This window comes from Diadema antillarum, unplaced genomic scaffold (genome assembly GCF_040938485.1).
Source record: "Diadema antillarum isolate AM-2024a unplaced genomic scaffold, OU_Dant_1.0 seq00002253_RagTag, whole genome shotgun sequence".
Taxonomy (NCBI): Eukaryota; Metazoa; Echinodermata; class Echinoidea; order Diadematoida; family Diadematidae; genus Diadema; species Diadema antillarum.
Genome location: NW_027272882.1, coordinates 30,239 through 94,273, shown reverse-complemented (window position 1 = coordinate 94,273; position 64,035 = coordinate 30,239). Strand labels below are relative to the sequence as shown.

The 64,035-nt window shown below is 39.1% G+C and overlaps 3 protein-coding genes across 3 annotated transcripts; 1 reads left to right on the top strand and 2 right to left on the bottom strand.

Annotated features, from left to right (window-relative positions):
- The first annotated feature begins 13,081 nt into the window (after window positions 1-13,081).
- On the top strand, window positions 13,082-63,542 carry LOC139714361 (uncharacterized). Its single transcript, XM_071626068.1, has 10 exons — window positions 13,082-13,233; window positions 23,182-23,346; window positions 41,174-41,245; window positions 44,111-45,187; window positions 49,503-50,525; window positions 51,345-51,929; window positions 52,342-52,540; window positions 57,181-57,313; window positions 59,294-59,387; window positions 62,952-63,542. The coding sequence occupies exons 1-10, from the start codon at window positions 13,108-13,110 to the stop codon at window positions 63,000-63,002; spliced, it is 3,525 nt and encodes a 1,174-aa protein (XP_071482169.1). The 5' UTR covers window positions 13,082-13,107; the 3' UTR covers window positions 63,003-63,542.
- On the bottom strand, window positions 26,248-28,004 carry LOC139714364 (uncharacterized). Its single transcript, XM_071626070.1, has 2 exons — window positions 27,999-28,004; window positions 26,248-27,423 (listed from the first exon to the last, which is right to left on the bottom strand). Exons 1-2 carry the CDS (start codon window positions 28,002-28,004, stop codon window positions 26,263-26,265), a joined length of 1,167 nt encoding a protein of 388 aa, XP_071482171.1. The 3' UTR covers window positions 26,248-26,262.
- On the bottom strand, window positions 29,099-30,223 carry LOC139714363 (uncharacterized). Its single transcript, XM_071626069.1, has one exon. It carries the CDS (start codon window positions 30,221-30,223, stop codon window positions 29,099-29,101), a length of 1,125 nt encoding a protein of 374 aa, XP_071482170.1.
- Window positions 63,543-64,035: the final 493 nt, after the last annotated feature.

Genomic DNA, 64,035 nt, shown 5'->3' with positions numbered 1-64,035 from the left:
ACTGAATTGTCACGACGGGTAGCGGTACTATACACTGTTTTCACAATGTGCATTGCATGCAGTGCAGGCTGACACATGGTGTAATGCTAGCCAGCTAATGTGTACATGCCCTTTGTTCATGACATTCTGTCCTCATGTTTGGAATTAGGTAGATGTTAAAGTGTAAGTATTGATTTCGGTAAAGAAATTCATGTTATCTAGAAATATAAAAATTTCCCCAGAGTTTTTGTTTTGTGCAGTATGTTGCATCATCTGACAAATGTTTCATAATTAAAAGCATTTGAAACGTGTTATCTATGCTGATGATGACCACTACCACCAAGTAATTGATACTGAGACTTGGCAGTTATGAATGTGAATGTGAGTTTTCCAAGATTGTATATCAGCTATTTATATTAGTGTCTGAAAGGAATTCACAGACTTATTTTGACTTTGTCTTCAAAAGTTTGTCTGTTTATACACTTACACAAGTTTACAGAGTAATGTCTTCCTAAATTCAATCATGGAATGAGAGTAAAACTTTGGCATGTCTTTCAATGACATAAACTCTCCTTTGCCAATAATCTAGCTCTTTGTGTAACATGCAGTTAAGCCACTTATACAAGATCAGCCACAGAAATGTACTCCTCCAGCTTGCGCTGTCTGGAATTCTTTATTAGATTTCTACATCATTGATTAGAGCTTCCCTCCGCCTTAATCACTCATTGTATTACAACACTCCCTTTCCTGAATGTGGGGGAGGGAAATATTAAAGGGCTTCTTCTGCCAAGTTTTAAGACTTGAATAATTCAAGAAATCATTCTGTGAGATTTTGGGATTATCCACAGAAGGAAGCATTGAAAAATGCAAAATGAATGAAAGAAAACTGATGCCAGTATAATTTGTTTGTGCTTAAAGAGATGCCACAAAATTTTTTTCCACTTTATGTGTAGTCCATTTGTAGTATTTTTTTTTGTGTGTGCGGTATTTACCAAGTAGTGTCAGAGGATATGTCACATTCAACTTTAATCTTTGTTTTGTACTCTCAAAGTTTCCATGTAGCTATGATACCTGACCTTTGATGATATTGTATTGAGTTCTGAATGTTTAAATGCTGTATACTGGTGCCGGTTCTATAAAAGCTGGTGTAATCATAATAGTTAATTGCAGTTACTTGTGCAGCATCTAGTAAATAATCAAACCTGTATGAGCATTGTAATCATCGTAAACACAACCATAATGATTTGTAATTAGTGCAAATGTACCTTTGAGGTCTTTCATGTAGAGCCGAAGCCCCACCTTCCTTCTAATGATGAAATTGCAACACTTGCCCCATTTATGTCATCAAAGCAGGCTGTAGACAAACACAATATGTACCTGAGCTTGATAAGCCAAGCAATGTAGACCAGTCGCCATTATCTGTGTAAGGTCATAAGATACAAACTCAGTTGTTTGCCTGAATACGTGTATGGAAGATAAAACTTCTATTACTTGCAAGTGACTCTATTGGATAATACATGCTTGAAATAAAATGATTACAACATACATGTACTCTTTTATATTTAGGCAGGGAGGTGAGACGCACCTCCGTGATTTAGGGTACGACAGGGCATATGATTATTGACAGCCAGTCAAAGTACAATTTACCCCTCGTTCACGCATCCGTCATAGACCAATTCATCCCATGAGAAAAGAGAGCAATTGACTCATCACAACTGTCCTATGACTTGTCAGTCATGAATTGAAATGACAAATTACCCCCACACAGGTGCACCAAACCTTGCTAGTATGAGGCACCAGCTTCAAGTAAATCCACTCTCATTCACCATCTCTCTGTCCCTTCTCTTTCTCCTTCCACTTCTGACAATCAGAGTAGTTTCTAATGCCAATCTCGTATGAGACCTCTTTCCTGTGGGGATGCTTTAATTTCCCTATTGTCTCTCAATGGGACCAATGACAGATGCCTGGACATTTGATACACATCATTAAGTGCATTAGTGTGATAAAATATAAAATAATTCAATATATTTTCTCTTTTCTTGCGCAATAAAGGGGCACTTGACTTGCTTCTTTTAGAAGGGGTGGGGGTGATATTATCCTTAAAGAGACATGTCAAGTCATGAAGTGCCCTTTTATCATGCAAGAAAAGTGATAATATGTTGAATTTTCTATCTTCTTTATTTGATTATTGTTCTATGCATGTGACATCACAAACTATAGAGATGGTGGCACTGAAACTTCAAAAATGTTGTAACTTTTGAACAGATTGTCTGATTTTCCACAAACTTTCGCTGATGTGTTTTACCAATACTGCAGCATTCACTCACTCCACACATCAAGGTGAACTGATAGTCCCCCCTCCCCCACGACACCTTTCTGCATTCATTAAAGGACAAGTTCACCTTCATAAACATAAGGATTGAGAAAATGCAACAATATTAGTAGAACACATCAATGAAAGTTTGAGGAAAATTGGACAATCGATGCAAAAGTTATGAATTTTTTAAATTTTTGTGTTGGAACCGCTGGATGAGGAGACTACTACGGCTTGTGAGTCATATGCGTACAACAGTATAAAGAAAATGTAAAAGAAAATTCAACATATTTTCACTTTTTTCGCATAATAAAACACCACTTGACATGCCTCTTTCTAAAGGCAGGGGAAATAATATTACCCATAACATTTGTCGGTAACGAGTTAGGGGAATGTGTACTTTTTTCAAAAGATGAAATTTTGTGAAATTCTTTTTATATTTTCCTTATATTGTTGTACGCATGTGACATCTAAGTTATTCATACACTGCAGTAGTCTTCTCATCCAGCGGGTACTGCACAAAAATTTCAGAAATTCATAACTTTTGAACAGATTGTCTGATTTTCCTCAAACTTTCGATGATGTGTTCTACTAATATTGCTACATTCTCTCAATCCTTATGTTTATGAAGGTGAACTTGTCCTTTAAATAGCAGTAATATCAGTGACATGCTCAATAGGCGTTTTTTCATCAGCCCGATAAAAATCCAAGCTCGAGATATTTTTAAATTTCCCACGTCAGAAAATAGCGCGCTATTTCGAAACATCGGGCTGATGTGAAAACGCCTATTGAGAGTTTAAAGATGATCTGAAAATCCATTCAAAAAATTTTTAAAGGCATGGTTGTTTCATTTGTGCTATATTGTCAAGATGGAAATCTCTACAATTCATGACGTCACTGTGGTAGAAAGGTAAAAAGACAATATAAATGGACTTTAATACACATATCATTATTATTATTTTTATTTTTTGTAGAAGAACAAAAGAGCACTTAACCTGGCTCTTCTAGAAGGCATGGAAAATATTTGCCTCTGTAGGCGTTTTCACATCAGCCCGATATTTCGAAATAGCGCGCTATTTTTTGATTTGGGAAGTTAAAAAATATCTCGAGCTTGGATTTTTATCGGGCTGATGTGAAAACGCCTAATGTATGCCATCAACAGATTAAGGGAATGTGAAATTGTCACACAACATGAAGATTTGAGTCTGCTTTATACAGTGTATTCTAAGTAGGGTTTTTTTCCCCTTTGGAATTTTAGCCTGAATATTCTCACATGGTTCCAGAAAGGAGCACAGAAATTGAAAAGAAAAAAAAACTTAAGAATTTGAGTTTAATGAGTTGGTACAATGTATGTAGCGAATGCTCATTAGAACTGTGTACATGGCTAAAATGTATTTAAAATGAATGATTTGCCTAATCTCTAATTTCCTCTCATGCAGTGCCCTATTAGAAATTTGTCAAAATTTGCCATGAAGTAGGTTGAAACTCATTAGATGCTGTCTGGATGTAATTGTTAACAGATATTTCTTTTCTCTAGAACGTGTCTTAAAGAGTTGCTCTGTAAGGTATGGCAATCAAACAGAATGTAATCAATTTGGTTTAGATACGATGAACATAATGTACAATGAGTATACAGTGTACATCAGTAGCATTAGAGATGGCGCAATGATATTGTATCGTCAGAGTATTGGAAAATCTATGTCAAGAATTGATTGTTGATGTGTACCTAAAGTGAGTAATAATATGATAATTATATTCTTAAATGAGAAAAGTGCAGAAGATATGTGTGAAGGCAAAAGCATAAAAATAAAAAGGAAAGTGTCATGTTTTTAGCAATTACAGTGGACATAGTTGAAGAAAAAGTATGGCAGCTAGTCTACATTGTGTCTTTCAAAATTGTGCATGGCTAGTATTCAGAGGATCGCAGATATAAAAACATTATGGAAGCTGTCAGATCCTTGCCCAGTGGTTTGCCTGTATCAGATTCACTGCAGTGATGTGGCAGCTGTGCAGGTTCCTTTATTGTTGTGGTCTTTCCAACAAGAGCTCTTGATCAATATTTCCCACCGTTCCCACGCATACTGTAGCAAAGCTTTCAACTCAACTCATGCCTGCAATAGCAAGGTGATCGAAAGCAAAGCAGTTTTCGAGGGAATGTGTTGCTTTCTATTTCTCATCCTCTCTCTATCTCTCTCGTGATTCTATCTTATGTTTTGCCCATCTCTTCTCTGACATCTCTCCCTCTCTCTTGTAATATATATATCACATTGTTGAGAGAGGTGCCTACTACATAAATGGAGCTTGAGAAAGAAAATACACCAGGTCTGCAGGGCACAGCAGGAATCTACAGAAATTTTCATTTGGTTTAAATGAAACTAACCTGGAAGAATTGTAAGAATGCAATGTATCCCTACTTCTGTTTGGATTCCGCGGTTATTAGTGAACAGTGTGAGTCCTCATTGATGCTAAGCAAAATATGGGCGAGTGACAATTACCCCTCTTGACTGTATGTTGTAATGTGGGCTGATTTAAATTTTCATTTTTTTTCCCCCCCTTGGTTTGCCCGGCCCTAGATCCAATCACAAAGCTTCAGGTTCTTAAATGGTCAAAAGTAGAAAGGGTCCAACTAGGCAGTGCCCAAATCTTCCCCACTCTTCATCTCCTTCCACAAACGCGAACATAGGAGTTGTTTTTTGGCAGACTTTCACAACTTTTCGTGCATTGACATTGTCACAAAGTGTTTATCCTACACTTATTTTCAATGGATGGGACCAAGCCTAAAAATGCCACAGATGTACAGGTAATTTGATTTCCTTTTTCACTGTAGTAGAGACACAAGATGTAGTGTTCTTTGTTCGCAGCGTTTTTGAGAATTCCTGACCATGTTGGATGTGAATGTCTTATCGTTGGTAGGTTTGGCATGTGCACAAATTGACTAATTATCCTCCATATCAGAATGTATGACTCATTTACCATGTAGTTAGTTATTCACTAAAGTTGAAATGCTTTCTGATAGTTGCTGTACAGGAGTAACAGCTATAATGTCTGATAGATTTTTTTAAATTTGATTCTGTATGATCTCTCTTTGCTAGTGTTCTTTATTTTTTTAAGACATCATCCTTTGATGATGGTTTGCTACACATTCTGCATGAAGTTCTTTTTCATATTCAAATAGTAGCCGTAACAGTTAAAATTGATTATGTGATATTTTTAGCAACAGAATATGTGAACTTCGAAAAGGTTTTATTGTTTTGTGTGTGTGTTTTTAGTTTTTCGCAAGGTCTGCTGCAGTGTTCTGGTTTCAAGACTATTTCGTTTTTTTAATCACTAATTCTTGTATTGAAAGTCATGAATTTGATTTTTTTTTTTTTTTCGAAGGGGGGGGGGGGGGGGGGGTTATTTTTGCAATTGCTAGCATCAGGTCCTATATTTGATCTTGTTTTGCTGCCACCAGGCTTGGCTGTCCAGGCTATCTTGTAGTTCTTTGTCTCATTACTTTCTTGCTGCAGCTGTGCAATTATCCAGTGCTGTTGCTCCTCCATTCTATCTTGATAGGTAATGGCTTTGGGGATGCTTTTTTTGACATCCCGTATCACATCATACAACTTTTCCATCCTTGGTGAGGAGGGATGGAGCTCTGCGACATTTTCCTTTCTCTCCCACCACGAATGCATTTCCTCAAAACCCGTGGGCATTTTGCCAGGATGTCCACGCAATGCTGGAAAAACTCTTGTTGGCTGTTCAGAGGAGGGTTGGTGGCTGGGTCCCCCTCTGTCCAGGAATGATTGATGGAGATTGCCCTCCCCATAGCTTTGTGTGTGTGTGTGTGTGTGTGTGTGTGTGAGTGAGTGAGTGTGAGTGTGTGCGTCCAGCATTCCAAGGGTGTCATAGCCATGTGTCATTGGGGGTACATAAAGCATGTTGGAATGAGATGCAAAAGAGGCCAACCTTTGTGTATTGGACAAAAGTCTTGATTAAAGGGCTTGAGTTTTACACCAAGAGTGCAAATTGACACATATAATTACATTTTTACATGCCGTTGTTTACGGATGTGGTATTTAGTGCCTGTTGGCAAGTATACAACATGAACAACTGTTACTAGAAGTACTGTTTGTTATGTAGACTACGTACATGTAACATTAAAAAAAAAAACAATGATATTTTGGCCTACCCCTGTGCTTTGTAATATTTCATGGACAGCTAACATACATGCAGTCTGAAGGCCAACTAAACATAGCAAAACATACGTGTAGCTGTCTGGTCACATCACGGAGCATACTGTAAAAATACAATATTTTCGCGGCATGAAATTTTCGTGAATTGGAGCCAATGGCCTTTTTCTCAGCATGAAATATTCGCGATGCTTCTAACATTCAATGTGTATAGTGTAGACAAGAACTTTCACATGCATTTTGATTTTATGAATCTTGGCTCTCGCGAAATTCGCAAAATTAAAATGCACTCAAACATTCCTCATTTTACAGTACATTGGCTCCATGGTCACATGACCCTGAGATTTACCATTTGTCTCAATTTTCAGTAAAATTTTCAGTGGAGTGTTTTGCTGTAAAGCCTTTCGGCATAGATGGGTTGCAATGAAGGTTGTGCCTCTTTATAGAATGATGCACCCTCCAAGGATATAGACTTTATTTGAAGCCCAAAGACCTCTAACCTTCGTAAAGTAGGGCCGTAGTTTTTATTTGTACATCACCAGTTTTAAACCCGTAGTAACCAAAACAAATGTTATTTCACTCATACAGAACTTTGCTTTATTGATGTTTCTGTAGGGCTTAGATCAGTACAAATGCCTAGAGACACAGGCACTATTCTCACGTCTGTATGATGGTGGTACTGGTAGCGGTATTCTGATTTTAGTTTGAATCTCATTGTTCCTGTTTAAATTTTTATGATCTGTCAGTATGTCAGCAAAAAGGCACTATATGCAAGGGTCAGAAAAGCGAAAGGTTGTGGATTGTGTTTGCAGTTTCTACACACCATGCAAAGGTCTTTTCAATGCCAGATAGTTAAATGCAGGGCCTTCATGCCATGACTTCGTGATAGTCCACTTATTCTTTAAATACTCATTTCATATTTGCTGGGGAAAAAAAAAAAGAAGATTACAGTGAAAAGTCTATATCTGCAAAAATAACATTAACTAACCAAAGACCTGTTGTTGTTTGTTATTGAAAACACAATAGATTTGTACATCCCATGCTTTGATGTACATGCATTGAGGAAATTATTCAAAATTGCATGCCAGATGTTGGTGGTTGTATGTATACAAGTTGTACCTTAAATCCATCTGACAGAACTGTACAGTTAGTTCCGTGTTTTCATAGCATATTTGTCCATTAACACACCTGAATCTAGGCTGTGCCTGAAGATGTTTAACTGCATATGGCTGGTTATGTATCAGTCAAGTACCCAGAAGAAGTGGTAAGTGAAACTCAGACAACGTGACCAAATGGATCAGATAGCAATCAAGTGGTCTGACCATTGAAGCCAATTGACTGGTCAGTGCCTTGTATGTGTAGGCAAAGTTGTGTAGACTAATGGTTAACTTAGAGCTAGATAGTAACTCAATGGTCAGCCTTTGTTACAAGAAGATACATGCAACAAGGAATTAACATCAGCATGAGGGTTATCATCAGGTCTCATATTATCTGTGAAACCTACCTATCGGAGGTACTTATTTCTGCTTAGAGTTACTGAGGTACATGTTACAATTTGCATGACGGTAATACCAGTACATTTAAAGTTGTATAGGGGAGAGATTCAGATGCATTTTTCTGGTTTATGTATTTCTTTTTTTGGGGGGGGGGGGGGTGTTGTCATTTTGTTTGCTGAAGAGTAGAATCTGCACTTTATCTTGATTTTAAAAAACCTAAGGAACTTTCAGGGAATTGCTGCAAAAGCTGAATGTATTAGCAAAGATTGCTTCCAGACTCTTTGGATGTAACCTTTGTATAGGATTGTTAATAGGTTGAATGTAACCCCTGGAAGATTTTCCACAGGGGAAGGAATGGTACAGAAATATTCAAATATTAGCAGAGCTGTGAGGTGTATTCACTGCGGAGAGAGAACACTGCATGGGGAAGGCAAACATACAATCATGCTTGTCATCATGTAATGTCCACACAATAGTCCTGGCCATATTACGTAAGTATTCATTGTAAACAAAACTGGACAAAGGTCAATGTAGCTGAGGGGTGCGCCACTTCAAACTTTGGGAGTTTTTGGCCAACAAGGTACCATACAAATATAAAAATCTTGAAACATGAGGTTTATCAAACTGTGCAGTACTTAGTTAGTTGGCATGTCTGTACTAGATATAGTTGTACATGTAATGAAAGATCTATTTCTATGGCAGTTATACTTTAAACTCATCATCAAGGTGAGCTACATGGATAAAAGTCTTGAAATGTATCTGAGGTATAGGTGATAGTCAACATGTGTATGACTTTTCATGATATGCACTCTGTGTATTTGAATGAGTCAGATTCTACAGCTCCTGTGTGCAGGAACATTTCTTCTTTTTTTCTTTTTTCTGTTTAAGTCAGTGATATTTCAGTGTTTTAGAGAAACAAAAGTAGAGGATTATGGAATATTTTTGGTTTGTCATATAGAACTTTGGGGATTTGCTGCCACTGAAACACAGCATGTAACATGTTCAACTCCATACTATGTGTGTGCCAGGCTACTAATGCTTCATAGATAATGCTGTGTTGATGGTATAAATATGGTCCTCTGACAAGCAAAACTCACTGCAGTACAAGGGCTGTTGGTTTTGAAAACTTCTTCAGTTAATTACACTGAAAGCTGGAATACTTTTGATATAAGGATTTCCTTGAATCGTTGCCAAACAGGAAGTACATCTCAACCATGAAACATGATCTCTGCGTGTCGCTACTTGCTGCTGAAAATGAAGATATCATATTTTATCTCTTGTAAACAAAACCTAAAGTCACATGATACACCCTTGTCAATAGCATAGGTAGACATGGCATGTGTGAAAATTCTGTGAAGAGGAGATTTGGAAATTTAGACTGAGAGCAGTCAAATAAAAAGTCACTGATCATGAAATAATTAAGCCCCATTGCTAAAGAAATGGAAGAATATTCATCAGATATTGATCTTTTTAGTAAACATAATCATCTTTATGGTGTTGCTATGTTTCAAATGAAAAGCCAGCCATTTCAGAAATGTGTTCGTTTTAATTCTGATCATGATAATAGAAAGATATCTTATGCACACACATCATCTAAGTGAGAAGTAGACTACTCTGGCATACAATATACTACCAGTAGAAGGAAAAGTTCTCTAAAGGTCAAGTCTATATTCAACACAATTTTACCTGTGACTTAACATTTGCACAGTATCAGGAAGCTTGTTTTTCAACCAGTTCTCAGATGCATTTAAAAAAAAATGAAGTTTGGAATTTCCTATTGAAAACTACACAATCTCTTGTCACCATCATTCTTACAACAGTAATATGACAGTCATTACTGTTACAGTAGTTGTATCTTTCTCAAAGTTATGTAAACCCATTAAAAAAGAGCATCGCTGTTTTTGTGTGAATTACATACTTGTGCAGTATAGTAAATAACCCTCTTTGGAATTAGTATGTTATAGCCGTAAATATCTGCAGTCAGTTCCATATTTTCAAATGGAAATCATAGATGATGTTCACTTTTTTGTCCCCGCCGAACGAGTTCGAGCAGGGGACTATGAAACGGGCTCCGTACGTGTGTGTGTCTGTGCGTCCGTGCGTCCGTGCGTCCGTCCGTGTGTGCGTCCGTGTGTGATCAAAATGTTAAATTTGCTACTTCTCTGTCATTTATGAGCCAATTTTGATTCTGTTTGCTTTATATGATAGCACTACATGGGAGCTTTAAAACTTCTACACAGAATTTCAGTTGTGACCTTTGACCTTGACCTTTGACCTATATTGTACATTTGCTACAAAATGCTACTCCTTCGCCATTTCTAACCCGATTTCGATTCCGTTTGCTTTAAGTGATGGCACTAGGTGAGGGCTTCAAAACTTCTACACAGAATTTTGACCTTTGACATCTTTGACCTTTGACCTTGATTTTTGACCTATATTGTACATTTTGCTACAAAATGCTACTCCTTCGCCATTTCTAACCCGATTTCGATTCCGTTTGCTTTATATGATGGCACTAGTTGAGGGCTTCAAAACTTCTACACAGAATTTTGACCTTTGACTTCTTTGACCTTTGACCTTGATTTTTGACCTATATTCTGCATTTTGCTACAAAATGCTACTCCTTCGCCATTTCTAACCCGATTTCGATTACGTTTGCTTTATGTGATAGCACTAGGTGATGGCTTCAAAACTTCTACACAGAATTTTGACCTTTGTCTTCTTTGACCTTTGACTTTGATTTTTGACCTATATTGTACATTGGCTACAAAATGCTACTCCTTCGCCATTTCTAACCCAATTTCGATTCCATTTGCTTTATGTGATGGCACTAGGTGAGGGCTTCAAAACTTCTACACAGAATTTTGACCTTTGACTTCTTTGACCTTTGACCTTGATTTTTTACCTATATTGCACATTTTGTTACAAAATGCTACTTCCGGCGGGGACATATATTACGCACCGCGTAATTTCTACTTTTCCTTGTTATCTTATGCAGTCTTTGCGGTGCTATTCTTCTCGAAATTGTCAATTCTGAGTTGTAAATGGAAACCAAAGATGTTTGCTGTTAATTTAATGCAATCCAATATATTTTAAGGGGGATGTGACACACTTCCTCAGAAATTTATGATCCTTACGGATGAAAATGTTCAGAACCATTCAGCAGTTTCATATGAAATATACATTATTGCTATAGATTACACTATTATCTATACACCTAAGAAGCCTCAAGAACTCTTGAGTAGGCCTACTCCTACAAGAAAACAGTAGAGGGGCCCCTTTTATCAGCTAGCATGTATGCCTCCACTTTCCTGAGTGCAGATAAAAGAGGCTTATGGCCTGGAGATAAGACTAATCAATCATACAACTCCTCTTCACCATCTACTGGAGATAGTGATGTAGCAGTGCTGTGGTGGAAAAGGATAGATTAGCCACATCACAGAGGTTAGTCTTATGATATATGGCATGCCTGACATGTACTGTTTACTCTGTCCTTTCAAGTCCTGTCTTACCTATCAAGGGCTGTGCTCCATTCATAGACTGACACACAAGGTTGTTAAACTGTGTGCAAAATAGAACACTCCCATCTCCCCGATCCACGCATTGCTGAGTATGGTGCTGAATCTTCGTCCTTGTAGTTTTACAGTGCTTGCACTTCTAGCTCTGTGTGATTTGAATCACTGCCCAAGTGATTAACGCATTGTCCAAATGGTAGAAAATGAATATGAGTTGTCACCTGTATTCCCATTTAATGTATTCCTTGATGCTACTGTAAAAGTGGATATTTTCGCGCGACTAATTTTTCGCGTTTGGCCGGGTCAGAAGAGTTTCGCATGTTTTTAATTCCGCGGAGTCGAGACATCACGCACAGGAACATATGGCAAGCAAAAATATTTGCGTGCTTTTATTTTCGCGCTAGGTTCTGGTTGTGCGAAATGCGTGAAAATTTCAACACCGTGAAAATTTCCACTTTTACAGTCTATGAAATCACATGGTCTTCAAAGGTCAAGGGATCACGCAAACTGATCATAACTTGTATCTGAATTTGATAAAAATTGATTAACTTTATTCTTTTGTAGGTCCAATACAGTATCAGATATATTTCATATTCATTTTGTCATTTGAAATGAATGACATAATTCATTTGGTTAGCAGTACTAAATTACTTCAGCAGAAAAGGAGACGTTTCAGATGTGGAGTGAAATATCTGCACTGTTACATGTGTGTGAAATAAAACTTGATTACAGAATTGATATTTTACATTTCTGTATGTTGCATCAGGACGAAGAGATGAGTGGGTGTCATATCTTCTGTGACAGAGGGAGTGGAGGATTTGAGGATTTTTACTCATGAAGTGTGGATAGAGTATTCTGATATTCCTTCTCAAAAATTAAAAGTCTGGGTAGCTGTTGCTAAGTGCTCTACTCTCCAGCCACGTCCAGACTTCAAGGTGACATGGGATTAACTGCATTTATCTGCAAACTCCTCTGTAATGAAAGTCACAAAAAAAGCCACTCATTTAAGTGCTTAAAACTTCGAGACTGTAGCACACACATAAAATGTATGATGCCCGTGTGAAGGAGAGTATGTAATCCTTTGCAGGCTGGGATTAGAGTTTGCCTTGTGGATGCCTACAAATTCCAATGTGCACACGTGTATCGTAATCTACAATGTATCCCACTGTTAGAAGCACAGTTCTGAGAGTGCTTTGGTGATGACATCATCATCACATGACCACCTCTGGCTGTGGCAACCCCCTGAGCCTTGCCCCGATTCTCTCTCTCGGGGTGTAGGAATCGGCCCCAGCTCTCTGTCTGTCAGCTTTACAAGAGGAGAAGGAGATAGCGAGAGAGTAAGAGAGGGAGAGGGAAAGAGTTTGAGGAGGAAAAAAAATTATATCACATGAACAATAATTGGAACCCCCTATCCACCAGAGGCAGTTAGTGGACCGAGATAGCCCAGCCCTGGCATATGACATTCACTCCATGCCTTTCTCGCCAATCACAGAGTCAGTATCAGAGCTCAGTCATTGGCATTCCTTTGCATCACTCATTGTGGTTTTGTTTGAGACAGTCTCTTTTCCAACTTGGCTTGGTCCTCTTTTCTCGCTGGTCCACAACTTTCGTGAAGTTTTTTTTGTGGAATCATGGATGAGACCGGCCAGTATTCTCTGCAAGATGCGCTAAATGCGCTCTGGACCGCCATTAGCACACTCACTAAGCGGCTTGAAAATGTGGAGGCACAGTTTGAGCAACAAGTTCTGGCATTGGCTGTAAGTTTCTCTCTCAACTTCCTTGTATTCATCCTTTCCAAAAACTTCACTGCCATAGCTTTATGTTTGCAGGATGTACACTGTTTATGTATGGAAAGCAATTACTTTTTTTTTCTTTCTTTACTGGTGCCTCCTTCCTCATACAGTGCACTCCAGTTATAACGAAATGCTCGGGACCAGCAGTTTTCTTTCGTTATAACGAAATTTCGTTATAACCGAACAAATACAATATATGAGTGTATAACGAAAACAAGGAAATCATGTATATATATCATATTCTATTTGCTGAATACTCATCATACACTGGAAAGCTATGTAAAATGTGATGGGATAACTGTATTACAATAATTAACGCAAGTTCCCTTCAGAAACTGTGCGTGACACAAGGAGCGAACACACAGTGGTGTGAAGCGTTCACCCATGCAGAGATGCTATATATGCTTGTTCCGCTACGTATTTTCTAAAGCAATTCGCATTTCGTTATAACGGAGCACATTTCTTTTGTTTTTCTTTGTCTGTGGCGCTCGGAAAAGACTTTGTTATAACGGAAATTTCGCTATAACCGTGTTCGTTATAAGCGAATTTTGTACCATAGACTTTAACGGTGATAATTTGGGGACCAGAAGTTTTACTTCGTTATAACGAAATTTCGTTATAACCGTGTTCGTTGTAACGGGAGTGCACTGCATATGCTGTATTTCTTTGAGATGGTTCTGATGAATACTACCACTGGATTTCAAAAAGTGATGACAACATGGAATAGTTCATTGGCAATTCATTTTTCAGTCTTGATGATGAAGAATATCATTAATTTTAGTTACCTGCAATTGGTTACTCTATAGAAATGAAGATGAAGTGGAGATCTTTAAAGTTTGAAGGGAGGAGGGAGGGGGAAAGTTTTGTGTAAAATTTGCTAGTGCTTCTAGACTGAACATGTGATTCATACCCATATCATTCAGCCCCTTCTAACAAATTATTGATAAAAGTCTAATTCCGGTACTGAAGAGGTAGTTAGTCATAGTTGTTTTTCATTCAAATTGTAGATTTTATTTACGAAAAACAGCAATTCAGTTTGGTATTTTGCTTATTAACATTCATTTTAAATGATAATAATTAAGAGGAAGTTAACATTTCGAAAGTGAATAACTACTTGATTAAATCTAAGAATGATATCAGACCAGACCCCCCCCCCATGTGGTTTTGAAAAGAAAACCGAAAGTATCAGATGTTACAGATACCAGGCTGTCTCTACAGCTTTATTAAAAGAATTGTGGTTTATGCTATTGAAGTGAAATTCAATCTCTTATCTTTATACATCATCAATATATCACACCTCTTAACTTTTCATTATGTACAGCTATTATATAAATATGGGCGTGCGGAGTCCCCCGTTAGAAGGAATTATCGCAATGTTTGGAAATGGCAATGATAAGAACTTTGAGCATCGGTATGTAAGAATGTGCTGCCATGGAGACTTGCAGACAATCTTGATTGTTGCGTCTGGTCTGAGGTTTGTATCATGTGTCATGAGGTTAACTCATCAGGGTCTGATGGATCTTTTCCCCTGCTGGCCCTGTGGGACTGGATATTATGTGCGCTCTTATTCATGTTCACATTCGTGCCATAGCTCCTTTTCCTCGGGCACGGCAAGGTGATGGGGAATTCATCACGGGGAGTAGCCAGGTCTTGGAATGGAGTTCCGGGGTGTTTTAGGGTTGGGCAGTATTCTATCATAACATTATACATCAGGGTTATATAGGCCTATGCCAGAAATGTATGAAAAATATCAAAAGTGATTTTTATGAATGAATGATAACTGTACAAGTTATTTGCCAAAATAAGCTTGTGAAAGTATCACTTTTGCTTCCATGTGTAAATGTCATGGTATTTTTTTCCATTTTTTTAAAAGTATTGTATTGCTGAGTGAGGTTATTATCTTTAACAAATTTCTGTTTCCCTGATACCATTGAGTTAAATAATTTTCTGTAATGGACTGTTTGATGAGGAGTATTCACTTTTACATTTAATACTAAACATCATTGTTCGCATCTTGTGTGTGTGTGTGTGTGTGTGTGTGTGTGTGTGTAACTTTAAGTGTGATTTTGAGTAAATATTACTCATTGAGATAAATCATGCCCCTTGGCAATAGTAAACACATGTGCACCATGAAGAAGAGAGAAAGATAGATAGATAGATAGATCTAGGGAAGAAGAGTGCGAGAGAAAGAGAGATTTTGTTGTGGTCCGAAGAGGATTGTCACCAAAGCAAGGTAACTTGCTTTGACAAAGTGGATGGATCCCAGTGTGCTAATGGTGGCAACCTGCAGTGCCAGTAAACTTTGAACTTCAAAGCCCAAGAGAGACAAGCATGCATGTAAAGGGGTTTTGACTGCCACAGAGAGTGTGATCTGGATACTGATGATGACAGAAGAGATGCAAAAAAAAAAAGATGAAGGGATGAATTAACCCTCTCAAAACTGTGACTTTTTGAAAGGAGAACTCCGGATATTCAGACTTTATGAACAACTATAAATTGGTAATACTGGGTACAGGATTTCAAAATTTATAGTGATTGGGATATTAAAGGGATGGTATAGTATTGGTGGAGGTGAGAATTGGGCTTTGAAACTTTTTGCGAGATACTAAGAAAACACTTATGAAATAGTACAGAGCATGCATACCATTCTAAGAGGAATTCAAAGTTTATTTGATGGAAATCAGGATTGGAATGAGTGGAACATCCAAAAACAAAATAAAACAAAGTGATTGTAATAAAAGGTGGGTCCTACACTTTATTAGAATCGCTCTGCTTTGGATATCTCAGCCATTTCAAAACCAATTTTCATCAAATAAACATTGAATTCCTGGTGGAATTACATGCTCTTTCATATTTCATAAGAGGTTTCTCATTATCCCACCAAAAAATGTTAGAAACCTGAAATTAGGTCTCAACCAAAACTATACGATCCCTTTAAAGGGATAAGAATGTTTTCAAAATTTTTAATATAACAAATCACAATGAACACGGGTGATGACATAGCTCTTCATCAGAAGAATACATGAGGGTGGGCTCAAGCCCAATGAAGCAGAACAAAGAAGAGAGCATGCATAAATTTTACACAGGTGACCTTAATGGAATTACATTGCTACATTTCTGAAATACATGAATCTCCTGTGAGTCCTATGTTATCATCCTTGTTCAGTGTAATTTGGGTTTTTTTCCAGAGTATTGGTTTCTCTACTCAAGGACCACAATAAATTCAAAAAATCTAAATCTGGAGCTGTTGATTTATTTACTATATGATGTGAAGTTATGAAAATTGCCTGGACTTTCCCTTTAAACACCGCTGAATCTTAACACCGCTGAATCTTCAGAAGCGTAGTAGCTTGTGGTATGGACAGGCTTAAAGGTCCAGTTTACCTTTGGAAGCAGTGATTTTAAAAATGTTCAAGATATCACATTTGATGCATATGTGTAGGTTTGTTGTATCACAAAACATCCTACCATATAAATGTTCACAATAAAGCCTAAAATATAAGGAGATAACAGTATTTTTTCAATAAACCATAACTGTAGACGGTTTTAGTCTGGCAGCATTCTTATTATAACTACTGGTTCACATTTTGTGTATTTTACAATACTTAATATTAATTACACGGATTCAAATTTTTACAGTGGTTGTTTCTGTCCCTAAATCATATTTTAGAACTATTTGAAAGCACCAATGCCAGGTTTTTGTTTTATCTGCAAATGGTAAATTATGCCTTTAAAGTAATTCATCAAAGTGTGACGAAGAGAGAAAGAGGAAGAAATAAACAATAGGTGGAGACTAGCATTCTAAATGATGCCATTTCCTGTGCTTGTAATCTTCAGAATTAAATGAGTTACACCTGGCCCTTACCCCCCCCCCCCCCCCCCATTCAGACGCAAGCCAGTTTATACCAAAACTCGATAAGAAACGACGTATAAAGAATCATTGTATAGCCGACAGACCGTTCAGACTCTATGCTCGACCAGTCTGGAAAATGTTGTATAGATGCGCAATCTCCCTCTGCGCAGGTAGTTTGCATCGTCATGACATCACCGCTACTGAGAGGAATAGGGTCACCTTTCGTGTGTGCGCTCACATAAGCCCCGCCCAGTTATACCGTTCTATGATCGCCATACGTTCAGATGTACACGGAATGCTGATTAGTTCGAAACGATGCTCTGACCGTTGTTTCGTTATACGTTGTTTCATTATATGTCGTTTCGTTAGTCAGCGTTCAGACACATAAACTGATCATATAGCTATATACCGTTTTAATAATATTTTTTTTTTTTTTTGCATCTGAACACCCTGCAAGAGTCACAACTTAATCAGTCTTTTAGTTGATTGTAATAGATAGAATGAAAATTTTAAAAAGAAACAGAAGTTTTAGTAATAACCAGACCAAAGATAAGAAAGTAATAGCATTATTCTACAAAGTTATATAAGTCATAATCATGAATTAAGCATATCGAATGAGACAATAATGTTATTGCACATTGTGAGTAAAAGATAATTCATACTAGCCATGAGGCATGTTGCCTTTATTAGGAAAACTTTTAAAGCTGTTTTCTTCAATTTCACCAGAAGACCATCAAACAAGTTCCAGCATACTTACAAATGATAGATGTAGTGATATTCATTGAGTGGATGGATGTAACTGTAGGAATTAATGAGTAAACAACTGGAACTGTGCCCACCAACTCTCATTGTAGCCAAGTTTAAGAGAGGGGATTCATTAGGAATCTTGACTAGCTTGCTTGATATGGCAAGATCATTACATGCTATGTTTGCGTATGATGTCAACGCTGACTTTCAAAAATATTAAGATGACAAGTACCACAAAGTTCATGAGCTCCAAAGACTACAAGCTTCTCAGTTTAAGGGGTTGTTGTCAGGTTGTGTTTGTTTGTTCTGATGCATAACGGAAAGACCCTGCGGGGTTTTGGTGTCACGATGACTTTCTCCCATGATGAAATCATGTGCACATAGCGTCATGTTGTACGTGGAGTTGCCACAGCCACATTTAGCTGTGCCATGTTTGTGATTTGTTGATGCACCTGTTTCCCAGGGCATTACCATTAACCCCTTCTTTCTCATTCATTCATTGGGTCAATGATGATCAGGCAAGTGTCTTAAAAGGCAGGGAAGTGTCTTAACCCGTTGAGGACGTTGCACGAGTCCCGAGTATACTCGGGCAGGTGTCTATGGGAATTGCGTGTTGTAACAAAATCAAGCAGTCCTCAATGGGTTAAAAGGAAAAGAAAATAGAACCTTTCCTTTGAATCCATGCTCAGTGCCACAGAGAAGCTATGCCCTCTATATTGCAGGTGTTAATCAATTGCTCTGACAAAAGAGAGCACTTTTGTGTATTCATGACTCATAAATCACAACAAACCTAGGGAACAGCAATTTACTTTCCCTTTCAATATCTTTAGCAGCAATTCAGTGTGCAAAGAACAGGACACACAAAGAAAAAATTGTACACAATTGTACTACCGTAACTGCAAAATGCCACTAAACACACAGAAATGTGTGTTAGCCATTTCTAAACCAATCTGAAAGATAAACATTGAAGTGCTAAACCTGGCAAACAAACTTTTGCTGCACAGTGTAAACTTCTTATGAGATGCTAGTATTCCTCGATTTTTCAGTCTTGGGGCATCGATAAGAAGGATATATGAAGAAAATCTTTAAGGATTTGTTCTGTACAATATTAATACCAAATTCAATGCAGGAATTTTTCTCTGAAATATGTCTTATTTTTTGTTTTGTCTTTTATTTTTATTTTTTATTTTTTGACTGAGAACCATTTCTCTGGTCACCATATTCAAACTCTGTAGAAGAGGGGCTTAGAGCATGGAACCTCAAAGATAGTGCAATGTGAAACATACAATTGTCCTGCTATTGGACCTCTGCATAAATGCACACAGGGAGGTCTCGACTCCCAGATGTAGGCCGCCGTAAAGAGATTCCCCCTCCTCCAATGACCTAACATGCCACTCTCTCTTTTGCTATTGTTGATATTCCATAAAGGAGTAATATCAGGATGAAATGCTGACCTAGACCACAGTGTAGTTAATCATACAAACCAAAGACTGTTTGTAAAGTTTGAGGGGCATATACTCAGCAATACAACAGTGTGACATGTGCATTATGGTACATGTACTGGCACTGGTCTCAAGGCATTTTCATTTAATATGGAATTTCAGTGTTTGTTTGAGTTTGTTTACTTGTTAATCAAGGACAATGATGTATATGAAAAGAATTATAAATCTACTCTGAATTCAAATAGGTATTGATGTACACTACTTTCTATGTGTAAAATACAGCTAGATGTATCATAGAAATTTCATGTGACAAAGGCTTGTGATTTCCAGTAGAGTTTCCTGATGCTTGAGTGCAACTATTTTTAGCCCTTGTCTGGGTTCCAATCAAAAGCTGTTGATTTTGTACCGAATGCCATTCTTGGCATCCTCCAGGCTCCATCCAGTATAATCAATTCCAACATTCTCCCCTATTTGCCTGGGGTCTGAGCTATTAACATTGGCAACCATATTGTATTAGATGTCAGGTGTATTTCTGTTTTTATGTTGGCCCTGAGAAGATTAATGCTGTATGAATTGTAATGATTTCATGGTGCATCTCAACTGATGAGGTCGTACTAGGGGCTGTCTCCATGGACGGCATACCTGGACCTTGTTCCTCGAATGTCTTGTTGTCACCCCCCCCCCCCCCTTTGATACAAATCATGGTATTCCCACAGTCGGGGAATTGGGGCCAATGCAACACGATGTGCCCACTTCAGCACCAATAATGGTTGTATGGCTGCACTTATCTGAAGGTGAACTTCCTTCCTTGGAAGGAAAGAGGAAATGCTAGTGCTCATAGTTTATATGGCAATCACTTTGCAGTTTAGATCCAGCGTAGATTTCAATTTCAGTATTGGATGAATAGGGTTACGGTACTGCATGCAGTTTTCTATCTGTGATGCTAACAAGCCTTTGAGGGATTATCAATGTTAAGTGTTTTGTAGGCCATTGACAATTTTATCTAGTGATCCACTCCAACTTGCCACTGAGAGGTTGCAAAGGTCAAAGCACTCACAGAATGTGTTTGGAGTCCTGTGTGAATTTGAGTTTCCTTATAAAACTTCTGTTGGAAAGTAGCTTGTCCTACACAAACTCTCTCTGTTATATAACAACAGCCACTATGAATTGAACATGCATCAACTATAGTAGAGTGATAATATTTGACCATTCTACACTAGGGAAATACTGTTTTTCTTCTCATAGGGAACTAACCTGAATATTTGGAAAACTAACATAAGTCATTGAAGGAGCACTGGAATAGCTGTCTTGAAGTAAAAATTGGACTATCACAGAGTCTCATTATTTTTAAATTCTTTTTTTGGTGAGATTTTTATTTATTTATTTATTTATTTATTTTTATTTTATTTCATTTTTTTTTTTTTTGGGGGGGGGGGGTTTGAGTATTAGATGAGGGAGATGCTTTGTCAATTTGTGTATAAAGGTGTTGTTTCCAAGTTTCTGCAGATACCGGGTAATTATTACAACCTTGTCAGGCTGAGGATGCATTTAGTTACAGGAAGAATGAGGTACAAAGTATGCCCATGAGAGAAGGTTAATGCAATGGTCCCTTGAATAAGGATATATGAGACTATTCACACTTATGAATTTAACCACAAAAAAAAAAAAATGAAGTAAGATTTGTTCCATTTAACTTTTACATATTTTTCATTTTTATTTTTTTGGTTTCTTGGCAGATGCTAGGGAAAATTAGGTATGTCTCTGGAATACTCTTGAAAACTGAACACGTACAATTCATTAAGTTATTTCTATTTCTTCAAGGCCCATATTGTCATATAATAACTTTTAAGTTACGACATACAAATAGATGACTTACTCTCAAAGTATGCATGAAGTTCTAAGAAAAGCAACCATGTGTTATATTTGGTTCCAGCACGTAATCTGTCACAGACCTTTGGGAGTTGATACTCTCATTAATGGCAAACTGTTGGAAAGTAGCTTGTCCTACACAAACTCTCTCTGTTATATAACAACAGCCACTATGAATTGAACATGCATCAACTATAGTAGAGTGATAATATTTGACCATTCTACACTAGGGAAATACTGTTTTTCTTCTCATAGGGAACTAACCTGAATATTTGGAAAACTAACATAAGTCATTGAAGGAGCACTGGAATAGCTGTCTTGAAGTAAAAATTGGACTATCACAGAGTCTCATTATTTTTAAATTCTTTTTTTGGTGAGATTTTTATTTATTTATTTATTTATTTATTTTTATTTTATTTCATTTTTTTTTTTTTGGGGGGGGGGGGGTTTGAGTATTAGATGAGGGAGATGCTTTGTCAATTTGTGTATAAAGGTGTTGTTTCCAAGTTTCTGCAGATACCGGGTAATTATTACAACCTTGTCAGGCTGAGGATGCATTTAGTTACAGGAAGAATGAGGTACAAAGTATGCCCATGAGAGAAGGTTAATGCAATGGTCCCTTGAATAAGGATATATGAGACTATTCACACTTATGAATTTAACCACAAAAAAAAAAAAATGAAGTAAGATTTGTTCCATTTAACTTTTACATATTTTTCATTTTTATTTTTTTGGTTTCTTGGCAGATGCTAGGGAAAATTAGGTATGTCTCTGGAATACTCTTGAAAACTGAACACGTACAATTCATTAAGTTATTTCTATTTCTTCAAGGCCCATATTGTCATATAATAACTTTTAAGTTACGACATACAAATAGATGACTTACTCTCAAAGTATGCATGAAGTTCTAAGAAAAGCAACCATGTGTTATATTTGGTTCCAGCACGTAATCTGTCACAGACCTTTGGGAGTTGATACTCTCATTAATGGCAAACTTCACCTTTTCAATGAAATTTAATGCTGAAATTTTGTTACCACAATTAACAATTTCCTCCCAAGCAAGCCTACGTGCTTGTCAGGTGATGTGACGCTGCGGTAGATAAGCATGTATGTGTAAGGCAGAATGAGGTCTCATTGGCCGTGACATTTAACAAATTAATGCTTTAATCTTCTATGTTACTCTCACCTGTATCCAATAATCTCATTTGCAAACCAAAGACCCTGATCTGTAATTTTCCACAGACCTCCTCTCCCTTCCTTCTTTAGAAGTGACATGATATAATTTTTTGTGCAACCATGAGCAGACAAAGCCTTTGAGAGCTCATGTCTCATGATTTCAAATATATGCCAAAACCAGTGGCATTTGTATAGTGAGGAAATTGATTGTGCGACAGCATGTCGTCATCGCCTCCCTCAATACTTTTTTGACACCGCTCCAATTTTTTTTTTTATTCTGTCATTTCAGCTGCCTGAGAAAGATGCTCATGTGCACCTTATTACACAAAGTACTTGAATATGGTTCATAAAGTTAAGTGGAATAAGAGTGTTGTTTGCTTGTCAGCCAAAAAAAGCAACAACAGTCAAAATCAGTCATTTGAACCCTCTAGGCCCTATGTGCTTTGAGTCCAGATTGGCACCGAAAAGCCTACAGTATTGTACACACTGTCCAAAGTCCCTGGCACTTAATTGGTTAATTTTCTTCCACTCACCCATGTTTGTATCATCAGATATGTTTATTTGTTGGTACATATATGATGGAGCTATTATACTTGGTGTGCAGTGATTTTAATATCAGTTATGGGAACAAATCACATTTGCAATTACAGTTACACACAAAATTGAAATACTGATCTATATGTGTGTGTATTATCAAGAAGTGTCAGGTGGCATCTATCTAGAAATCTCATCTAAATACCAAGATTGTTACTACCTTTGTGTCTTGTTATAATGACTATCTCTTCATGTACTCATTCAGATACATATTATTCTTTGTATTACCAGGATGGAAAGACAGAAGAAGGACAAGACCAGGCTGTTAAGGACAGCGCGGCAGCAGCAAGTGCAGAGCCAGTGGCTGCAGCAGAGGACGTCTCCTCACAAAAGGCTGGGGATGAGTCTAACTCAACAGCCAAGGAAGCAGCAAGCCAAGACGACAAACCTGCACAGGTAGAGTACCTGACTTCATTCTCCTCCTCCTCCTCCTCCTCCTTCTTCTTCATTCTCTCCTTCCATTGTCATATAAAGAGCTGTTTCTACAATTCCACCAAAAACACCCCAAATCGGATGACAAAGTAAGCTGGGTATATTTGTTGCCTAGGTATGACAACCAATTTGTTCCTTATGGGGTATTCTAATGGTATTAGGTTTGTGAATGCGTGTGGAATGTATGTTAACCTTTACTGCTGTATCAGAATCAAAGTTTAAGACACTGTAAATAAATTCAACTTTATTACTGAAATAAAACTAAGCATCTACAAAGATATAAAGATATTACATTATCGACAATCCAGTGTAAAGTTTACAGTAGGGCTAGGCCTCTACTGCATTGTATGTGTGTGTGAATGTGTATCTGTGCATATGCAGAAGATGAGAGGGAGACAAGCGTAGAGATGAAGTCAGACAGATGGACAGACAGACTTGTTGAACTCTTCACCTGGTCGCATTCGACTGGAAATGAAGTTGAACGAGGAGAGAGTACGAATGTAATCCGCTCTAAGCCTGGTGTGTCTGATTGGCGATGTGAATGATCTCAGGATTAATGGGATCATGTTGCATTCCAGCGCCATCAGTGGAGCTAGTCTTGCCGACTGACTCACCCGCCAGCAATCACCCACTTCCGCTCAGCTACGTGGCGTACATGTGCTCCTCGAGTATCCGAGCCGTTTTTTTCCACTGTCACCATTAAAGAACCAGTGGTGTGAAACGGGTCAGATTTCAGTGCAATCATGTGACAGATCAAAAATATTACAAACATTTACCCTATCAACACTTTTCTGTTTGTTTGTTTTTTGTGAGAAAGACAAAGGGGGGATCTTATTCAAAACCAGTCTGTGGTTTCTTTAATGATAATATCTCGAATATCTAATGACAGTCCTCTACAATGATATCAGTTCTCATCACAATGCATTTGGTGATTTGATCTTGAAGTGTACATTAAGCTATTTTAAGGTTTGAGTTTAATTGATATAGTATAAACTTGGGTCATTTTAGTCTGCAGTAGGACCCTTTAAAGGGGAAATCCGTAATGAATAAAAGTTAATCTAACAAGAAAGAGTTAAATCTCACAAGCACAATTGTGAAAGTTTGATCAAAATCGGATGAAAATTAAGGAAGTTATGAAATTGTGAAGTGTTGCTAATTTTCATGTACTAGTAACAATCATTGAACATTCAAATTGAATATAATGCAGATAGTGAACTGATGATGTTACCCCCTCATATTTTGCCAAACAGTGTGTACATAAATTCATGAAAGTTTCAGTTTTTTGATCAATTGCAATTATGCCCCAGTCTCATATCCTGATATTTAACTCATCATCATTTTGAAGTTATTCAACCAGGAGTAACATTATGTTTTATCCTTTAAGACTAGAAAAATTGAATTTTTGCCCCCTTTTTTTTGTACATGATCGATGGAAAATTGTGAGGTGATGACATCATCAACTCACTCATTTACATATATACATATTCACATCAGCTGTTCAAGAACTGTTGTACAAAAATAGCAAATCTCTGAAATTTCATACCTTCCTTATTTTTGATCTGACTCTAATCAAATTTTCACTGTTGTCAAATTTCAAAGGTGACAGGAGAATATATAGTGGCATCGGTATTGAGAGCTCATTCTTGTGACCTTTTTGTTTTTCTGGCTAGCAAATGGGTTGTATGATTTATCCATCTATTCATTAAAAACAAACCACCATGTTTATATATTGCCATTTACTACATAGATTGGTGGAGATTGTTCTTGGCAAATACTTACTCCTGTAATTTCTGAATTCAAACACGATGATTTCATTATCTTAATGGGGAGGGAAGATTGTGTTCGCTGTGTCAAAAGCATAGTAAATGTGACCCTGCACCTCAAAACAAACAAAAAGTCGCCAGACATGAATTTTAAGTTAAGACCATATTCTGAAAGAGCAGACTTTAAGCTTTAAAATGATGTATAATTCCTAAATTATGCGAATAAATGAAGTATAATTGGAATTCTATCAGTAATAATGAAGTACAAGATGAGGAGGGTTGCATATTCCTCGTGCTTTAGGCAGGAGCTTCACACAGGTGGAAGATTCAAAGTCTATTGTCATGGTAATGAGTTTGAGTCTTCGAGTGTATATAAAGGAGGTGGATATTCCACGCCTCTCATCTTTCGAAGTGTGAACAAAGGACCTTTCCAACATCACGACTACGTACGTGAAAAACAAAGACACCACAGTCATTCAATTCAACAGGCACATGCACTGTGTATTATGTTCGCCCTAAAGGGGCCTTGCGTTTATATGCCATTATCACTCATCAATCACAATCTCAACCGAATGATAAAAACAGTTTCCGTGCGAAACAAGGGGAGGGAATAAGACCTGTTGTTATCAATGCTGTGTGTATGCAGCGTGTGGGCGGGACCCTCCTCATCTTGTACTTCATTATTACTGATAGAATTCCAATTATACTTCATTTATTCGCATAATTTAGGAATTCTATCACGTAATACTTCGTACAAGCTTCAGAGGGTTGCATAACAATTCAAAGAGCATCACGGGAACTGTTTTGTATGTCATACAGTACAGATGGCAACTATGAAAGAAAACACAGCTGGCGAAGTAGCATTCATGTGTATTTCTGAGCAGTTTTAATACTCGCACTTTCGTTCAGTGAGAACCACGACCAAAAATAATAACATCAGTTGACAAGTTGGATAGCAATGCGGCAATACAAGGCTGTTACAATAATCTTGGTAATAACATTAAGTCGCTGTATATATATGTCAGAGGTTATACATAAAGGCACTTGTTGTATACAATGTTAAACAGAACACATATCGCCACATTCAAGTTTATACATAAAAGTCATTCACGATCGTCTAGGTCCCAAGATTTAGGATAGTGGACGCAAAATTTTGTTCTGTAGAAGGCTTAAAGTAGAACTCCCTAAAGGTTCTGGAGTTTGACCAGTTTGCTCTAGCCATTATTTCATGGATCGAAACACCGTGGCAAAAGGCAGCTGAACTGGCCGCACTACGATAGCTGTGGGCCGAGAAAATTGATGCATCTATCTTTGCTTTGACTAGAACGTTCTTTAACCATCTTGCTATTGTGGCGTTCGACGCCTTGTTGTGTGGTTTCCTCGTCGAAAGAAAAAGCTTTGTCTCCTTATTAGCCTGACGAGCCACTTCCGTTCGTTTGAGATATTCCTTTAGAGTAGACAAAACACAAATTTTTTCATTTGGAGTGTAAGCTGGTAATTCAACCGACTGGGAAGCGATCTTCGCCTTGGGTGACGTTGTCTTTAATAAACCCATAATTTGAAAACTTGCACATTCATCATTTACAGTCATGTACGATGTATCAAGAAGACCTAACGTTTGAACTCTTTGAGCTGAAACAAGAGCAGTAAGAGAAATAAGCTTTTCACTCAACTGGAGTAAATCGAGATTTTCATTAACATCTAAGGAACTTAAATAGTCCAAAACCTTGGAAACTTCCCAAGTGCTCGTGTACCTCGGTTTCGGAGGTTTCTCATTAAATATTCCCTTCATCAATCGTATGATAAGCGGATGCTTTCCAACAGAATAACCATTAATAGGTGGTAGCGCAGATGATAGCGCTGAACGATAACAGTTCACTGTAGAATAGCTCTTCCCCAAACTTTGGGAAGACAAAAAATTAACAACATGAACTATAGTTGGGTTAAACGGATCAAACGATCGTCTATTACACCAATGAAGCCACTGGGACCAAGCAGACTCGTACTGTTTGTTGGTATTTTCCCTCCATGAGCGGGAGAGAAGACGTCTAGCGTCCTCCGAAAAACCTTCTGCTTCCCACTGTTCGCCGAGATGGTCCAGGCGACTAGCCTGATGTCTGGCAACGTCGTGGGGAGGGGCTCTAGACACCCCCGTGGGAGGAGAATGGGCGGGGCTATTAATGACTCGAGGAGGATGGGGTACCAGGGCTGGGCTCTCCACAATGGAGCGATGAGCAGCGCCATCTGGCAGCTGTCCTGATGTAACTTGTGCAGGACTCTAGAAAGAATGCAAATAGGTGGAAATAGATATGGGGTTAGCGAACTCCATGATAAAGAAAATGCGTTAACAGCGCATGAAAGTGGATCGTGTTTCCATGACACGAACATCTGCAATTTGGCATTGTGTCTAGTAGCGAACAAATCAACATCAGGTGTAAATGACCTAGACAGAACCATCGCAAAAATATGTGATCGAAGGCTAAGTTCTTTGTTCATGTCCTTTCGAGACAGAGTGTCGGCCTCGATGTTATGAATGCCTGGTATGTAAGAGGCCGAGAGCCAAACATTCCTACTAAGGCACCACGACCAAATTTCCCTTGCGATGCAGTCTAGATTTGGGGTATTTCCTCCCATCTTGTTCACGTAAACCACTGTTGTGTTACTATCCGATTTCACGTGAATGTGTGTATTGGTAGTTACATCACAGAGCGCTTGGATTCCTCGATATGCTGCGAGGAGTTCAAGCTCATTAATATGCAAAAGTGATTCGTCTTGCGACCACCTAGCTTGAACAAAGGAGCCGTCATTCTCACAAAAGGCTCCCCAGCCTGAATTACTTGCATCAGTGCTCACTGTCATGGATATGTCGGGCAAAACTAAGCATGTCTGAAAACTTTCAATAGGCTGAGAAACCCACCAGACTATCTCCCGGAGCTCCTTTTTCCCCAGCTGGACATGAGTGTTGAAATTTCCGTTTGATTTCTTAAGCTCCTTTGTCTTGAACCATTCTAATGTGCGAAAATGCAGCCGCCCCGTAGGGATCGCATCAAAAGTGGAAATAATCAAACCAATAAACTTTGCCAGGCCCCTGATAGTAACTCGGTTTGACGATAACAGAATTCGACCGCAACTCTTTAATTTCACCACTTTTTCGAGAGGTAGACTAACTGTCATTTCAACCGAATTTAACTGAAGACCCAAATAAATCAAAGCCGTCTTTGGCGTAGTACTTGACTTCTCGAAGTTGACTAGGAACCCTAAGTTTGTCAACAATTCGACGGCACATGTAGTATTTTGTGCGCTCTCTTCTTGGGAACGTGCAAAAATGAGAATGTCATCCAAATAAATAACTGCACGAATTCCCTTACATCGAAGGGACGAAATGACAGGTTTCATGACTTTAGTAAAAACACGTGGGGCCGAGCATAGGCCGAAAGGTAAACAATTAAAACAGTAGAATTTTCCATTCCACGAAAAACATAGAAACTTTCGATGCTCATCAGCCATTGGAATTGTGAAATAAGCGTCTTTCAAATCAATTGTCGTTAAATAATCGAATGGCGACAACAGTTCCTTAACATCTCTGAACGTTTCCATTTTAAAATGTTCATGTTTTACAAAGTCATTCAGGTTCTTCAGATTGATTATTGGTCGGAGATCTCCTGATTTTTTAGGAACTGTGAATATAGTGGATAAGAAGGCAACATCTCCCTTAGCAATTTCGCTAATTGCACCTTTCTGGCAAAGCAAATTGACTTCTTTTTCGATGGCAGCTTTCTCCTCGTGGGAGAAAGGAAAGGAAAGGGAGTTTCGTGATTGTTTGGGAGTAGAATCAAAATTGATTTTGTAGCCAGTGATGGCATCAATTATCCACTGATTGGATGTTATAGCCGACCAAGCGTGTCTGAAGAACCTGAGTCTTCCTGCCTGGAATTGTTGATGCTTTGAACTTACTAGTTTTTTGAAGAGTCGTCACGGGCATTTCGCTGCTGGCCAGCAGTCTCCCGAAACCTCGGAGGGGGAGGACGAGAGATCGTGGCATGCCGGAACGATCTCTGTGGAGGTCCGTGACGGTTGCCTGACCGCGTATCGCGGTAGTTGTCATACGGGCGAAACGCCGGACGTCTGCCACTCGTGAGGTTGCCGAAACGGCGGCGGTATCTTCCTACTGACGGGGCGATCTTCTGCCCCACCAAATAGGTATCTCCCACTGATTTCAATGTCGCCGAAAGGTCACCACCGAAAAGTGTCTGACCCACTGGCACGGTTCGGCTGCAAATTCCCCGATACTTTGGGTTGAAAGATGGCTTCAAATCTTCTCGGCGCTTCATCGAGATTTCATACGTGGCATGTCCCGCCAGCGTTATCCCATCCAGCGCCAATCGTTTGACGCGGCTCACATCAACTGCCCTCTTGTCGTCGGCGGCATCATGAAGTTCTGCCAGGATATGGGCGTAAGGGATCATTCCCCGTACTACGGCTTTTTGAAGTTTTTGGGCTCGGGAGTCGGCCGCTCTAGCTTTGGTAGGAATGGACGCCCATAGCTGTTCATCGACACGGGGGGCGCACAGCGCCGGGGCGTTTGCAGGCGTTAGATATTGCTTATCCAGTTTTTCAAGACACTCAGTCTTTGGCGGCATGGTCACGGCTTTTGTTAGCCGGGTAGATAGTGCGTCGAAAACGGGCTTTCCAAGCACCTCGGGGCCATGACCATATAATTCGTCGTCAGAGTCAAAGCCAGTGTTTTTGTTCATTTGTGCAGTGGCGAAAATCTCAAGGTCCGCTTCTGGGTCATAGCTGACCTGACGGCTGGGGGACGACACGCCTGACACAACAGACTCTTCCGCAAAGATGCTTAACAAGTCATCTTCATCATCCCGGCAACGCCGAGGATGCCCGCCGGCAGTTTGGGGCACATGCTTCGCATGCTGCCCGGCGGGATGTTGAGCGCCAGATGGTTGGTTGTCCATTAAAGCTGCTAACTGCGTTTTTAACAGTTCGAAATCCGCCATCGACGGCACAGCAGCTGTGGACGGGACTGGGCCCGTCGACTGTCCCCCGACTTCCGACATATCCATAGTTGAGAAACTGCGTATGATAAGACGAAGACGTAACCTCCTGCCGTTCACACAAGAAAAAGATGAGAGGCGTGGAATATCCACCTCCTTTATATACACTCGAAGACTCAAACTCATTACCATGACAATAGACTTTGAATCTTCCACCTGTGTGAAGCTCCTGCCTAAAGCACGAGGAATATGCAACCCTCCTCATCTTGTACGAAGTATTACGTGATAGAACTCAAATCAAATGGACTCTCCTAACCTATCTAAATATTGGAAAGAAAGCTCAAACTCAGGAAAAGCGTGAACTGAGAAAAGAGGCTCTGAAATACAGTGTCTATTCAAGCGCTTAATCTTTACCAAACCGTGCTGGCTGTGCGATGAATGGGACAAAAAACAGGAAGTAAACCACCAGAGTAACAACAATGAAGGGATTATCAAATTAAACTGAAATTAAGCATGCCTCATTAACACATTTTGTCCATAATTAATGCCAACTTTCAAAGCAATAGCACTATCCTGTCAAAAGTTATTAGAGTTGAAAATGAAGAGTGTGGAGAAGGTTTTTCAGAAATGAAAAGGGGATTCTACAGACAACCTAATCACACTATTCTACCAAAATTGTTCGAGATAAACTGCTAAAAAAAACACACACGTTCCTGCCCGTTTTATGATACCAAATTTTAGCATAATGTAAAAGAAGACCCGCTCTTTCAAAAAATACGAAAAAGTCAAGTTCGGCTAGGTTGACCCATTTCACTTATTTTCAGTCCTCACGCAAAATCAGTGTGTGCGACTTTATGTTCGTTTTGAGGTGCACGGTCACAAATGGTTAATGTTATTGATCAAACACTTTATCATCATCACATACAAAGACTCATGAGAAATCAGATGATGTAAAGAGATTTAGAGTGGTCAAAAGCTGTACCGGTATTGAGAAATTGTGTTGTCCAGATCTTTGCCTGAGGCCACATCCAGATCTTAGCCTGAGGCCACTTCTATGCATCCACACTATAGCACCATTTGTTGTCAACAAACAGTTCCCTTTTTTTAATTTTAATCATTTCCTGAGAAATATCACAGAGGCACAGACCAGGGGAAGCTGTGCTTTGGTCTTCATTTTGAATTTGATGTCATCAGCAAATATGTTGCATTATCCTGTTTTATGTAAGATTTGACAACTGACCTTTCTGAAGTTGGGATTTCCTACTATAAAGATGAAAATCTTCCCCTGATCTTGCCTCCCCCTCCTCATCATGTGTTGTTGGAGCTGATGCCATTTTTTGGTTTTCAGTTTATAAATGATGAGTAGATTTCACATGTTTGGCAAGCAGTCTTATGGTAGATTAAAGCATCAAGAGACTATATCACAAATGTATGTCTCGAAGTGTCAGGTGTTACATTTTCATCCTCAGTGTTTATTCTTTTTGTGTGTTTTTTTTTCTCAATATGGAAATGAAATATTGCCAAAGTTCATTATGGTTACAATTGCAAGCTCAAATGAGAACAAAAAAAAGAAGAAGAAGAAGAAAGAAACGAAAAAAGAAGATTACAGAGTGATAATCCTGTACAAATTTGGATGGTTGGGAGTTCCAGTTGATCCCTTGTGATTATATAACGCCTAGAAGGGGAATGGGGGCAGTTATTGCTGAATTCCTAGTGCTAAAGTAAAAACGATTGCTTGATTTGCCTCAGCCATTTTCTCCGCAAAATAAGTGCTTCTGCAGAGACAGCACATGAAGCGCTCACACTGGTATAATTGGAAAGAGTCTCTGCCAAAGGGAGACAAACAGAGGTGTATTATAAGTTGGCATGTGTGGCATTTGCCAAAGTGCTTGTTCACGTAGGTATACACCAATTGACAGCATCCCTAGTGACTTCTTTGTTGCCTAGCAACCCACCGTGATGAGGCAAGGAGAGCCAGGCTGGAGGCTCTTGCTGATTGATCATGTGCAAAATTGCTAACGAAAAGAAATGATGATCCTTTCCAGGAGTTCAGTCTGGGAGCAAATTTGATGAATTTGCCAATCGGGGAAAAGCATGTGTAGTTTGTGATGTTCTTGTCAGCATGCTGACAGTCATTAGCTAAGGCTCAGTCAGTGAATGTGTGCCACATCAGACATAGTAGCTTGATGATATGTGATTGATTGTATTGATCAACTAGATTTCATATTTCATTTGATGTATTGCAAATAAAAATTCAGGCTTCTGTGATGAAAATGCCAAATACAAACTAACGATACCAGTTGTAGCTGTGTGCCATACCCTCACCCTATTGGCTGAGGGCAGATTCAGACATGTGATGCATTCCTCGGCACCACGACAAGATGCGATGTATACAGGCATACAATAGTAAGCATCAATGCAGCTTTCACTTTTGCGATTGCTTCAATAATTTTGTAACAGCTGCAGTGAACTGACGCACACATGAAAAGGGCATTATGAAGTTTATTTGGAAGTTAACTCCGTAAGCGCCAGGTATGAAATGAATATCTGTAAATTATGGAGGAAATTAACAAACAATTATGAGCATCATATTTGGGGTACCTTGTAGGTGCTCTTTTTTTTTCTTAATTTTCAGGGTAAATACAGTATCACTTTAATGAAAAAGCTTGCCCAAAGCTTGGCCAGTGTACCAATAAATAATGCATCCAAACTGGATTCCAAATACTGACATTCATGTGTAGAGTGGAACATACACTTGTATGAATTGAGGAGCTTGGCTTATACAGTAGTTCTCGTGAGGAAAATTATCCATAAATTTAGATATTTAGCAGTTGTAAATGTAAGAAGAAATCAATTTTGAGCCATGCACAAGACATCAAGTAAGAGAAAACACACATTTTGGGAGGTTATATGTGCAAATAATCTTTTTTTTTTTTTTTAAACCGGCAGAAACTTTCTGTTTGTAATTTCATGGGTCAGAGTTTATTTTCATTTCTTTCAAGGCTCGTAAATGAGCCTGTGCTATTTTTATGTTGTCAGGCAGTCACCGTGAGTCTATGGGGATAAGTCTGGCAATCATCTGGCAAAGGGATCGGGAGACAGTGCTGTTTTTCACATGCCTTGCTCTGAGTGAACTTTTGGGACTCCTGCTCCTTTGGCCCTGCCCAAGACAAGACGACTTTTGTCTGGCTGGCACACAGCGTATTGCTGTCATGTCATTGCCACCAAACTCCTTTGGCACCTGGTCAATACTTACAGGCAGTGCTGTGATAACATTACATCTTGTGAATACACATGTGCAAACACACACACACACACATACTCGCTGAGTCGAGATACACGAGTCCTCTTCCTTTCTCCCTACCCCTCCCCCCCCCCCCAAAAAAAAAGAGAAAGGGTTCTTACTCCCTGAGTTAATGTAGGCATTAGCAGGAGCTGCCTTATATGGCAAAAGCATGCATTCCATTGTCACCTCCCTACTGAAGTTTAAGTGGAATCACATGCTGCATGTTCCATGTACATTGTTTTGTAAGTACAGTCAAACCTGCCTTAGCGGCCACCTCTCTATAGCGGCCACCTGTCTATAGCGGCCACTGAAAAATCCCCCCGAGAGAAAAGCCATGTTAAAGGCCCTGTGTATAGCGGCCACCTGTCTAACGCGGCCAGCGGCCACAAATTTTGTTTCCCGTCGTAGATTTTAACCTGTCTATAGCGGCCAAAAACCTGATGGAGCCGTAGCCGAGCCGATAATTCAGCGTGTTTTTCTGCTTTTTAGCCGTGCCAGTCATTCCTGGGCAACGTTCAGTGATCGCCACCGTTGCATTCATCACTTATTCAGTCCCAATAATGCACTAGTGTTAAGTTTTCTTCATGACTGTGCACATGCTATGGTACTGTGCAACAATTTCATAAACACCGGCATTGTTTTATGCGTGATACACACGTGTGCATACGTTCACACATACATGTACATGTAAGTGTTTATAGATGTATACAACGATGATACATGTACATGTAGGCAATGTACACAAAGTTGGATTACCTGTCTATAGTGGCCACCTGTCTATAACGGCCACTTTTTCCGTATCCCTTGGGTGGCCGCTATAGACAGGTTTGACTGTATTAGCCAGGAACATTTTGTTATGTCTAGAGAAATGTGGAGATCACTAGCCTGTGCAACAAACTGAACTTGATACTAGATGATTTATACTCCATGTGAAACACCAAATATTTGCGGTTTTTATTTTGCGAATTTCATGAGTCAGGTGCTACTCGCGAATTTAAAGACACACAAAGATATTGACTCTGATCCCGACGTGAATGTGACATGCACGCATGACACATCTCCATTCAGTATTGTACTCCGCAATCTCGAATTTAACCACTTGCGAAATCGTCGGGAAGTCTCGAGTCGCGAAAAATTAGTTTCACTAAATGTTTTGGCGTATACAGTACATGATCTTATCCAGATCACATCATGCTTAATCCAGTCTACCCCAGTCAGACCGCAGTGCCTGAGACGATGAGGCACTCGTGAAGATTTTACGAACCCGGTACAAATCTTAGGCCCATTTACACTTGCTTGGAAAAATCGTGATTTTTCTAAAATCGCGACATTTGGGTGTAAGTTGCTAAGCAACTACACCCAAACACCCTCAAAACATCGCCAGAAAAATCGCCAGCCGGAGTGCAATTTTTTGAAACATCGCCAAGTTTAAGGCGAAGTTAGCGAGTGTAAACCCAAGCTGCAGAAATATCATGATTTTTCATCACGTGACTTTCGGTATCGGATTGCACCGGGAGTTTACGCGCGCTCCCGATCCCTCTTTGGAATGTGTAGAGAGTACGTCGGTCACTGGCCAGCGTACTAGTACAAACGGTATAGACAGCTGTGTACAGGTCTGAACGGCCGATCCTCGATCGGCTCGTGGTCTCTTACCTCCCTCTCCCTGATGAAACTAGTCCGTGAAAACTACTACTAGTAGCAAACCTGAAGTTCTCCAACCACGTATCATCACCCCATGACGACTTAACAAAATAATGCGTTGATTCAGATTGTGGGAGTGCCCGTACTGCTCTCGATATATGTTGTTTGTGGAATACAGGAGTACGTAACAAGTGTGAGTTCTTGCTGTCGTCTGATAAAATACCAGTCCTAACTTCCAAGTCCTACTTCTCACTTTCGTCATATCGGCAAAATTTCATGATCCTCCTGAATGCTGCTGTAGATGAAGTTTTACACACCTACTACGTATGTGATCTAATATAGCAAGCTCTATAGTTTTACCGTAAGTAAACAGTCTCGAGAAGCACACATTTATGTGTGCATTGCACTGATACAAAGCCCTGACTCAACATTCCAACCAGCTAGCTGTGATCAAAATACATCGTACGTGTATACTGCACTGCAGTGAAAACGAACAGAATTGCGCGCGCTTCCACTCAGCTACCGTGTTGAAGAGAGGTAAATTATGCATGCGCACTACCGACCAAAAAAATTGCGATGTTTCGTGAAGCTCAAACTTAGCATGCTTTTGCGCAAGTGTAAACGATGGACCAAAATATCGCGATTTTAAAAATCGCGATGTTAGTAAGTGTAAATGCGGCTTGTGTTTGGCTGACCTGTGCTCAGAGTGTTCAGGGGCAACAGGAGATTATATGGCAAGATTTTCTGGAGAGTCAACAAAAAAGAAAAAGCAACTGATCAAATGACAAACAAGTAGTAAAACAGTGCAGTGATTTTTTTCTTTCTTACAAGGGACTAAAAAGCGTCTTTAAATGGAATACTTCTCACTCCTAAATGCTTTTTTACTTTGAGCTGAAATTAGAAACATGTAGGCTACAGCTATCTGATGTGATGTTCAGATGATATAAAACGGAAAGTGGCAGGTCCTGCAAAAGGAGACTTCCTCTTTTAAACTACTCCTACCTTGAAAAGTTAACTATAAGCACTCACATTTGATGCATAGAGCTGAGTGGATGGTCGTAGACATGAATGTTATCTTAATGGATATTTGCTTCATGGCCTCTCCTAGTGCTAATTGTCCAGTTGTCAGAGGCTGGAAGAGGAAATGTCAACAACTGACCGAGCAACTGACCATGACAGATGTTACCTGTGCGGGGTTTTGTATAATTATGTTGTGCAGAGTCCAGAAGTCAAATCACTTGCGAGCATTTCACACCCTGTATGTAAACCTTTGATTGTTCATTTGATTTTAGGCAAGGAGTATTTGATTTCCTAAGAGCATTTTTTTTTTATTCTGTAAGATGTTTTTCTTCCTTCTTTATTTCTTTTTTTTTTCCCTGTTCTACAAATGGTCTTTCAGTTTACATACAATGGAAATGAAAATCTTCTCAATAACTTTGTTTATCTAGACACTTACTTTGGCAGAGTGGTGTTCTGTTTGTGCAAGCGGCTAACATGCAGGCAGTTAGGCGTGAGAATATACATACACGTAGGCTACACTGCCAATTTGTGTGTGATCCTAGCGCTGCCATTGCAACTTGAACATAAGTTTATGCCAATATTGATTATAGAAGCCAAAGCAAGAGGACACTTCTAAATTTATCAGAATGTTTCATAACACATTTCTTAAGCAGTCAGTGACAGAGTAGTACTCTAAATGAATAGAATTTTGTTTTGTATCTAGATATATTTACCAGTATCACATTTGTTTCCTGTACAAATGCATGAAAAGCATAGTTTACCAATATCGTGTTAAGCATTATTTAGCTAAGCAGCAAACATGCTCTAAAACTGTAGCATGAAGGTATGAAGATAATCAGATTTAGAAGAAAAAAATAAAGCAATGTATAATTCAGTCTTTCAAGTACATAACCCAGTATATACATTATAGGTTTAATTATGAATGTGCTTGACTACCTAACAGTAATGATTAACTCAGAGATTTATGTATGACTTCAATTTAAGAACTATGTAAAAGTGAACAAATCAGCCTTTTAATGACAACATGGTTTGGTGATATCCTCACATGGCAGGTCAAACTAAGGAAAGCCTATTATTCATTGAGGTACACAGACCATCCTATGGAAATAAAAGAAGAAAAATCATTATTAGTTACGTTCAGACAGGAGCCCTTAACCTCGAAATTGGGAAACTTTGAGGTTAGAGCTTGTAGTTAGGGACCGTGAAGACGCACTAGTAGTTAGCAAACCTCGAGGTTTGCTCGATGTTTCGAGCCACGAGAAATCTTATGGTTAGCGCTCTAACCACGAGCCGCGGGGGGTCCCCACTCGTAGTTAAGCACCGTGTGGACACAAAACACAACGAACTCGAAGTTAAGAGTGACCCCGCCGTAAACTCCAGCCCCCACAATTTCCCTCTGCTTCCGGGTCAACCTCCCAAACGTACACCACAAATACACTACACGTGAAAAACCTATGACGCACGACACAACAACATCATCTTTTCTTCCCATGCGCCTGATCTCTGAAACTGAACACGTCGAACTCGCTACTGCATTCTATATTCTTCTCCGACAATAAAAAAACATTTTCGACGAATATCTTCATAAAGGCATAAAGTCATCAGTGCAGTGCTATCTCTGCATACCATGACAGAGAAAAAGAGTACCTGTAAGCGAGTCCGACAGGGTTCGACTAAAGAATAAATAGACGCCTTGTTAGCAGTGTGGGCTGAAACTTCCGGTTTTGTGGTTTTAACATCGAGTGGGACCCACTCGTAGTTACGGGGGCAGAAGCTTAACCTCGAGGTTTCGTAACCTCGAGGTTAAGATTCGTCGTGTGGACACACGTCGTAGTTAGGGGGCAAGAGCTAAACCTCGAGGTTTCCTAACCTCGAGGTTAGGGCCTGCAGTCTGAACGTAACTATTGTTGGAGAAGCTGAAGGAGAGAGCTGGTGTGAGTTGTTTTATGGGAGTTGAGTGTATGTTATGTGGACAGTGTGTGTGTGTTATGTAACATTAGCAGGTGCATGCAACACCAGTCCTGTTTGTGTTGATATAATTGTTTGTTTTTGTGTGTATGCCACTATATCCATGATTGGTGAGCAGTGTTTGAATAATTTTAGGCATTGCAACAATGAAAATCAAGTTGTGAAAGCCCACATAAAGAGTGATTCATTCAAACACCTGTCAGTTCCTGTGGATGGCTAGTAATGCACTCAAACAGCAATCGTAGCTGCCTTTTAAAGGCATAATTTACCATTTGCAGATGAAACAAAAGCCCAGCATTAGTGCTTTAAAATAGTTCTAAAATGTGAGTTAAGGATAGAAACAACCGCTGAAAAAAATTTGAATCCGTATAATTGATGTTTAGTATTGTTAAATACATAAAATGTGAACAATAGTTATAATAAAAGTGTTTCCAGACTAAACCGTATTCAGTTATGGTTTATTGAGAAAAATACTGTTATCTCCTAATATTTAAGGCTTTATTGCAAAAATCTTATATGTAGGATGTTTTGTGATACAACAGACCTGCACATATGCATCAAATGTGATATCTTGAACACTTTTTAAAGGCGCATAGTCCTGGTAGTGTAGAGGGCGCTGTTGATGATACTGCTGATGACCGTTAGCATTGATACGAAGATTGCCGAAGTTGAGCTGTCATCAAGAGTAAAGTGCGTAGGTGTTGCTAGGTAACGTTGCCTTCGTTGTCTTCTCTGCGCATCACGCAGTCTGTAGTAATGCCAGGGTGCGTGCTTATGTGCTTCTTATTATGACATCACAAAAGAAGTTTGCTAAAGCTGTCACCCCCCTTAGCGGAATCAATGAACTGTGATCGGACCACTCACTACAGTGGATCGGACTTCTTGGGACTCGGGGAAATGGGTCACAGTGTAAGCGCTAAAGAGGAGTCGATAGCGTAGGTCTCTATAGGAAACTTGCGCCGTGCGCCCACGTACGCATTTGACTAAACCACCGAGACCATGTGCCTTTAAATCACTACTCCCAAAGGTAAACAGGACCTTTAAACTAGAGCACCCAATTCAGGCAAACTTTTCTAAACTTTGGAGAGTGAATATGCACACACTTGTACACACATCTTTTAATTAATTGGAATTGCATTTTTTTTCAGTGTTTGAGAAACAAACAAGGCAAATATTTACACTTTGTAATTAAATTTGAAAAAAAAAAACTTTCTTCATACTTACTGACTAAACACTACATGTGGAATTCTGTAATGTGGTTGAAAATACCATTTCACTGCCAGCTCATGTGTAGTTGCACAATTTTCAGATTTTTATGTGTTTGTGTGTGCTATTACTTATTCTTCTTCCCATGATTTCTTCTATAGAACATTTCTTCCATGGATCATTGATACAAAATCATATCTTTGGAACAGTGTGTCAGCTGACTGTTTCTTTTTCTTTGCAAACAGCCTAGTTCAAGCATAAACCACGCATAGTTATATAGTAAATGTCTTTATCAACATACATAAGCACTGAATTGATCAGTGTTTTAGTAGTAGCCATGATAGAAAATCATGGGCGTACATCAGGCCTTGAAATAGGATTTTGGAGGGGCAAGGCCATTTAGAAAAGGGCACTTTTTCCAAGAGGCCAGCCATTAAAGGGCACTTAGGTCAGTCAGAGGGGCACCAAGGCCACATTGGAAAGGGCATGTTGGGTGTTTATACGTGATGTGAATGCCCCATAGAGCTGTATGCTATCGACCGTGCTGCTACATTCCAGCAGCGCACGCATGCATAAGTATTTCATGGGGGCTGGGGGCCGCCATTGTTCCACTTAGTAATGGCGGACTTTGTGTACTAAGTATACATTTCTACAGCGCGTATTATGCGAACTTCTGAACTTTTACGCGAGTACGCACTTGATTTTGGCTGCTCTTCGGTTGCTCGTTTGCTAGCGTGTTAGCACGAGGGGTGAGCCTACCGCATCGTTGTCATCCAATGCTCCCCTTGCGCTCACAAAACAATGGTACAGGGCGTATGAAGACCCCGCACTCTAGCAGTCACTGGGGAATATCTCTTTGTGTTAGGCAGTAGGCCATACGCAATACGATGTAGGTTCTGTTATACAGTACGTTCTCAACGCATACGCCGCGCTCGCTTTGGAGCACCTCCGGCGCCATTTTGCTTTGAGCATGCGGGCATGAATGCAGAGCGAGAGAGATGGCAATGCTCGCAGCCGTCCGACAGGCCTGGCATTTTTTAGCATGGCTTGCAACCACTTGCTCCGGCCCGCCGCTGCCTAGCTAGTAACTCTATGGCCGCTGCGCTGCGGAGGCAGTCGGGACGGTAAAAGCCGGTTGGGCATACATGTACGTACACGTTGTCTCGTATCTCGGAAAGATACTTTGAGTTTGAATCAGATATATTGGAACGTGAGTGAACTGAAGGTATGATATTTGAGATCAGGAAAGTTGTTCAAGCTTATTAAAGTGTAGACTTTGAGAAAGGGCATATTATACGTCATAAATAATAACTTACATTCTAAAAGGGCACCACGGCCACAAGAAAAAGGGCACATTTTTTTTGGCCGTAACTTTATTCAAGGAAAAAAAGGCATTGCGGCCAACGAGAGGGGCACCGACGGCCATGGCCGTCGGTTAATTCGAGGCCTGGTACATACTCAAGTGGGATTCGAACCCACTACCTCCTGATCACCGGACAGGCATCATCTCCACTAGACCACCGAGCTTTCGCCCGACAGCAAGTGTTGGATCTAATCCTTATAGCATGCAGCGGGTACTGCATAACAGGGCAATTTGTCAATCAGTTGCAATGAAAGCATCTCGACGGAAGAATTTCATGAATTTGAATAAATGTCTTTAGCCAATTAAGGATGATAAAAAGATCAATGAAGTACATCTACACATAATAAATTATTAGTTTTTATGGCTTGAAATGCTAATTTACACAAAGGACCTATTCATTTGTCTACAGTTGTACAGTGAAAAAAAACAACAACAACAACTGCTGACAGTATTACACTTGCCCACTGTGCAGGAGCCTACAAATTTAGATGTGTGTATTGATGCCATTTTTTTTAATTGTTCAATGTGACTACAGGAACCAGGACAAGTAAAAGCAGAGGAAGAATCTCAACCAAAGGAAGAAGCATCTGAAAAGCCTGCTGCTGTTGTAAGTAGAAATTCGTCTGACACCTATTGTTGTGAGAGACTAGCTGTATGCAACATCATGAGTAATAAAAGTGTCATCATACTTTCAACAAAAGCCATTCCATTGAAGATATGTATGAACATCCAAAGCCTTTTCTTTATTACATTGCACATATTTGTTACCCTTAATGTACGATACCCCTCTCATGTCCACCTTGACTGTAAAGACTACAGTTGAACAGATAATAGTAGAAGTTTTATCATAAATTGACTTGAAGTAAGAAAGTAATGGCCTTTTCATGGAAGTTTCTCCTGTTTCTGTGAAATACTGATATATGTTGAGAAGGGGCCATGTTGTCTTCTTTGGTTTTAACTCACACAGACAAAATCTAGCATCTGCTACCCCTTTTCCCCCAAACAGGTAGTATAGCAAGGATGTCGTTTCATATTAGTTTTAAATTCTGAACAGGTCAGTGTGAGGCCTGTGAGGTAGTTACAGCATCACTTCCTCTAGTCTGAATATGTGGTAATGACCAGAAGCACTGTTTAGTGAAAACATCTGCAACATCAAATTCCAATAACTTCTCTTATCTTTTATATGTCTGCTTCTCATAAACCTTCTACCATTTTGTCTGTTGAATTTAACTTGTGTGATTAAAGTTGACATGCATGGAGTGAAAAATCTAAATGCCAGACAAAATACACTGACTAAATACATTTTTGTTGAATGATTTTACAAGCAACTACAAGGGGCAAAGTTAATGAATTATTTACTGGATTTTACTTGAGTATTACCTTTATGGAAAATCAGTTTGAATTATCCATTAAACCATTGTACATCTGAAGCTTTCTGGATAATAGTCACCATGCCAGAGTATTTTGATAGCTATTGGATAAGATGAAGAAAGATTCTTGATGCAAGTGCATATTCTACTTATTGGCATGTTTTAAAGGGGAAGTCCGGACGATTATCAGCCGTTTTGTGTGTAAAGAACAATATTTCATGAACCTATTACCCTTTTCCCGATGAGAAAAGACCATCAGATACATTTACTATGATTTTTTTTAAAAATAAGGTAATTCTTCATGTTCGAATCCGTCGCGAGCAGCCCTTCGTACTATCTGTCCCAGGATGCATTGCGCGTGACGTATCAGGCGCAGTTTCCTCAGCTGAGAGCACTGCGAGCGAAGCCCAGCTACGCATCGATGTCCCATTGCACTGCTGACTGCGGGCGGTATCTGCATGCCTGCATAGGTGTGCCTTGTCGGCGCTACTGCAGGAGACCGTACACCGATTTAGGAGTGCTGTTGCCAAACGCTGTATTCCTTTATTCAAATAATCTTCGTTATATATCTATATAAAATCTTCAAAGATTAATGTAAAATAGTTGCAATGCTATAACATTTTCGTTTAAATTGAAATATGTATGTATTATAATACTGCCATACTTATTAGTGTCCACCCCATCACTTACAATGCATTAGCTGTTGTCGGGCTGTTCAGGCATACATTCACGTCTGCTGCTGCCAAGTGCTATCACAATCCGCGATCGTTTTTTCGACTTCTGAGTGTGAACAATCTGAAATCAGTCTGTCAATGTCAGAATTATTGCCTCTTTTGTTGTCCGAGACTGTTGAAAAGTGTGTCTGACGGTGATAAAATACGACAGTATACATGTAACTTGAACCGCGGAAGAAACGCCAGCGCCAGCTTGGTACCGCCGCCGCGCCCCGCCGGTAACTACGACCAGCAGCCCAATACACACAGCGTAATCGGGCTGCGTGTTGTAGCATTCAGGATCATGATAAGGTAGTATCGTGGATAAATATCAATTTAAAATCGAAATATTTCTTCAATATGAAGACTTACTAGTAAAGTTGAAGTATTGACAACACCCTAACACTTGACACATCGGCATTTTTTTAATGAAGCAATAGATCATGCCGCGTGCATCCGCTGTGTGGTCAGAGACTGTTGAGCGGTACGCTACTACCGCTTGCTTGGCCCGTATCACCGTTGCTCAAGCAGGGCTCCCCCGAGCCAGCTGACGCTCCAAGCAAAAAGCAATGTGAGGATGATACGTCACGCTGTCACGTGATCTTTCTCGCCGGCGTACAGAAATCGAACGGTTACAATTCAAAATTAGTGATGCTAAAAAATCGATTGTGGCGAGTTGGGAGGGTCTTTTTCAATGAAACTTAGTCATTATGGTCCTTTATTTATGTAGATTTTGGTTAATTTTTTTCAAAATCGTCCGGACTTCTCCTTTAAATACTGTTCTGGCAAATGTCCACATTTGTAGTCTATTTGTGATTCTTATGTGTTCAGATGGTCTGTTGGTGGTGTTATTTGTTAGAGGAGTCATGTGTTGGGCTCATGGTTCAATATATTGGCAATGCATATGATGTCCAGTTTTCTGCAAGAGCAGTAAACTTAAGAAGTTTAAGACGGCCTTTAATTGGAAAATACAATATTCAACAAGCATTTTTTTTTAAATCCTCTGACAGACATAACTATCACAGTGCATTAAGCAGCCATCCCTTATTACCCTGGTTATTCCATAATACAATGGTCATGCAGTGATTCCATTGCATGATTGCATAAGAGAAACATATAATCTTCTAAAAAGAAAATGCTACTTGTACATGCTTTAGCATGCCACTTGATACTAGAACAGTTTTTGTGTGGTGATTTTGATAGGATCGTTTTGTTTTTTCTTTGTACTAATACAGTTTGCTCAGATCCAAAGTTACTGCAAGCTTGTGCAGAATGGTCTCATTGTGTGTAACTATTTCTAATAACTTGATACAAATAGGCCTACACATTCATGCCAAGGACTGAAAATGGCAAATGTGAAGTTTCTTTGTTGATTTTTGTGCCATACAGGTAGAGGAGCAGAAGCCAGCTGAACCAGCACCTGTGAATGAGCCCAGTCCAGCAGAACCAGCACCTTCAGAACCTGCACCTCCAGCAGAAACAGCAGCACCAGCTGAAGCACCACCTGCACAACCTGCCCCAGAAGCACCTGCTCCAGCAGAAACTGAAACTGCCAAAGATGCTCCTTCAGAACCAGCTCCAGCTGAGCAGGCTCCAGCTGAACCAGCGGTACCTGCGCCATCAGAGCAGTCAAAGGAACCTGCACAGGTTGAGTCACATTCAGATGAACCTGCACCAGTGGAACCAGCAGTACCTGCACCGTCCGAGCCTGCACCAGTTGAGCCAGCAACACCTGCACAATCTGAGCCCTCAGATGAACCAGCACAGACAGAGTCACAACTTAAGGAGCCTACACCAGCTGAACCAGCTGTTCCTGCACCATCAGAGCCTTCACCGGAACCAGCACAGGTAGATTCAAGTTCTAAGGAGCCTGCAATAGTTGAACCAACAACACCTGCACCATCAGAACCTTCTCCAGATGTTGCACAAGAAGAGCCCTCAGCACCAAAGCCAGATGAGCTAGAAACAGCACCCTCACAGCCTGCCCCAGAACCAGCACAAGCACCAGCACAAGCACCAGCACAGGAGCCAACCCCAGAGCCAGCACAAGAACCCACCCCAGAACCAGCAAAAGAAGCTGTCCCAGAATCTGTGCAGGAGCCTGCCCCAGAGCCTGCTCAGCAACCTGCCCCAGAATCAGCACCAGAACCAAAATCAGAGCCCGCACCAGAACCAACCCCAGAGCCTGCACCAGAACCTGCACCAGAACCTGCACAGGAACCAACCCAAGAGCCTCCACAGGAACCTACCCCAGAACCAGTCCAGGCACCGCTTGAACCACCATCAGAACCAGCACAGCAAGCAATCACCCCTGAAAAGGACACTGTCCCTACAGAGCCTGATTCAGCACCTGTTGTGCCACCACAAGCTGAGCAAGTTGCACCCACAGAAACCTCTGATGTACCTTCAGAACCTGCACCTGCACCTGCCCCTGCCCCTGCACCTGCACCAACAGAATCTGCTGAGGTAAAGACAAATAGCGCAAGTAATCATGAAAACTAATTATGAGTACACAGGATTGGTGAATATATGACAAAATTTGCAGTATATGCACAAAGGTTAAAAAGGAAGATAAAAATAAGTATTCATTTGTGATTGTTTACCACAAATCTTAACTTTTTGCAGTTAAGGTGTCAAAATATATCAGAGTTAGAATAATCATATAAGACTCATTCGTGTGGGTTAATATGGCCTAATGGTTTACCCCTTTCATGACACTATATAACATTTTGTTCATGTCACATGTGGCAGTGACCCCAGCTGTCAAATTTCCGAGTCTCTACTAGTCCTAAATACCTTCTTCATCTTCTCCAATTTTATAATGACCACATCAACAATTCATATTCCATTCAGAACATTAGATTTACTACAAATAGAACCTAGATATCTTCAGTTCTTAAAAGGCTTACTGAAACCTCAAAGTTGCATTTAAGCTGTTTCACTGTGACGTGTCTGAGGAATGCCCCAAACATATTTTCATACACATGCCACTATTCCAGGCTGTCAATATTCCAATGCTTTGAGTAGATATTATCTTTTTCAGGGATGAAAGTGAGCAGTGAGTATTTATTTGGTAAGATGAAGAATAGTTTTTACTGTTAAAGACTCTGTTCAAAAATAAAATCTTGATAATATTGCCCTCTGTGCATGTGTGCACATAATAAATTTCTTTTTTGCTCCCATTGCTGTTTTTTATACACTTAGCACAGAATGCCTGTAGTATCAATATTCCAAAGAAAGGTTGCCAAAGGTGTTTGTGCCTTTTTTTTTTAATTGTTACTTTCACATATCAATTAAAAAAGTATAAAGAAGTGAAACTAACGATATGCATCTGGCTTCTTTCCAGCTCAAAACAGATGAAAAACACTCCCCCCAAGTAAATTTCAGTAGTTTTAATGCAGAGAAGTATTTTGAAGAGTTCTTAAAGGCCATATACAACTGCCATTTGAAAATGGAGGAGCAGTTCTCAGATTCCATCACAGTCATATTTTCACTTTGCCAATTTAGATTCCAATAGGACAACATAAGAGCTTACTCACTGAAATCCAAATGTTTATTACATCCTCCATCTCTGTTTAATTTTTGAATTTAGCTTACTTGATATGCCCATACGATTATTTATTTTTATTCACTGGGAATAAATCTTATTATGGGTTCCTGTTATATTTCATAAAAAGTCATGTTAACATTGGGAATCATTTGGACCCTATCAAAATGACAGTTCTAGCTGTCTTCATTTCTGTAGGATAGAAATGTGCATATTCTTGCATAGTTTTACAAAATACATCAAACTTTTGATTTGTCATATGAGGCTTGCAAAAAGAGACATTTCAAACTGGAACAAAATTATATAATATATGTATAGGGTTATCTTTATGAAATGTTTCGATCAAGTAAGTACATGTATGATGATAGCTGCTGGAAGATGCAGCTTATGTGAGTCTTTTTAAAGCCCCAGCAAAAGGAAGAGTAAGTATGTACTTTAGCTTTTATCATTGGACATGCATGGCTATTTCATGTTAAAACATTTCCTTCAATGATGAGAGTGTGATTTTTGTTTTAAATGCATTCTATCATCACACAGAAGTCTTTATATATATTCACAGAAAAAAAAAGAGATCCATCTTTATTTCAACAATAAACACTGTACCCACCACATATTAAACTTGGTTTGAAAATAGAGATTAATATCATGAATGTCATAATAACTACCATTATCAGATTTTTAACACTTTTATGAATTGGGTCAGTGACCACATGTCAAAGTTCATAATATCATTGTCTTTGCAAAAGCCATTAAGGAGAAATATTAGCTGTGTTTTCATCAATTAGGCAAACATGATTCTAAAGGTATCAGAGAGCTCAAATAATATTCGGTAAAGGACGTGATTGCTTGTCAAAAAGTCTTCCTGGTGTAATGATTTATAATCAGTGGACATAAATAGAAATATTTTACCTAATCTTATCCAGGAGTTATTTTGTTGAGAAAGTTTGACTGAGAAATATACTTTGAGTGAAATTGTACCAAAGTATCCAGAAATTCAGCAGATTTATATTTCAGTCAGTTCTATTTAAGTGCTTCCTTTCTTCAATAATTGTAAAACGGTTAGGATTGTAAGTAAAATATTATCAAGCTTGTCAAAGGTCAGTATTACAAGCATCAATTCAAGTGAGAAATTACTGGTTTGTGGTGTTAATAGGAGGGTTTGCTCGTAATCTGGTTTTACTCCCAAAGTCCACTCTTCTTCTCTCCTGCACACCATTTCCCTTGGAAGAAGGAAAAATCTTTGATAAAAGCATGCTGGCTTTCTTCATATCAGAAAATGAACTGGCTCTCTGCTTTCTTGCGGAAATGCAGTGCTGAATTCCCAAAAATGTTGCCATGTTGGGAGGGGCATGTTCTTTAATGTTGTTGATTTACAGTTCCATGTTTATGTGGTGTTTGTCACTGGTGTATACTACATGTTGAATCCTGTGCCATGTTATGTGCTGCTCCCATGTAACTTTGACCTTTCCCGTGCTTACATTTGCACCCACCTGCAAATAAAGACTGTATGTATTGTTTGATACCTTTAAATCCATGCTATTATCACACTTAAGTCATAGCGAATACAGTCTTGCGCTCATCTACTTGCCTTCTTAAAGGATGCTAGTGGTGCTGTACATTGCATCGAATTAGCATGCATTCAGGATGCCTGTGTAAAAGCTGGAGCAAAATCATGTGAGACATGGAGTACTGGAAGGTATCACATGACGTTATCCATGCAACTGACATGCGGAAATTTCATATGACTTCATATTAAAGGTATTTTTAGGTCGATGATAAAATGTGCTGCACCAAGTTTCAAAAGCACTCGTCCTATACAAAAGTCAAGATGTACGATGAGTATTTGATGTTCACATGTCATTTCAATACATCATTTAACTTCATAAGGAAAGTGAAACATTCATTGGCCACATTTCATCATAAAAACTGAGGTATGAACTGTAATAAATCCAGTTTACACATCATTTGAATTACTGCAGTTACACAGAACTAGAATTATTTTTTTAAGTAACAGTTTTCCATCATCAGATCACAGTGATATGACTAAGGTGACATCTAACACGCTGAAACATCGTAATGACTCATGCCGCATGATACATTAAATACCAAGATGCCATCTTGACTTCAAATTATTCTGGTGTCTTTATTTCACTAATGCTATGTTCCCACTATCATGTGATCTGCTACTCATGCCACGATTAGCCAATAGTGTCTCACAATTTGCACCACAATGAACTTGCAGCACTAATTGTGGAGTAATCGTGGTGATCTTATCAGATCCTGAGGTGAGTCATAGCAATTGTGTTGATTGTAGAAAAGTTCTGGATGGTTAAACAAAAATTTCTGCGATCGATACAATTGCCATGACTGACCTCAAGATCTGATAAGATCTCTACAGTTACTTCAGGATTAAGACCATGATTCGGTCATTGTGCAAATTTTGATAGACAGAAACAAATATTCCATGATCAGCTACCAATGGCCAATCATGGCATGCCAGGTGCATCATATGACAGTAGGAACCCAGCATTAATAGGTCATATCTTTAAAAACTGGCATTGACAGTATTCTGCAGAAACACTTCCATCATTATGTGGGTTGACCTGTGTAATGTGAATGCAATGGTGAATGCTTTTGTGATTGCATGCATGGAAAAAGGATGGTATGGTATGCTTGTATTATTGTCTTCAATGCCGCAGGCGCTGGTCACAACTTCCACAGCATGATATGCTTTTGCTCTGGCTTCCAGCCAAAACCTGTACAGTCACAATTTGCCAAACCTTGAGGAGGTTGGGCAGAAAAGGGACCGATATTCATTGCTTCATTAGATAACATGCCATCAGAAATGACCTAGCAGTAGTATCATAGCTGTAATGCTTAATTCAGCTGAGTGACCAAGGGGGGGGGGGGGGGGAAAGAAATACTGCTCCCCCTCCCTCACAAAAGGTGCTAAGGTGCTAAAGATTATTTGTCTTTAAAGAGAATCAATATCTTGAATGCACATAATCACTTCTAGATTTCATGAATGAGCCAATTTTGCAATCTTTTCAAGCATGCTCAAGCAATAACTCCATGTGCTGCCAAAGGAAACCCCATGGAACTTTCATAGACAAAATTGCATGGTCCATGTCACAAGATCTCTAAAAGGGACTTGGTGATTTGTGTGATACATGGTGGTAAGGGATATGTAATGTGTCAATGCACTATGTCACTGAATTCTTTACTTGTCTGTAGACCCGTGTTGAGACACCAGCAAAAGCACCAGAGGAACAACTGTTGGAAGTATCCGCCGAAGCACCGGCTAATAAACCTGAAGAAGAACCGCCAAAGTCACTGGCAGAAACACCAGTGGAGGAACCAGCAGAAGTGCTAGAGAAAGCACCAGCCGAAGCACCGAAACAAGTGCTGGCTGAAGCACCTGCAGAAACACTGCAGGAAACCCCAGTGGAAATGCAAGATCAAGTATCTGCTGAAACACTGGAGGAAGTACCATTAGAGGTGCCCATTGCTGCATGCACAGTTCCGTTGGCTCAAGAACCTGCGGAAGTTGTATTGGATGCACCAGCAGAATCAATACCAGAAGAAAAAGCAGCAAAGCCTGAGGAAACACACACAGAGAAATCAGTAGAACCTACAGAAGAGGCAGAGAAGGAGACACTGACACAAGTATCTGTCCAGGCACTGGCACCGGTACCAGCTGAAACACTAGCAGAAGCACCAGCAGAAGCACCAGCAGAAGCACCAACAGAAGCACCAGCAAAAGTAGAAGAAGCACCAACTGAATCAGCAGTAAAAGTGCAAGATGAAGTAGAGAAAGAAATACCAGCAGAAGCATCAGTGGAAGCCCCTGATGATTCTCTAAGTAAAATGCCAGCAGAAGTAGAATCAGAGGCAGTGTCACCAGAAGTGCCAGTGGAAGCATCCACAATTCCAGCAGAGGCTCCAATAGGTGCAGTTGCAGACACTTCTGCAGAGACCCCTGGAGAAGCACAATTGGATGGACAGGGTGAAACGCCAAGGGAAACACCGGTAGATGCACCAAAAGAAACTCCAGTAACAGAGCGTGTTGCAGAACCATCAGAATCACCAGCAGAAATACAAGTTGATACTCAGGCAGAACCTGCAGCATCACAAGAAGCAGCACCAGTAGAATCCTCAGTGCAGCCTGTGGCACAATCCGAAGTATCAGCTGCAGCACCAGCTCCACCTGTGGAAGTGAAAGCACCTGCATCATCACCTGCACAAATGCCAGGCCAGGTACTCCATGACAGATAAATCTCACCGTAACTTTGTCAGATGCATGATACACATTTTGCTCACATTATAACATTGTCTTGAAGACCAACACTTAAGTTTGTTCACTGGGGTTTTCTTTTAACAGCAAAACAGATCACAAAGAATGAATATAAACACAGTTCTTTCAATTTACACCTCATTTTATTGTGCATGACACTCATTAAAAATAAAATCCAGAACTTTGCACAGTTCACTTAAGTTCTCCATCTATAGTGAAAGCATGATTAATTCAGTTATCTTCACAGGCAAGTCATTTTCAGAGTGCTTTAATAGATGGCACCGTTGGAATTTGTAAATTTGAAAATTCTCTTGCTCAAGCCATTTACATATTTATGTTTTCTTTAAGTACCTACTCTGTTTGTGCAACTTCATATTCAGTTGGAATAACCACTTACCCTTGAGTCATATTTAACGCACAGCTGACACATGCAAGCACAGGAGAAAAAATATGTGACATTTCAAATATTATCCTAACCCAGCCACTTTAATTTTAGTTGTATGAGTTAATGTAAAAGAGCACATTTCTTACCACAACGTACATTTCTTTTTAAATATTTTCCCCCGGGAGTATTGTTTTCCCCCCTTTTCTTGAATGTAAATTTACCGCATGCATAAAGTTGAATGCATGTAGCATGAAGCCCATATTGGTTAGAGTATCTGCTCTTGACACATCATGTGTTACCTGTTTAAAGTCTTGTCCATTTGACAAGGATTTAGTGTGTTTTCCATTTAGTATTTATAAAGATTACTACAGCCCAATCTGTGGTATTTCTACCTCAGCCTGAACCATCAGCAGAAACTACAGCAGAAACAAAAGTAGAAACAACAGAAACACCAGGAGTGCCAGTTGCAGCATGTGTAGAAGCATCAGCCGAAACACAAGTACCACCACCAGATGAGGCACAGACAGAAGTCTCAGTAGAAGCTCCAGCACCAGTAGAAGAACCAGAGGTACCAGCAGAGTCACAAGCAAAATCTCAGCCTGAAGCACCAGCTGAGGCAGCAACTGCGGAACTGACAGAAGCACCGGCAGAAGCACCGGCAGAAGCACCGGCAGAAGCACCGGCAGAAGCACCAGCAGAAATGCCACCACCAGTAGCTGAAATACCGGTAGTAGCACCAGCTGAAGTGTCGGCGAGTTCACCAGTGGAAAAAACTGCGGAACCATTGGTAGATGTACCTGAACAGCCAACTGAAACACCCAAAGAGGCCCCAGCAGAAGCACCAGTAGAAACGCCAACTGAAACACCAAATGAGGCACGGGCAGAGGCAGAGTCACCTGTGGAAACACAAGCAGAGGTGAACACACCAACCCAAGCTCCTGCTGAACCATCACCAGTAACACCTGCAGAAAATCCTGCTCAGGTATTCCAGGAGAGATGCACCAAAATATGCCATATTAAATGTTTGATGATATGTGCGATTTATGGTAGTGATGAGTGGTGGTTGTAGGGGACAAAGTAGATAAATGATGCCATGATTCAGGTCCAGATGTAACATTGATTGCAGTCTTATAATAACAAGTCTTCACCAAATGTTATATGTGTATTCTGGTGTGTGCCTTAAATGTTCAGACACATTCTTGTTTGTAACTCTGTTGCATGAATGCAGCTTAACTTGTGTAGCACACTCAAATGTGGCACGGTTCATGTGATTGACCTAATTCTGATTGTTATTGTTAGAGTTCTTGTCTGTTTGTTTAAAAAAAATAACTTTGCTGCTTCCCCTGTGGAGTCATGAGATATTTACAACCTCACACATGTCTTTGATACTTCAGCCTGAGGCAGCAGTAGAAGCAGACAAGCAGGATGAGGTCCCCAGTGCAGCAGCTGAGGCAGATGCTGTCAATGGGGAAGCAACCCCCACCCCAGAACCAGCTGCCACGGAGACCCCTGCCCCAGAGGAGCCCAGTGCACCCAAGGAGTCTGTTGCAGAGGAGTCCAAAGAGCAGGATGACACCTCTGTAGCAGTCACAAGTGAGTTTGTTTTTTGTCTTTCCAAGTCCTTGGCTATCAAGCAATGCAAAAACAGAAGAGCTCAACCACAGAGCTGCCAGCTAATATGTTTTGTATTGTCCCCATTAGGGCCTAAACGATTTTTGTTTTTTCATTTGATATTCCAAGTAAGGGTGATTTTCTCATTTTGTGATAAAGATGCAATTTGTGTCTTCAATTTTCTGTATACTGTGCTGTGCTTTTTTTTGGTGGGGGGTATCTGCAGAGGTGGGCAGCCCTGCTGACATCAGGAACATGCATTTTGTATAGGGTAATCTAATCACAGATAGTGGTGAAATAATGTAACATGATTTGCTAAATCTTGCATATCATGGAAAGAAACAAAAAATGGCTCTCAATTGATACTAAAGTAGCATGATTTATCTGTCTCAATTGATCATGGCTAAATAACCGCATGATAGATTGTTGATCCATGACAGACCTGATGCCTGATTGATGTGTTTCAAAAATATTTTCATGAGTTTCAGGCAATTTTTGAAAGTTCATGCCACCTATTAGTTCATCTTTCATATCACTGTGAAACGGGGTAAATAATTTATACGCTGTCAACTCAATTTTCTGTCTAATGTCAAGAAAAGATTTGTTTCACAGCAGTGAAATGTGCCCCAAGGTGACAGGCTCTCTTTGAGAAGGTCCAGGTCAAATCTGATTTATCATTGTGTCAGTGTATTAAAGGTAAAACATACTTTCCATATGACTGCAGAAACTATTGATATTTGCTCTAAAGTGAAGATGTATGCAGAAACGTGTAAAATAACGCTGTGATAACACAGTTTCAGTTGGGTAGCAACAAAAATATGAAATATTACCTAAAAAGTTATGCTTGAAAGTATTGCAATCTCAGAGCATTCCTGATTGTGGTTGCTAGGTGATGTTTATAATTGATTACAATGATTACAACATATATCGGGCCATAGCAGTCGGGCCATCGCATCTGCAGCTTTTCAGCTGCATTTGATTCAATGCTACTGCTATTAAAAAGTTTCAATCATCACACACAGTAACATTCCACCTACCGCTACTGAAAGGGGAGGGCACTTAAGGAATAAAAGTTTGGTACACCAACTTTTATTATGTCACAAATTTGATCTCAAAATACTCATCCTGACATAATCACATCAGCCAGACAAGTTTCTTGGTGAGCCTTTTGATACTGTAAAACAAGGAATGTTCGCGTGCATCTTAATTTCACATGAGCCAAGATTCGCGAAATTAAAATGCATGCAAAAGTTCTTGTTTACACTATATGCGTTGAATGCCAGTGGCAATTCGCGAAAATTTCATGCCGCGAAAACGGCCATTGGCTCCAATTCGCGAAAATTTCATGCCATGAATATATCATGTTTTACAGTATACTGCGAACAAATGCCTGATGGTGGAAGATGAATTTTGAGCCCTTTTGAGAACTAAGTTTTAGCTTTAATATTCAAAGCGGGCGTCATCTGAGTTTTGACCTCTGCATACCTGCTGTCAGCATTCAAGAAAAAAGTTATGCTGTAATGATACTACGATAACTGTAGCTCATCACCTTCGAAGCAGTGTCAATACTTTCACACCAAAAAATCCAAGACACTTCTTTAGCTGCATATCATGAATGATCAAGCTTCAAACATCTGTGCCATGAGATAAACTTTGCTCTGTACTATAGACTGCCAAAGTGTGCCCTCAGATTCTTCCTGTAGTGCATATCCTGTAATCAGATGACACTTTGTTCTTTTCTTTGTGCATCTGGCAAGTTTTTAAAAAGTCTAAAAGTATTAAATTTGTTGCTGTTAACTGTTGTGTGCAGCTGATGGGTCAGAGAATACAATGCAGGAAGGGATATGTCTTTAGTATAGAGCCCCCACATTATTAAGGAATCTTCTTAATTCTTTTTTTTTTTTTATTAACCAGAAGCGATAAGCCAAGTTAGTGCTAGTTTTTACATTTTAGTCTCTCTTTTTTTAACTGCATAGTTAAATTGTCTAAATGTAGTGTACTTGGCAAGTATTTTACCAGTGTGATGGAATCTGCAAATGAACACTATGCCCCCATGAAAGCCCTCAAAGCTGCCCCCTACTTTGCAATGTTCTCAGGTAGTAGTCTGCAAGAATGTATGGAAGGTGAAGTTGCGATACTCAGGTGAATGTGAGGCCCCCGGGTCTCTTGTTCAAGTAGTTTTCATGCTACAGTGCCACCAATGTTTTCCATTCATTGTCAAATGTTCTGCAAATAAAACAAATAAGCTCAATGTTGAGTTATCAAAAAGACTAGTTTGGATCTCGAGTTATCAGCAAGATAAAGTGGAGTCTGGCCTGCTTGATAATCGAGCATTTGGAGTTTGACACAATGTAGAGCAAATGGGTCAAAAAAAAAAGTTTAGATAAGGGTATAGATGAAGTCAAGTATGTGTTTCTGTCTGTAACTCAGCAGCAGACCAAAATATTTAGAGAATGAGATGGCCACAGTATTGGAGCCATTGTAGAGGCATACAGTGCACTCCCATTATAAAGAACACTTAAAATGACATTTTTGTTACAATGAAATTAATATTCAGATCCCCAAATTATTATTTTCATATCTTTATATATTTTCTTTGTTCAGCTATAACAAAATTTTGATATATAACTAAACAAAACTGCCTATCCCAAGGACTTCATTAGACGGGAGTCAGCTGTATAATATAGAAGTAGCATTTCTATGTCAAGCATGCTATGGCCTCGAGTGCGAATTGTATGATAGAGTACCGAGTTCATTGCAGGCTTGATGTTGTATCTACTTTGTAAGTGCTACATTTCAAAATAGTTATTATGCTACTGCACACTAAAAGTTATTGAGAAATGGCAAATACCCTAGTTTTTCGAAGTGTTTCGTAAAGTAGCTTTAAAACCAGATCTTCACACCAATATGAACATTTTACTGGTAGAAACCGGCAGCTGCTGTCAGTGAACTAAGATATACGCCAGCCATATTGCATTTTCATATGGTGTCCGCATTCCTGAATAGCAATCGAAAATGTCAAGGATCATTTGGCTTGGTGGTGTTGTTGTTGTTGTTGCATGAATTGTGTTCAGCTAATCCTCTGAAGTCAAGCGCAAAAATATTTGTCAATCTTGTTTTGTACAGTTATATAGTACATGCAATCAGACAGTTTGCAATGTGCAGCAAGTTGCAATTTAAAACTAAAATTCTCTACCGTATGTTTAAGTGAAGAATGAGTGAATGTAAAAATCACAAAAGTTGATGGTACTGTCTCAATAGTTTCCATTGTTTGGGGAGAATTCTTGACACATTTATAGTTTTTTTACCCTTGTTGATGTCTGTGTGTATAAATGTATAATGATGGTTGAGGAGAGTTAGGTTGGTTGTCTGTCATATATATTTAGATTGCTTTCAATATTTCAGATTGTCAGAGTTCGGATAGAGTTACAATGTAGACAGTCATTCGCCATGATTTTAAGCCTGAAAGGTACTAGGTGACTTGCAGTTTGCTTTTTTTTTTAAATCCCCACCTGTTTTCCTTCAGTTTGTCTGTCCAACAGCACCTGAACTTATTTGAATATGGCATTGTAACTTCACTCCACTTAAACATACCAGTAGTCTAGTGCAGAACAGAGTTTAATTTGTTCATACTTACAGGAGGCACTGAATAAGTATGTGTGTACTAAAGAAGAACCTGCTTTCTTCTGAACTCTTATTTGCAACAGATTCACTCTTAATAGGCAACAGCATGCTTCCTTTTTCTTGAAGAGGATAAGAAGCATTAAAAAAAAATTAATACTAGTGTCAATAAGGTAGCCATGCATGGAATTGACTAAAAGAATAACAGATCGATCACATGATCTACGTAACAATCAGAACTCAGATTGTAACATGGCTACTCGGGTACAATGTCTAAAGCAACTTCTGCGTAATATGTGTGTAGAAGAAAGTATTTTTAGCAGCTCGTGGGATGGTTTGCTTCCATAATTCAGGACAGCCTGAATTTCTGCATTTTCTGCATGTATCACAGCCCCCCCCCCCCCCAAAAAAAAAACAAAATATGTATATATATATATATATATATATATATATATATATATATATATATATTGGCATAAGATTACCTGTAATTAACAACAGGAAAAGATAAATGTAATGAAGTGTGTAAAACAAAAATATGTACCCGGCACATAAACTTGATTTGTGCTTGCATTATGGAAGAACATAAATATCAGTTTATGACAGCTAGAAAATGCAGATGGCTGCCACGTTTAAAGTGTAAGCATAGCTTGAAGATGATGGCCAGCCGTCTTTGAAAATGATGTCTGTATGAATCATAAATGCTTCTTGAGGTTGGAAAGTGTAGTCGAAAGTGCAGTCGAGACAGTGTGCATGTGATGTGGTGATTGTTCATGCATATGTTAGATAGGATGCATTCGGGCATACACAGTGCAATCATAATTATTACAATGTTTATATTGATTTGATTTATATTTACAATCGTTTAACTGCTACTTCTAGCAAGGAGGAATAAGTATTCTCAACAGTGCAGTGTCCTGAGCTACAGATGATTTTTTTTTTTTGAGTGTTGGCCAGCAAATGATTGCTAACCTTATGTTTTGTTGTTGTTGTTTTCACAGATGGTCCATCAGGGGACCAGGTCCTAGATGAGAAGAAAACAGAGGTGGAGTTCCGATGGGAAGAGGGTGGCCAGGAAGTTTTTGTCACTGGAAGCTTCAACGAGTGGAAGGACAAGATACCGCTCGATCAAGCGTGAGTTGTTTTTCTCTCACTATCCCTTTTGCTCTTTTGCTCTCTTTCTTTTCTTTCTTTTTCTCTTTCTATGTCTCCCTCTTCACTCCTACTTCATGGAGGGGGGGGGGGGGCATTTCATGAAGCATTTCATCAGATATTTTTCGTACAAACTGTTACAACCTACTGAAATGCTTGCATCTGATGGTATGGCATTCTATAAGATTTTGATCCTGGCATTGGAATGATATACATCTTTGTATCAGTATCATTTATATTCAATATGGCAGCTTCAGCTATCTCTTTACTGAAACCCAAACCTTGAAATAGGATGCTTGTGAAGTGCCATGAGTAGAATTCTAACACGAGTTCTCTTATTTGCATTATTACATTGCAGTTCATGCAGATCAAAATGAATGACTTGCTGATCTCACTTTGTTGTTGTTGAATCATAGTATGTTAAAGTGACTACAGTCATTCATTTCGAATGCACATGTATGATTGGCAATATTGTTTCATTTTCCCCCCATATCTCATCATATCTGTGATTTTCAAACCCATTTCTAACCTGGACATTTTTCCCCATTGTCCTTGAAATTTCTTCATTTTGCATCCTCTTGAAGTTATCTAACTTGCTTTTAACATATTAATTGTTCTGTATACTGTAACCCTGTTTTGTCCATCTCCATTTATCTCAAGTCTGCATTGTCTTCCACTCTAAATTCTCACTACTTTTTTTTTTTTTTTTTGGTATATCAACCTCCAATTTTTTTCACATGTGTGTTGTTCCATGAAATTCAAAATGGAATGTCATAAAAACTCATGCACAATTTTCTCTGTGAATGACACCTGCATCTGTCTCGTTATTTATAAACATTGTTACCATATATTCCCATGATGATATCATTCTAATCTTTTGCACAATCAATGAAATTTGAGCTTTATTTAAATTTTTTTTCATTCAATTATTTGATCACATTTTGCATGTTATCTACACAATTATCTCTTCCATAAAACTACATCATCTCCTCCATCTCATTTATTTCTCATGCGTCTATTTGTGTCTTTTGTTTGGCATCTGCCTTTTGTTTTCTGCAAACTGTTCATGTTGGTTTTTGTTTTTATTGTTTATCGCACTGTTCCCATTTCAAAACTTCCCCTATCCCCCTATTCTATCCCCTGCCCTTCTGCCTCTACCCCCACTCATATGTACTATACCTCCCTTTGAAACTACCCCTCCCTTTGAAACTACCCCTTGCTATTTCAAAATCATTCATGGAGGTAGCGAGGATGGGAAGTTCACACAAACGCTGTCCCTATCCCCCGGGATCTGGACGTACAAGTTTATCGTGGACGGGGAGTGGAGGGCTAGTGCTAAGCAGGTAAACTGATGTGTGGGTGTGAACGATGCCATTCATTTCATACTTCATTCTGCACAGGTTTGGGTCGGTCTACCTCTTCCACACTCATACCCATCGCACTGCCTCGATTCTCCAAAGTGACAGTGTTCATACATGCCAGATCACAGCAATACTCCATCATTTACAAATTTTGTCAGTCCATGCCACCCACAAGTTTTTGAATCACACGACAGTCGAGTCAGTTGAACATTGGGCTATGTGATGCTGGAGCAACCAGGCCGATCCAGTGAGCTGGCTTGATAGTTGCCCCACCTCAAACTGTGCATCATTTCATCTCATTTAATTCCAGTGCGTTTTCTTGCTATAGTTCAGACTTGGCAGCTGGAAGCAAGTACTGGCAAGAAAGAAATAGTGAAGGAAATAAATGCTTCAAATACTGCCAATGAAGAAACTGATGCATCAGTTTAGCTGTAAAAGCAGCAGTGACTAACAAATAAATGAATGACAGTGATGCACTGTTGAGAGGATGTTGCAACTTTCAAATCACTCAAGCAGTCTGTAGTATCTTTTTAAATGGTTTAAACCACCTGTGAAATGCCTCACATGTACCCCTGCCTTGATCCTCCATACACCTCTACAGTGATGGCTGCTTCAGTGTAAAAGTGAATCTCCAGGCTGGAGACTACACTTACAAGTTTGTTGTGGATGGTGAAGACAAAGTTGACAACAAGAAGGTGAGAACATCATGGGCAGGATGATGAAAGCGAGTTGTGAGTTGATCCTGCATTGCCGTTTACTGTTATCCAGCAGAGAGTGCTAATGCAACTTTACCCCGATTAACAATCTGTTTTGCTGGCAGTAACAAATATATTTATGTACAATACATGTTGTCGTCTATAGACCATTGCCAGTTTGTTTGCATGCCAATCCAGTCTCTGTGTTCCAAGCACAAGCACTCTTGTATGCAGATTTTCATGTTCTTGGTTTATAGCATTACCAGATTTAAAAGTACAAACATTCCTATTTCACTTTAAAGTATCCTTTAAAGGGACATTCCGGACGATTTTCATAATTCCACATCATGTAGTACATAAATCAACAGCTCCATGTATAGATTCGTGGAATTTGTTGTGGTCCTTGAGCAGAGAAACCAATAAATTGAAAATCTTAAACAAATTACACTGAACAGTGTTGATGACATCAGAGCCTCATATATTTCAGAAATGTAGCAGTGCAATTCCATTACAATACCACTTGCTCAACAAGTTCACCTGTGAAGAATCTATGCATGCCTTCTTCTTTTGTTCTGTTTCCTTGAGCCCCAACTCATGCATTCTTATGGTGAGGCTGCCATGTCATCATCCTTGTTCATTGCAATTTGTTATAAATTTTGAAAACATTCTCATTCCTCATCCCAATCACTATAAATTCTGAAACTCTGTACTCAGTTTAACTGATTTATAGTTTTTCAAATGTAAAAGTCTGAAAATCATCCGGAGGTCCCCTTTAATGGTGAATCTGAAGATTATTTTCGAGATGGGAATCAGTGCTGCATTTGCTGTAAGTTTCATTGTAATTTTCCAGAGGTGCATTATTTCAGCTGGAAAAACATTTATTTCAAAACAATATCAGGGCCATGAAGAGGAAGGGGCCTTCTGAAACTTAAAAAGAGGTCTTATCTGGAGATTTTCAAGTCTTGTTCCGTGATGAAAAAATGCATTTTTTGTTTTTGGTTTTTTTTTTAAGTTTGAAAGTTTAGGTGTGACCAAAACAAACAAACGAACAAACAAACAAATTTAAATCAAACACAGGGAATTGAACATATCTTGACTTACAATGAAAGTTCATTCTTCTCTAGATAGTGGGCATGCTGAGCTCAAAGCACTTACATTGTAAAGGAAGGAAGATTCCTTGAGCTCTGAAGGAAAAAGATTCAAAGTATTGTAATGAAAATCGCAATGTCCTACATAAGCACATGCCTGATTGCCAGGGACAAGCAAAAATCAAAGTCAGGCAAGTGTTTTGGAATGATGGGGGAAAATGCTTGCTGGAATTGGACAAGTAAAAAAGTCATGAAGCCATCTTTTTTCACTCCCCTCTCCCCACAAGGCCAATAAGTCAAGCATACAGAAGCCCAAGGAAATTGACTGTTCGGTGATGCAATGCATGAAATTACTTTTCAGCAGCTTTTCAGCACTTTCCTGAAGAAGCCCCAATGCAATGTAACACCAACGCTCGATCAAACCAAGTTTGTTACTCCAATGTGTTTGAGCTTGTGAATCAGTGTGTGCTCTTAATTCAAATGGCTATGTTTTATTAAGCTCTTGACTTACAAGTGGTTTTCTGTATCAGCTTCTCAGATTTCTGGACTTTCTGTTTGGGCAAGTATTTTACGACAGTTTGAAAATCTGCTTACGAGTGCACATGTTTAAAACAAGTTATGTATCACCCTGAATTGGTGTATATATAACAGAACAGTGATAATTTGTTGTATCGCATTGTCAAGACGTAATGTAGATCTAGTGGGAGAATGATGCAATGTAGCGGAGATTTACCAGTCGTCAGCAACATTTCTAGTTGCTGTATGACAGATGCACCATTCATAACAAGATATATCCCACTTTTCTCATTTCAAATTTTGTATTGACTTCACAAAAGGACAATATTTGTCCTGTCTTTTGCTGGGTTGATGGTCTGTAACAATGTGTCACTTGATGAATCAATGTAACATAGCACAATACTATCTTTGGCCACTGATTGCACAATCATTTTGCTAGTCTATACATACAGGACGTGCATGCTTACTGCTGACACTTTACTATCATTGATACAGTGGACACTCTATTTTACAAGCAATAAGCACTAAATGTATGCAGACCATTTAAATGCACAAACAGACAAAAGTCATGTACAGATATATGAATAAATTCCATTAATGCTTGTAATGCATAATCATTTCCTGGTTTTCTCACAGAAATTGTAGCCATGCTTATAAATATTTACGTGGCATACTGGAGGATATGTTTTCAAAGCAAGAACAGGGGAAAAAAAAAGGTTTTCTTTAAATAGCACGATGGTCCCATCTAACATTACTCCTTGATGGACTTGGTAGTTATCAAAAGTTGAATGTTTAGATGTGCATGGACATTTCTTCTTTCCTCACATGTCTTGTGATTTTTTGCTGTGACCAGCCTGGCCACAACATTTCACTTAATGTCAGTACTTTCAGATGAAGCCCATCCCCACAGAATCAACCCCCCACACACACACACACATACACACCAAAAAAAAAAACAACAACAACAACAACAACAACAACAACAACAACAACAACAACAACAACAAACAAAACAAAGTGGACAAACAAAAAGGAAAAGCAAAATCAAATACTCTTTGAAAACTTCCATCTAAAAGCATACCACCAAGGAATTTTCCAAAATCCTCAGTGATAACTGACTATACGTTTTCTTGTAGTTTTTGTTACTGACTATGTGTTTTCTTGTAGTTTTTTGGTTACCGTTGTTTGTGTTGGTATTTTTTTTTTCAAAAGTAAAGGGTGGTGTGGTTGTGCCAGAATGATTCAGAATGACTCAAAGTAATACAATCCACCCAGCTTTGGACTGACAGTACTATGATATCATGAGATATTCCTCTCAAGCTATGTACATTATGTATTTTCTTCCAGATTCTATGATTTGTGACTTGATAGTAGAAATAAGTGCATGTGAGTGTGTGCCAAGGAATAACATTTTGCTGTGTGGTTATCTTACAAGGAAACTGCTAACAATTGAGAGATTTTGAGCTACACTATAATTAGTTGCTCACAATTTCCCCAGCTATTATTACTTTGTATAAAAGAAACCAACACTATGAAAAGGGGTCACTGCCGCTCAATCTATTTGGAACATACTGCCTTCTTTTGCCTTGAACATACCATTGCTGTCAAGCTATATGCAAGTGTGATATTCCATCTAAAGTGAAGCACACAAATTATGGTACATAATGAGTTATGATCTGAATTTATAAACTTTGCTAATTTTAAATTGTTTGTCTCTTACAAACCTTCTCCACTCGAAAATATTTGAGAGATTATATCAAGTGCAGTTATGTTTTGCAATTAAAAAACAAAAGCGTGTAGACAAATCAGACCCAGTGGGTGAGAGTTTCTCCTCTGATATTATGTATGGAAGAACTGATAACTTAAGCAATTGATTCGAGAGATGTTGTTGTGAATATTGTCATCACTTCTTTGCGTAACTTTTTCTTTGGTGTGTGTGTATGTCATTTCTACCTCTCAGGCCACGGTGGAAGGAGAATTTGGTGTGAACAACACTCTGACAGTAGCATGAAGTCGCTGATAGGAGCAAGTGGACGTTCGTGACCTCTGCGGAGTGGCGAGCCAGCATTTGTGCAGCTTTTCATGTTCTGCTTTTTTCCCCCACTTTTTTTTTAAATTGATCACTGGTCCTGCAGATCATAATTAGGAGATAATTGGTGGAAGAAAAAGGAATCAAAATATGAATTTTTCATTCCTGTATAAATGAGCCTTCATCTCATTTAAGGATACCAATGTGTAAAAAGTTTGGAGAGTTTTGTGAAAATCCATGTATTCCTTTAAAATATTTTTACAGTTAGCATATATCCTGATAAACTTGTATTGAGGAGATTTCATTAAAAGTGTACCCGTTTCATCAAATGACTTTGTTATATATCACCCATCATGTTAAAAGTACTTTGTAACATACGTACACAGTGTGAAAACTGGAATTGTAATGAGAATAGGTGTGTGTATTTAATGGGCATGATTTTGAGGCATGGAAAATGAAGCTTAAACTCGAGTGTAAATCTTACTTTTATCCATTAGATTATTTGGGAAAAACAAAAAGAAAAAAAAATTTTGTTGTAGAGATGACTGATGGATAAAGGTGATATGGACAGTGTTGATAGATAAGTTCAAACTTGTTTTATCAAAATGAAAGTTTGAACTGTATCATTGAAAATGCAAATATTGGACCGTTGTGAATTAAGGACATTCCTTTCAACTGGTACAATTTGTTGAATCATCGAGTCACTTAAATAAGCCATGAACCATCTCTGTCATACCCAGTAAGATATCCTAAATCTATTGACAGGAATCTTATATCACATTGATTTAAGAATAATAGAGGAAAGATGGAAAACTTTTTGAAGTTGCGTAAGTTTGTTTCCTTTTGTCCATAGGGATTGTGATTTTTTTTTTCTTTTTGAAGAGATTCAAAAGTTTGTCACACAAAGACATGAATGCTGTATATTATTCAAGAAGACTGACCATTTCACCAAAAGTGTTACATTTTCCCTGTGTAAGCAGATGGAATGAAAAAGACGGAATGGTAGTGCAATTTA

Bases quoted from the DNA above. Each gene is read 5' to 3' on its own strand.
- LOC139714361 (XM_071626068.1), top strand. From the start codon at position 13,108: ATGGATGAGACCGGCCAGTATTCTCTGCAAGATGCGCTAAATGCGCTC. The intron at 45,188-49,502 runs GTAAAGACAAAT...ACTTGTCTGTAG, and splicing joins CACCAACAGAATCTGCTGAG to ACCCGTGTTGAGACACCAGC. The intron at 50,526-51,344 runs GTACTCCATGAC...TTTCTACCTCAG, and splicing joins CTGCACAAATGCCAGGCCAG to CCTGAACCATCAGCAGAAAC.
- LOC139714363 (XM_071626069.1), bottom strand. From the start codon at position 30,223: ATGGATATGTCGGAAGTCGGGGGACAGTCGACGGGCCCAGTCCCGTCC.